We start from the raw sequence: 72,089 nt of genomic DNA on the forward strand, positions 1-72,089 counted from the left end.
TCTGGCTGAGGTACCAGTTCATCCACAAATTCAGATGTGTCACTATATTGATGATATTTTGATCCAAGGTGAATCACAAGAGGAAGTTCAGACCCAATTGGATAGAGTCATTGAGTGCTTGCGTGAGAAAGGTTGGGAAATCAACCCGGATAAATTACAAGGTCCGTCCCAGGCTGTGAAATTTTTGGGTATTAATTGGCATGAAGGGCACCGAGAAGTGATCCCTCAGGTTAAACAGAAAATTCTTGATTTTGCAGTTCCGAGAAATAGGAAAGAAGCCCAAAGCTTCATTGGTTTGTTTGGATTTTGGCGCCAGCATATTCCTCATTTGAGTCAAATATTGGCCCCTTTGTACCAGGTCACTCGTAAAAAGAATGCATTTGAATGGGGTAAACCACAGCAAGATGCGTTCAGTCTGGCAAAAGAAGCAATTCAGCATGCTCTGGATTTATGGCCTGTATGTGATGGTGATGTGGATTTGAATGTGTCTGTACAAGGCCTTTATGCGAATTGGAGTTTGTGGCAGAAACAAGGCAAGAGTAGAGTACCGTTAGGTTTCTGGACCAAAAAGTTACCTGATGCTGGTGAGCGTTATACACCTTTTGAGAAACAGTTACTTGCATGTTATTGGGCTCTGGTGGATACCGAGCAATTGACTTTGGGACATGATATAGTTTTGCGACCTGAAATTCCTATCATGCAGTGGGTTATGAGTTCGCCGAAAACTCACCGGATTGGACACGCTCAAGAGGCGAGTGTGATTAAATGGAAATGGTATATACAAGACAGGGCACGTGTGGGACAAAAAGGAGTTGCATCTTTGCATGAGCAGGTGGCACGGGCGCCATCAACTGAAACTGAGAGTGAATGTTCCGTACCTTTAGTACAGGAGTCTCCTGTTAAGTGGGGTAAACCTTTTGATGATTTGTCCGCAGAGGACAGAAACCATGTCTGGTTTACGGATGGTTCAGCAAGGTTCATAGGGACGAAACGGCATTGGAAGGCAGTGTCCTATAATCCGATCACACAAAAATTGCTGAGTACAACTGGTGAGGGTAAGAGCAGTCAATTTGCTGAACTCTATGCTGTTTATCAAGTTCTGAAACAAGAGTTACCTGGCACATGTCATATTTTTACCGATTCTTGGTCTACTGCCAATGGACTGGCAGTTTGGTTACCGACTTGGCATTCCCATAGTTGGAGAATCCATTCAAAAGAACTGTGGGGAAAAGAATTATGGCAGGAGATTTGGGAAATGCTCCCACAGAGTACTGTTACAATCTTCCATGTGGATGCTCATACCCCGATAGACTCTCTTGACAAATTCTTTCATAACATTGCAGATGAGAAATCTAAAATTGCTGAGGCAGTGGTGGACACGCAAGATTCTGATATTGCGGGATTGGCGAAATGGGCCCACCAGAAAGCAGGACACTTTGGAGAAAAAGCCACTAGCAGGTGGGCTGCTGATCGAGGAATTTATATTCCCCTAGATTTAATTAAAAATGTTATTCTACATTGTCCCATTTGTCAGCATATCAGGCAGCGCAAAGTGCCCCAAATTGTTAAAGGTCATTTACATCGCGGGAAATTGCCCGCTCAAATTTGGCAGATTGATTACATTGGTCCACTTCCTATGAGTAGGAATTGTCAATATGTTTGCACCATTGTTGATACATACAGTGGCCTGTTGGTGGCCCTTCCCTGTAAGCAAGCTACCCAATTGAATACTATTAAAACATTGGAATTGATTATGATGTATTATGGTGTGCCATTCCAAATTCAATCTGATAATGCATCCCATTTTCGTGGAAGATTGGTACAGGTATTCTGTGTGGAAAACAATATTGAATGGGTATTTCATATACCATATTATCCACAGGCCTCGGGTCTTGTGGAGAGGTTGAATGGCCTGCTAAAAGACCAACTTCGCAAATTAACAGATGACAAGTATAAGAATTGGCGAGATGTTTTGCCTCAAGCGCTATTGATTTTGAATAACCGTCCTTTTCTAAATGCTGAATCCCCACTTATGCGTTTGTTTCCTCCGAATGTTGATGCTCAACCTAATGAGATCAGAGAGACTGTGATGTACTGGGAGATTACTCCCGGAGCTTTGGCTCCATGCAGAGCGACCCCAGGGTCGGCAGGTTTAGACTTGCATGCCATGGATGACACTATTATAAAAAGTAAAGATCGAGTCATCCTTGAAACAAGTGTTGGTGTTCAGATACCACCTGGAAATTTCAGATTAATTGCCCCTAGATCGGGGCTGGCTGTAAAAGGCATTCAGGTGCTTGGAGGAATCATTGATAGTGATTATCAGGGAGAGATTAAGGTGCTCCTGCTGAATAGCAGTGAGGTTGACTTACTGATACATAAAACTGACCGAGTGGCTCAATTGCTAATAATGCCTGTGTTCAGCGGTGAGATCACAAGAGGCACTGCCCCAACGTTGCTAACGGTACGAGGCCAGAAAGGTTTTGGCTCCACAGATAATCCTGGGGCCAGAGTTTGGGTGCAGTCGCCTAAGAATCCCCCTGAACAAGCAGAAGTGATTGCAACCGGTCAAGACAATACCATTTTAGTTATGAGACCAGGGAAAGATAGCTGGGAAGCAGTCCCGGCTGACAAATGTTACTTACGAGAATGAATAATGCCTGTATTTGATTCTTTTTCAGATCATTCTTTGGACTGTTGCTGCAGGATGTGTCGGCATTGGACTCCTTTTGGGATGGTACGACGAGAGAAGAGGGATCCCATCAAACCGGGCTGAGTTGAGAACCTGAGTGTCGCGTTCCTTCGCTGCGTGGGATTCGTCGCCAAACTTTTGGGTTACATTGGCCAAGCAAGTGACGAAGACCCCTCATTTCTGCTTGACACCGATGAGATCGATAACTGATATATTGGCAACTTGTTTGGTTGCTGTCCCTGCTTCATTGGAGACCCTGACTCATATTTTTAATATAACAAATGCTCGTCCCAATGTTCTTCTGGGCGATTTCGCTGCCCATGAGTATTGCCCCTTGTGTACTGTACTGTCAGACCCAATACCGCCTGTCCAGTCCCAAATAGTTACCTATAATATCACACAAGGTGATTTATGTTTTTTCCTTACTTGTGATCCTAGTGCGATTTCTGAATGTATGCGTTTAAAATTGAAAGGTGCCACCTCATTCACCGCTCGTGAACGAACTTTGTGCTTTCAAAGGACACCGAAAACATGTACTTCTGTTCAGAATAACATGACTTGCAAGAGTATGGTAGTTACCCCCAGTCACTATCGCACGATGTTACTGCCTGCCGGATGGCTTTTCTCATGTGGTAATACTTCCTGGCCATATATACCCGCAAATATTTCTGGAGGCCCTTGTGCCATTACTAGACTGAGCTTGCTCATGTTTTCCTCACATCCGAATGCCAACTCTCGTGTGATTCGAGATACAGTGAGGTTACAGGAGGATTGTGACTCATCTTTGCATTTATATTCCAAGTCTGAATACCTTAGCCTGGCTGTTTAAATTGTTGGTGTTCCTGCTTTGGCAGTTTATAATGCCAAATCTATTGGGAAAATGGCCTGCTGGATGGTAAAATCCATCAATCATACTTCTACAATCCTGTCTGACATGCTATTAGACGCCCAGGGTGAACGAAGGGCTATCTTACAAAATCGAGCGGCTATTGATTATCTTTTGCTTAAACATGGACACGATTGTTCTGATTTTGAGGGTCTTTGTTGTTTTAACTTGTCGGATCATACAAAATCCATTCAGGTTCACATTGACAAATTACATGACTTGACAGAAGAAGTTAGAAAACACATTGACCAGGGCTGGTTTGACTGGCTCTTTAATTGGTTACCTGATTTGCATTTGTTACGTCAAATATTTGGAGGTATTCTGATTACTATCGGCATTTTGATTTCTATCTGTTGCTTTATTCAGTGTATTCCTTCACTACTTCAATTCTGCACACCTGGTACTAGACATAGATCAGTTAGTCTTGTTTCATATTATTCTTCCACAGATATTAGTTCTGTTTAGTGAATGTATAATAGACTGAAGTCAAGGGTGAAATGTTCTGCTCGATTTTCCCGGCCTTCTTGTGTTAACAAGTGATTGAATGTGACTTCAGTCTCTTACCATTCAAGCCTAAGGGTTAGAGTAGTGAATGGAGCCTATTTACTAGGCACTTCGACATGATTCTGTGCTCTTCCCCATAGATCAGGGCTTGCACACATAGCCTAGGGGATAGATTCGTTAGTATTAGGGATAACCTGTCCTGTAGTGAGGGTATTTCATGGAGCTGTGCTGAATTCAGGCCTGGTAGGCCTCAAACGGGAGAGACTCCATCTTTCTTTCTGCTCCGGCAGCTTGGGATTCTTCTAGGTCAAATGTAATGTTTTAGTTATGAGGTGTTATTCGCTTGGAGAGAACCGGTTCAGGCCGGCCCTTATCGAAGGATTGTATTTTTCTTCATGCCGAAGACACTACATCAGGCCGGCCGGCTGGGAACGTGTCCTTGGTACGGGGAGGTACAAGAATTTGGTGGGCGGCAGGTTACGGGCCGGAATTTTCCATGAGGAAATGCACCTCTATATTAGTGAAAGTCTGAGGCAGTTACATGTTCAGTCCGTAGGCGGCATCTAGCCGTTAGCAGTAAAGCTACTACTTATTCCAGGGAAGACAGACGCCATCTTGAAGGCGGAGAAGAACTGAGAGACAGATGCTTTCCTAACAGAATAACCAGAGAGGAGAGAGTAGCCGATAAGGAAGAGGTCCCAGTGACTCGGAGAAGGGTGATTCCAGGCGAGCCGAGGCACAGACGAGAAGGGAGCCTAGATGACCACTGAGTGCAGGCTACATACTACTAAGGTGATGTCGACCCTTTCTTATTAGAGTGTACAACTTAATCTTTCACTTTTCTTTGCAGGTTATGTGTTATATCGTAATGTTATGTGATTGTATATGCAATGAGTAATAAAGTATCCAGTTTGTAGTGAACCAACATGTGCTGTGTGTTCTTGTATAAGAGGGTAGCCTATTCTTCTAGTCAGCTGCGGCTACATGAACAGATGTTAACCCTGATCAGGTAAGTGGTAACTGAATAGGGGAAAGAGGAGCCCCTCAAACCTGAGAACAGGCTATGCCCGAACTGGCAATCCTTGTGTGATCTGATGAATAGTGAGACTGATTCCCTTTTTGTATGTTATGGTGATCATAGGATGAACTGTCGTATGAGACTGCCGTCTAGGTAGAGAGGTCTGGATTCGTAGGGGATCGCAAGGCCGCCAATTGTGCTGAGACTGCCGTCTGGGTAGAGAGGTCTGGGTTCGTATGGGACCGCGAGGCCGCCACTTGTGATACTGTCGTATGGGCAGAGAGGTCTGGGTTCGTATGGGACCGCGAGGCCGCCACTTGTGATACTGTCGTATGGGCAGAGAGGTCTGGATTCATAGGGGATCGCGAGGCCGCCGATTGTGCTGATACTGTCGTATGGGCAGAGAGGTCTGGGTTCGTATGGGACCGCGAGGCCGCCACTTGTGATACTGTCGTATGGGCAGAGAGGTCTGGGTTCGTATGGGACCGCGAGGCCGCCACTTGTGATACTGTCGTATGGGCAGAGAGGTCTGGATTCGTAGGGGATAGCGCGGCCGCCGATTGTGCTGATACTGTCGTATGGGCAGAGAGGTCTGGGTTCGTATGGGACCGCGAGGCCGCCACTTGTGATACTGTCGTATGGGCAGAGAGGTCTGGGTTCGTATGGGACCGCGAGGCCGCCACTTGTGATACTGTCGTATGGGCAGAGAGGTCTGGATTCGTAGGGGATCGCGAGGCCGCCGATTGTGCTGATACTGCCGTATGGGCAGAGAGGTCTGGGTTCGTATGGGACCGCGAGGCCGCCATTTGTGATACTGTCGTATGGGCAGAGAGGTCTGGGTTCGTATGGGACCGCGAGGCCGCCGATTGTGAGATCTTGGTATGTATAGTAGGAATCCCCTGTCCTTAGGTGATAGATTTATGTGGTTGTAGGATTGTAAATAGGTTCTAGGGAGGGGGTAACGTTCTAGCTGGGTTAGTGAGGCTCTGATGAGCGAGTTCTATCTGATCCGAAAACCCAAGCAGAACAGCGTGTCACACATACCCCATTACGGCACCAGTACATTTGGGATACAAGACGTACACGCGCCAGGAATGTGGGCTTAGAGGACTGGCCCAGCATGTTACCTTCATATTGGTGTGTGTGTAGGTCCAGGGCAGCAGTGTACTGCTTCAAGGGGGTGGATGGGTGGGTGCAGAGGACTCCCAGCAGTCGTCTGCAATATGAGGGGTAGGTGCATATGACTCCCAGCAGTGGCCTGCAATTTGAGGGGTGGGTGCATATGACTCCTAGCAGTGGACAGAGATATGAGGGGTGGGTGCATATGACTCCTAGCAGTGTCCAGACATTCGAGGGGTGGGTGCATATGACTCCTAGCAGTGGACAGAGATATGAGGGGTGGGTGCATATGACTCCCAGCAGTGGCCTGCAATATGAGGGGTGGGTGCATATGACTCCTAGCAGTGGACAGAGATATGAGGGGTGGGTGCATATGACTCCTAGCAGTGTCCAGACATATGAGGGGTGGGTGCATATGACTCCTAGCAGTGGACAGAGATATGAGGGGTGGATGCATATGACTCCCAGCAGTGGACAGAGATATGAGGGGTGGGTACATATGACTACCAGCAGTGTCCAGAAATATGAGGGGTGGGTACATATGACTCCCAGCAGTGGCCTGCAATATGAGGGGTGGTTGCATATGACTCCTAGCAGTGTCCAGACATATGAGGGGTGGGTGCATATGACTCCTAGCAGTGGCCTGCAATATGAGGGGTGGGTGCATATGACTCCTAGCAGTGGACAGAGATATGAGGGGTGGGTGCATATGACTCCCAGCAGTGGCATGCAATATGAGGGGTGGGTGCATATGACTCCTAGCAGTGTCCAGACATATGAGGGGTGGGTGCAGAGGACTCCCAGCAGTGGACAGAGATATGGGGGGTATACATCATCATCAGATGACCACACCTACATGGTGGTATGGACGCATCCCTAACTTTGGACTTTGATTTTAGTGCTATTACAACACATCACTGACAGCAGGGTCCCACTCCCAGGACGATGGATGTCTGTCACACACTGCATGACACACCACATATGGGTGTAAGGACATATAACCCCTGAATACCCACCCATGGCGGATGCAGCACAATACACACCCTGATTTCATGTCAACAGACTGTATTGTCATGTAACTGCATACAAAACAAACTAAGATAGCCAAAGTGAACACACACTGTCACGCACATCCCAGGAGTGTTAGGAATGTACAGGTGCTGGTCCAGCCACCAAGATGTTGTCTCTCATGGAAGGAATAGGGTTCAATTCCACCACATACAATGTCCACAATTGTGAGTCAGGTGCCCAAATACCCTGCATAACAAGTACCATTTGTGTGGTAGGCCGTGATTACACACATGCATAGTGCTGAAAAGGGCCAATTTGTCCCTGAAGGCATTCCTACATACCCAAAACACAAGTACAGTGACTAGCAAGGATGGGACAGGCGATTCAGCAGGAGACATCGGTGAGCAGGCATGGCCATTGTCGAAGGGATCCGTCACCAACAAAGGAAATGTGGACACAGGTCAGCACAACAATTGTGCAACTGTTTGCAGGGAAGATGTCAGGTGCCACAGAGGAAGGAACACTCCTTGGGACAATGTCTCCAAACTAAATGAACACACACTACCAATGATTCTTTGCAGAGACATTGTGATGGCACACAGATACCATGGTCCACCTCATGATCATCATACAAAAACATTTCTCAGAATCCTAACACATTACCAGAACACCAACTCCCGAAGCCTCATCACCAACATCAAGTACCTGAAATGCAATAGTGTTGAAAGTAAAAGAAAAGGCTTTATTCAGCACCAACAATAAATACATTTAAAAGATACTATGTACAAAGGCCAATGGCCAGTCCATTTCTCAAGTCCAAGGGTGGACGTAGGGAACTGCGTCCATTCTACCTTGCCTGCACTAAGGAACCTCAAGGTTCGTCGACCGGGGGGGCATCATCTGTGGCAGGACCAGGCACCGCAGGGATTTGAGGGGAGGGGTAGGTGTGGTGGGTGCAGGGGTGAACGTCTCCACCACAGGGGGTGGGGCAGTGCCAAAGGTGGAGGTGAGCACGGCGCTGCACACTGCTGCTAGGGCCTCCATCCTAGCCCCTGCACCTGAAGATACCGCAGGGCCAACGGAGGGCGTGGTGGGCGAGGGATGGGGTGCAGCGCTCTTGGGGGAGGGGGTAGACATGGTGGGGGACTCAACTCCCGTGCCTGGGGACTTCCTCGCCCGCTTGTGGGGTGGTGGCTCAGTGGGGGCGAGGCCCAGCTCATCCATATAGGTCTCCTTAGGTGAGAGTTTGGCTGGGGAGCTAAGGGGAGTGGTTTGGGGGGAACAGGGTTGTGAGGACTGCAGACTGCGACTGTGGCTGCGTGTATGTTGTCTGCCCCCAGCCCCTGTGGGTGTGCCTACATCCTCCTGAGTGTGCGTGCCAGGAGGTGTGCGCTGTGCCTTACTTGGGGGTGTGCTGGATGTGTCTGGTGGGGTGCGTGCCCGTGACTGTCTGGGTGTGCGATGGGCAGGCATGGGAGAGGGCAGTGCGGATGGGTCCGGGGTAGGGGGGGACGGAGCGCTGCAGGAGAGAAACTGCTGCCGTCAGGGAAGAGTCCATGGACCGCAGAAACCTGCGTTGGTCAGACATTGTTGCTGACATGCCCTCCATGAACGACACCATCTGTGTGAGCAGTTTAGTGTGTCCATGGAGGACTGTCAGCACCGATGCCTGCCCAACCTGCAACTGCCGCAGTCTGTCCACAGACTCTTCACTGAGGACAGCAGGGGTGACAGGGGCAGGGGGTGCGGTGCCTGGGCCGAAGAAGACATGGTGGGACTCTGCACGGGCAGAAGGGACGGGAGCAACTGGGAGGGCGGAGATGGTAATGGAGGAGGCGGGGACAGATGTGGGGATGCTGCCAGTTGGTGTTGCAGCCTCTGCCTCCTCAGGGAGGTCAGCTTCGGACCCGTCAGCGTCGTAGCTGCTCTCGCCTCCAGACAGGTCCTCCGACTGACTCCCCTCGCCCTCCGTGCCACTGGCTCCTTCTGACTCCACAGCACTGGTGGCACTGTTGCAGGTTCCTTCCTCCAGGTCCATGCAGGTGTCTCCCTTGGTTGCGGATGATGATGCTGTGGGCAAGGAGAAGAAACCGAAATGCATCAGTCACCTGTATACATCTGACACATGAGCACAAGAACAGTTGGTCACAGTGCATATTAGGCAATGCATCATGAGTAACAGCTAGATAACTCTGCACATATGTAAGCCCTGTACAGCCCAGTTGGTAGACCCACTATGCCACTTGGACACCAGGAAAAAAAGAACACAAAAGGCACCAACTTGAATGAGAAATACACTGAGAAGCTAGTGTCTGTGAACCAGTGAGCACAACAATAAAATGAAGTCATGCCACCTCTTGTTTAACCTGTAAGAAACAGTAGTGGTGCACCCAATGTAAACTGACACACCTCAATACTCAAGGTGTCACCACACTCAGAGATCTGTAAGTACTTTGGAACACAAAACGAAAAAATTTTACTACCTTGGGACTCACAATACTTTACAAAATCTACATGTTTTGAATGTGCCAATTCGCCATTTCGTGAAAAGAACACTCACGTGCCTGCATGAAATATGTCGCACAAGGCAGTGCACACAAAAGTACATTTACACTGTCATTGAAGAAGCTGGCACCTTTTCTTAGAAGCCACTGTTAGAAATTAATGGTGTTGCAGAAAGTACATATACATGGGCCCACGGAGGTCTTGATGTCTTGAGACTCGTCAGTTTGTATCACCAACAACAAAGGAGTCTCACAAAATCAAGAGCACTGTGGGAACATGTATATGGAGAATCTGCAACATCATTTAATTCTAACAGTGGGTTCTTAGAAAATGTGCCAGTGTGTTCCATGAAAGTGGAAATGTCGTTTGGTGTGCACTTCCTTGGGTGACTTTTTTCATGCAGGCACATCAGTGTTCTTAACACAAATCATCAAATTTCCACTTTTAAAACATGAAGAACTGTTGACAAGTGCTGTGAGTGCCAAGGTACAATTTTTTAAGAGTAACAACTTGAATTATGTCAGTTGTCACATGGCCATCCGTCACCTGATTACACAGGTGGCCACACAATGACCTACTGCCTGTCATCTTGAGTGGCACACATGTCCACACCCAGGGCAATGCATAAGCTAATGGGCCTGCAATTGGGTAGAAAAAAGCCTAGCTGTACTGAGGGGACACCCTCATGGCAAGCCAGAATGTACACACAGATGTCTGCACACAAAGTCCAAACAGCGTTGCATCTGAACCACACACAGGTGCTAAAAATGTATGAGCAGGAATCATGTTTCTAAAAAACTGACACAGGCTGCAAAGCAGGTAAATTAAGCACTGGCCAGCATCACAGGGGCACTGCACGGTGATTCTTTGTACAGCCAAGTCTCACACACAAGTCAGACCTGGCAATGAAAAATCAGGGTTGCACATGTATGCCTCTCCCGCACACCCCGCCCCATGCCTGAGTCAATGTGATTGATACAGATCAAGCAGTGACACCTCATATTCAGGGTTACAATAACTGTGCTGGAAAAATAGCTTCATTTACACAACATCACCTTGTGGGGCTGGTAACACATATTTGTGACAAACAACCATAAACAGATTGTTGTGAATAGCCACACAGGCACTGCCCAGTGTGAGTATGCACAAGCAAAATGGTGCATCCCTGTCCAGTGGACACATGTAGCACACATTTGCAAAATACTAACTAGGCCAGGGAACAATGCCACAGAGGCAGACCTATGCTGAACACACAGAGAATGTGCACAGTGTTGGATGACACACATGATTAGGAGGCCAGGGTGTCTCAGGGGACTGTAGTGGGCACACTGCTCCATGGTCCTGGAATGGGCTGACTGTACCATGTTCAACCGTCATGGCAATATGCATATCTCCCACTCATGAACATTATGTCTGAGGCCACAACATTGGTCATGCATGCTGCAAGGGTGTTCAGTTGAAAGCTTGCACTCCTATGTTGAGAATCATCATCAGTGCCAACAAATATGAGCCCCCAACATAGTGAACAGGTCATGGCACAGGCAAGGTACCATCACAAGTCACAGACTACCCTCCCACATGATGCCAAAAGCAATGTGCACTTAGATTTACTGGCACCCTAGATGACCATGTGCAAATGTGATTACACACAGACCAGGGGACACATGTCAAGGAGGGGAAGGGATGAAAAAGAGCACCAGGTGACATTGGGGAACAGAAAATGCACTGCACATATTAACTCTGGGAGTGTATCCAGGCTACAGAGCACTTCCAAAAGCTGGTGACACATAACACGACAAACAGCCATGTACCTACCCCCTCCTTGCTGCAGTCTCTCCTGTGACTGCCTATCGAGCTCAGGGAATACCACCGCCAGGACACGTTTCATGTGGGGGGTCAGGCGTCGGCGGCCGCCGTGGGGGCGAGGACTGTCGAGCCCCAGCTGGACCCGGGCTATCCGCCGGGTCCAGCACCGGATGTCCTGCCACCTCTTGCGGACCTGTGGCAGCTGCCGACTACGCTACCTCTCAGATCTCACGGCACTGACGATGTCTTTCCAGATCACGCCCTTCTCGTAGGCAGTTACCTATCAGGATGACAAAGTGACACAACATCAATACACCTGCTCCATGTCCCAGAGACACACATTTGAACATCATTGAAATGTTGAACAGGGCATAGGATGCAGACAGGAATTACATCATACACAATAAGAAACTGTCCTGTGTGCAAGCCCCAATGCACTACATGGCATTGAAAGTCAACAGGTTGGCATGAGGGGTGCGACACACTCACTGATCATGCCACACACTGTGCAGCACATGCAACAGCAGGCTGAAGGCCAGCACGTGCCAAGCAGTCACATGTCCCACTCCACTGACGCACCATCAGCATACTAGACAGACACACCCAAGCACAGATCACTCACCTGTCATTGACAACAGCGGATACAACCCTCACTCTGCACATGTGCCACTTGCCAGTGGGGTGTCACAGGTGTCATGCTAGCTCTGCAAGTCAGACACACAGCACGGCTTACTTGTCACGTCAGATGGGTTGATCTGTTGCCTCCTCCATGCAGCTGTGGTGCAACACTTCACATAGACACTCACCCACATGACAAGGAACATTCACACACATCACTGTCCATGAGGTTGTACACGTCATTTGGACACTCTCACCACAGGGCCACTCAACTCATACACATATGTGGGTACAGTCACCTGTCACACCGGGGGGACCACTGACTCACCTCAGGACAATAGGAAAACAAAACACCAAGGATTTGCCAGGCTGAAAGTGTCATGCACTATGCAGTGAAAGTCACAGTAAGCACAATGCAAGTGAGGAGTGCACACTGGAACTAAATCATGCTCTGCATGAGAGACATCAGCATGTCCCCCCCCTGGGACCCACTCTAAACAACATTGCATGTCTGTCCCACCTGGACACAATATTGACAGCCACACAACAGGTGCATAGGCAAAGTTAGTGGATTCAGCACTCACCTGCTCCCCTGGTCTCCCATACAGCTTGGTATACTGTGGGAGGAGGATGTCCAGCAAGGCTTCATTATCCTCCTGGGTGAATGGCTGGGCCCTCTCCACAGTACGTGACATGGTCCAGAGGAAGCAGAGACAGCAGCAGTGTGGTCGACTGGAAAGTTGTGCAGGCAAGTGCCCTCTCATGGGTTCTGGCTGCCTTATATCTGTCTTGCTGAGGGGCATTCATGTAGAGGAGTACATAGTGATTGGTCAGACTCATTCGCATCCTATGTTTACTGCAATCCCTTTAAACATACACCAATGACTTTAAACATACACCAGTGACAGCATTTGCATCGTTCAAATTTTGAGCATCATGTCAAGTCAACAACCACTTTGCAACATTGTATTTTGTGGCCAACTGACTGTTCCAGGACACATGATCGACACTTTTCAACTGAAAACTCTGTCTCCATGACAAGCAGCATGCATTTAGGGCCTAATACTTGTCCCTTATGTGTCCCCTATGTAATTTTGAAATCCACACACAGGTACGGTGCGTTTCACACGTACCCCTACGGCACAAGTACAATGGTGAAATGAAGCGTACACACGCGATGATAGCTGGTGTACGGTGTGTTTCACACGTACCCCTACGGCACAAGTACAATGGTGAAACGAAGTGTACACACGCGATGATAGCGGGTGTACGGTGCGTTTCACACATACCCCTACGGCACAAGTACAATGGTGAAACGAAGCGTACACACGCGATGATAGCGGGTGTACGGTGCGTTTCACACGCACGGGTACGCACTAGTAGTACAGTGCGTTAGACACCTACGGGTACGCACTAGTTCACACATACGGGTTCGCACTAGTAGTACAGTGCGTTAGACACCTACGGGTACGCTCTTGTTCACACATACGGGTACGCACTAGTAGTACAGTGCGTTAGACACCTACGGGTACGCACTAGTAGTACAGTGCGTTAGACACCTACGGGTACGCACTAGTTCACACGTATAGGTACGCACTAGTAGTACAGTGCGTTAGACACCTACTGGTACGCATTTTACACACTTACAATGGTAATACAGGCGCACACATGCCAGGAATGGAGGGCTATGAGTCGCACAAGGATGTCCATCAAGTTCTTGTCATTGCATACTGTTATGTGCAGGCCCTAGGTGTGGCAGCCAGTGATATTGCACAGGTCATCTCATCTAGTTGCACAATTGATGTGTGATGACCTGTGGACACATGTCATGTGTGATGGGGCACTATGTGGCACACATCACCTTGCCACTTGCCACATGTGTGTCTGTAGTCCAACTGGGTCATGCACAGCAGCAGTGGGATGGCACAGTCATCACCACCCGCACCTGTCTCCTGATGCCAGGGACAGGGACACTCAATCAACTGACATGTCACGATCTGCGTGCCCATTTGTGACTATGTCAGGTGTGTGTCATGTGTTCCCATGAGCTTGATGTCAGTGTTCCATCAACTGCATCTGCTGTTGGTGCATCCAACATGGGTCTGTGTGGTGATGGGCATGGGACACATCTACGCACACCATGCCACATTTGGATTCCCACCGCTGTAGGGTCTGTGTGCATCGGACATCATATTTTCCCAGTCATACATGTCTGCGTTGTCTCAATGGCTGTGTCTTTCTCTTGTCACGTGTACCCCTTCATCGCAATGTGTTTGATATGTACATTTGACATTCCTTGTGACCTGTGCGTGTGCCTTGCAGTCAGCTGTGTGGATGAGATGACATTCTTCCTATGCAGCTATGTGGTTGTGTGTCACTCCGGTGAAATCTGTGGCTCTTCACTCAGACTGGCCAGCAACTCATTTCAGGGCATGTCATGTAGACTTGACAATCAACAGGTGTATCTGGCATTTGTAGGAGTGCCAGCAAGCTGGTATATGTGTCCTGTATGTATTGCACACACCGACCCCATAGTTACCTGATGTGTATTAGCAGTGTAGCATGTGCTATGTTCATTGACATTGATATTGGCAGACTCTCAATCTTCATCCTTACAAACAATGTCTTGCAGGGCACCGCCTGTCCCAAGACCAATGCCAGACTTGGGTGCCATGAGGGAACGTGCCTGCATCCGACATTACAGATTCACTCAACAGTTGATTGAGGACTTGACCGACAGGCTGGCACCACACCTCCAACCGCGACACAGGTATCCTACTGAGCTGACCCCAAAGATGAAGGTGATGGCAGCCCTACATTTTTTTGCCACAGGTACGTTTCAATTCACCATAGCTGATGGTGGTGGCATGTCACAGACAATGTTCAACCGTGTCCTGCGTGATGTTTTAGCAGCCATGTTGGAGCACCTTGATGAATTCATCACATTTCTTACTCCTGAGGAGTTGACAGATCTCAAGGTGATTTCTATGCCCTGGGAGGGATGTCCCATGTCATTGGGTCCATTGATGGTACACATGTGGCTTTGGTACCACCACAGGCACAGGAACAATCCTATCGCAATAGAAAACATTACCACTCGATAAATGCCCTTGTGGTGTGTCTTGCTAACATGCTGATTTCCCATGTCTGTGCACGTTTTCCAGGATCAGCACACGATGCCTACATCATGAGACGTAGCAGGGTGCCACAAATGATGCTGCGGCTGCACAACGAACGAGCATGTCTTGTTGGTGGGTATACTCGGTTTGTCCTGTGTGTTGCGGTATCTTTGGCTCTTACGGCATCTCCTGGCCCACTTTTTTACATGATGTTTCCATGTAGGGGACTCTGGATATCCCAACATGCCATGGCTAATGACACCTCTCCGCAACCCAAGAACAGCTGCAGATCACAGGTACAACAATGTACACGGGCAGACCAGGTGAGTGATTGAGAGGACGTTTGGCCTCCTGAAGAGCCGATTCCAGTGCCTGGACAAGACAGGCGGGTCCTTCCCTTATGCCCCGGAGAAGGTCTGCCAAATCTTCCTCATGTGCTGCATGCTGCACAACATGGCAGTTGAGAAGGCAGTGCCACTCATCCTGGAGCCGGATGAGCAGGAACATCCACCCGTGGAGGATCAAGGGCTTGCTCACGAGGCTAGTGATGAGGAGGAGGAGGAGGATGATATCCGGAGTCAGCTCATACGCAACTTCTTCTCATAATGGTGAGTCACTGGGTATGAGTGTGCAAGCTTGTAGCATTGAGTGGCATGTGTTGCAATGTGTGTGTCCAGCTGACTGAATGCAAAGTGACTTTGATGTGTGTTCTGATGTGTCACTCGAGTGATGATGTCATGCCACACAGTTTTGCGGAGAGACATTGTTCATGTTTTGTAAATGTCCCTGTGTGCGGCGAGAATGCTTTTAGGTGACTTCTTGTGTGTCTGTCATTCCCAGGTTTTTGAGCCTGTTGTCTGCTCGTGTCATCTTTGTCCTCCTGCTATTCCTCATGAGGATTGCAACGTGTGCTGAGTCAGCGTTCCATGCACGGACATGTGGAAATGTCAGTTTGGGTAAGGATAGCAGCAAGGCTTTTTGGTGGTGGTACAGGTTGGGAATGTGTGGGCCTGCTTCTGTGCATGTTGTGGTACCATGCATACATGTCTTCTCACCATGGAGCATATAACATGTAGCATCACTCCCATGACATGATAGTCACCCTTCCTGACTGTCATCTGTAGTGGAGTGTGGCGTCTGATGAAGGCATCAATGTGTGTAAACCTTGCCTCTGAAACATTGCGGATGCTACGGGTGGACATAGTGTGGGACATCACAACAACAGGCTCTATGGGGAATTGCAACCTCTCCGTGTGCAGTAGGATTTGTTTGGCTCATCCCCTTGACTTGTTTGCCAGTTCATTGGGATTGACATCATCCGTGTTGTGAAGGGGGGGTCCAGCGTATGCCCCATATGTTCTGTCAACTGACCTGTGAGTCTATTCACATGGATGCATTTCCCTTTGTGTGTGTATGTGGAATAAAGGTGTTCAGCACAATCCAAAGTGCCTCATCTCTGTCACTGCAGCTCTCTTGCCAGTTTGCATGCGTCATCTATGGCATACTTGTCAAATATTGAGCATATGTGTGTGTCTACTTCGGCAACATGCATGCAGTCCTTCATGGCTAATAATATCTATTGTGCATGAAGTCCCTGGTTGTGCATGTATTTGTGCAGGTTGCTCCACACAACGGGACGTGAACACATGCTGATGGTGTGTCTCCTGTGCGCAGCGCCGCATTTTATTGCCTGACCCTGTAACCATCATTTTTGGTGATTGGTCATACATTTTCTCGTAGTGACCCATGAGTTACCTGACACTCCTTCCTTTACATACACCTGTTGCACTTTCTGACCTCCTTGTCTTTGTGTGCTACTTTTTGCCTAGTTTCTCACCCCTCCACCTGCTGCTGCCTCACCTGCAGCACCGCTCTGCCGAGTTCCATGATTCTGCAACCCACACGCCTCCAAAATGCTCCTCCCTTCCCCCTCCACCCATTCTTAATGCAGCCAGCAGCTTGTCTGTGCCACTGTTGCACCAACGCCATGCCAAAGACAGGACCGTGTGCACCTGAAACGTGCACAGTGCCCGAGCCTCGGGTCTTTGCATGACCCACGTCAAACAACAGGCTCATGCTGCAGCCAACCTCCAAGCAATGTCCTCCATACAATCATCCGCCTGTTATCAGGCAACCCCTAAGCGCACACACGACACCTTCGCATGCTGAGTGTGCAACTCCAACTGCCTACACAGCGCTGCCCAGACTACCAGACCCTGTCAGAACAACCAGGTCATGTCCCTCCTACTCCACACCCACTCCGTCCACCAGCACGCCATTGGACTCTGTTACCTCCTCAACACAACAGGGCCACACATCACCTTCATGACAGTAACCTGGACATAAGCATCCTCAGCACACGACTCCTTCATTGCCATCTCAGACGGATACAAGATCACCCGCAGGGACGGCACCAACAATCCCGGAGGATGAATTGCAATTGATTCACAAGTACACCCTCAGAGTCACAAATCTGGGTTTGCAGCAACTCCCTGGCAACCCTCAGAGTAACACTCATCTACAGATATCCAGGCCTACATCCACAATTGCGCTAAGCCATCAACACGTAGATCTGCATGCACGCCCTCACCTCCACAGGCTACATGTGGCTGGGGGCCGGTAACTTCTGGCTGGAGGAGAACCACACCACCATCCATCATTTGTCCATCAACATTTTAATCGACATCTCCGACAAGCAACACACTGCCCCACACCCTGCTAACGATCCCCCAAAGATGCTTGATGAATGTCACCACAGACAAGCTGTGTGGGACACTCAAAACAACACCAACGCAACACCCTGAAACCTCACGCACTGGATCAGCAACTGATCCAACAATCTTTCCACATTGACGGACTTTCCTGTGAAGCACAACAATAGTTAAGGCACCTGGGACAAGGCAGACCTACTGGACTCCTACAGACGCAGCCAGACTCTTGTGCACACCTTGCAACACAAAGAACCATCATTTACCTTACAGGCCTGAAAAACACCACACACAGCCATCACCATATCATCAGCAAGGACAAGTGGAGATCCTTCAGATAGTGCTGAGACACCAAAACACACGACATCAAGGAGCTCATCAGCATTGTGAGTGAACTGACAGCAGATCTCCATCCAAGACACCCCACCCTTACAAGGCAGATCACATCCCTTGCAACTTTGTACCACTGCTAGCTCATGGCCATACACAACAGCCTTGGCACACAGAGGCAGACAGCACTATTATCCACAGGACAAACCCCCCTCAGGTTCTGGACTCCCGTCAGCAGCAAGTACACCACCTGGCTCCATCAGGCCCCTTCCCACACAACAGCTCAACCACATCATTCCCCATCCTTGAAGCCCACGTCCAGCGTGTCCTGAATGTTTTCTTTGAGTTGTCCACATTCCATGGGTGCTGGAGGCATGCAGAGACCCAGGCCCTTCTTAAACAACGGACGGCAGTACCGCAGGATCTCCTGGAACATCACCCTGCTTCCCTACCCAGCAAATGTCATCCGGAAGACACTCAACAAGCAACTGACATATTTCCTCCATGCAACCAGCTCCAGGCAACCGGCACCAGAACATATTCCACAGTAATCACACCACTGCAACCGTCATCATTGCCACCACTGACAACTTTGCCCTGCTCAACAATGGTGAGCCCACCCTCCTTGACCTCTCAACGGCATTGTACACCATGTGCTACCACACTGTCAGCTCACACATCTCCAACACTGGTATCCAGAGGAGGGCCCAGGATTCAATCAGAAAGTAGCTCACCAGCAAGGCCCAGGGAGTCTGCCTCCACCCTGCAGCATGTAGTACACTGGGGTCATGTGGCACATGCCCCAGGGCTCTTCTCTCAGCGTGACGATCTTCAATGTCTCCATGACCCCCCTCTCCACCATCACATGCGCACACAACCTCATTATCATCTCGTATGCCATTGACACCCAGCTACTCCTCAAACTCACCAAAGAGCCAGCCATTGCCAGATCCAAACTTCAAGAAGGCAAGAGATTCGTTGACAAATGGCTGAACATCAGCCACCTGAGGCTGGACTTGGACAGGACTGAGGTCATCATCTGAGGATTGTCCCCTTACGGCTGTGTCAACTCCTTGTGTCTCACTGGTCTGGGCACCGCACCAGCACTCAGTGGCCACGCACTCAAGCTGGTGTTCATCATGGACCCATCGCTGACAATTACCATGCAACTCACCACCATCTGTACCTCATGCTGCAACACCCTCCACATGCTGCAAATGATCCACAGATAGATCCACTACAAGGCAAGACAGACCGTCCCCCAGGTCCACGACACCAGCCGGCTCAACTACTGCACCGGCCTCTATGTAGAACAACAGCAAAACTGCAGGAGAAGTTGTCCACATCCAGGGTGCATCCGCACACCTCATATTCAACATCCCCAGCCCCAGCCACATCACCGTCCACCTGAGATAGCTAGAATGGCTCACTGTCTGCTGCAGGATCACCTTCAGACTCCTCAACCACACTCAGGAGGCAGTCCACAACCCCAGACCCAAAACAAACCTTGGACGTTTGTCATCCAACACCCCGTTGGCCCAACTCCATGCAGCCCACCTTGCCCTGGCCACCATTCATCACATCCACATAAACACTGCATGCAGGAGATAGTTCTCCCACCTCGCCAAACAGACCTGGGACTCCCTCCCCGGGCACATCAACATGACCCATGACCTCTACACCTTCATGATGCTCTTCCAAATTGGTCTGTCTGAGCAGTATTGCAAGCCCCCCCTCAGCAGCTTGAGGCCATCACGGGTGAGTATTGGGCTCCATGTCTGTATTTGGTGATACATTGAGACACATGTGTGTCCTTGACCGGACTCAGATCCAAGTATATGGATGGCTGGAGTTAGTTCCACACTCAGGCATATTTTGACATATCCCCACACGTATGTTGTGGACTCATGCTAAATGACTGCAACATCAAATTTCACGTATTAATTATTTAATTATAGGTCTGGTGCGTGATTTGTGCACTGAAAAAGGTGCAATGCAGGGACCATAGAATCCAAAGTTCACAGGGGGAGATGGGATCCTTGCCATTTGAAGTCATCAGAGTCCAGACCACAGTGTTTGGCATCATTAGTCAGACTGTGACCAGCAGGTCCATGTGGCAGATGATGTCAGTCAATGAGGTGATGCTGTCGCACATGAAGGCTAGGTGCCAGGCCAGGTGACCTGGGAGATGTGGATGGTCCGCTGCCTCTCATGGTCTTTTCCGTGGACGACCCACCTTCCTCCAGGGACCCTCAGATGCAGGCCTTGACGATGCTTGGGACGCTCCGTCGGACGAATCCTCCTCCTCCTCCCTCCTTGTGGCTGGGGGTGGTCTTTGTCTGGTGGCACAGGGAGGGTTGCCCATGTTGTCGGCGAATCGACGGAGTGAATGGCTTATGTCCCTTTGCACCACCAGGAGCTCAGCCAGTCTTGCCTCCATCCGTCCTTGGTATTCTTGTTGACTGGCGTGTTGCTCGGCCTGCTGGTTCTTGATCTCTGTGAGGGTCAGCACTACCTGGCTGAACTCCCTGGTGTCACACCGGTATGCCTCCATGATGTTGTATATGTGTGACATACCGGTCCCTACAGCTGGCTGGTCAGGTTCTCGCCTCCGCCTGCCTCTACTCCCACCACCCCAGCCCACACGAGCCTAGCCTGCCGTTGTGGGCACATCGGGTCTACGGGACCCCTGAGGGATGGCAGTCGCAGTGTTGTTTGCCTCCTCCTGGGTGCCCGACGCTCCTTGTCCCTCCTGGTCAGACTGGCTCAGTTGTTCACTGCGGGCAGGGCTCCTCGGCGTCTCCTGCGATGTGGCAGGAATGGGGGTGGTGGTTGGCACAGATGGTCCTGAACCAGGTTCTGCAGGGGCTTGGACACCAGAGGGTCCAGGTCGGTCGGTGTCATCCGCGGAATGTTGAGAGGCGTCGCTGCCGGTGGGATCAGGTTCCTCCCGGGCCAGGAACTGTGAATCTTCACCCCCATTGTTGGGGGTAGATTCATCATGTTGCCCTGTGTGTGAGAGACAGACAATGTTAATGCTGTTTCATGCAAAATGCATGTATCATACACATTCAAGTTGGCACTGTTCCTCCAGGTAGTTGTATGTGCCTAGCTTTCTCCTCAATGTTCACTTGTGGATGGGTATGTTGCGGGGGACAGATTGATATGTTCTCCTGAGTCTTTGACATGTAGATTTTTGGCTTGGATGCTTCTTTGGCTATGTATTGGTGTTGTTGTGTTACATGTCCATTGTGACAGTGTGTAAATCTATTGCCTGTCCCGGGGGTGTCTGCTTGTGTAAGGGGTGTGTGTGACAGGGCCTGCTGGTGGGTGTAGTGTGATTTGGCACTGGGGCTCCCAGGTGATGTAGCTGTCCCCCCATGGAGCATGCTGCCATGACAGTGAGTGTGAGTTCCTGTCCTAGATATCTGACCTTGTTGTCTTGGTGTTTGTGTTTGCACTGGTCACAGGAGGGCCATGTGCTTCCTACACCCGGGCCGAGTGTGAGCTATCTTGTCAGTACTTTCCCAATCCCTGTGCATTGTGCATGGTGCATGGGTATGTACCTGGGCCATATGGGATGAGGGCAATTGTGTCTGATTTGGAGTTTAACAATGTGTTTTGTGCCACCCACCCTCCCAGCATGCGCGACATCCATTCTTGGGTTGCTGCTTCATGTAGCATGGGACATAGCATGGCCTTGCTTTCTCAATGGAGCTTACACATGTTAGTGGCATTAGCGTTATTTTTGACTGTGGTTCTGGCCGGTGAGGGCTTGGGGGTAGTTGCGTGCATTTTGTGTAGTTGGGTTGTGGATGCCATTACCCCATGTTACGTAAGTTGTTTGTGTGCTCACCAGGCTCTGGAAGTCCTTGCAGTCCATGTACTCCCACTGGCAGAAGCAGGGCCATCACCCTCTGCTCCCAGGGATGGTAATGTACTGGTCTGCAGGGCGCACCACCTCCAGTGATGTTGCTCTGGGCGTAGTCATCATTCATTTTGCGCTTGACCGCCCTTCGCAGATCGTACCACCTGACTTGGCATTCATTCCTGGTCCTTCTGTTGGGTGCAACAGCATTCACCCTATCGACGATCCTCTGCCACAGGCGTGATTTTTCAGCTATGCTGGTCTGTCTGACCAATGTTCCAAACAGCTGTGGCTCGACTCTGATGACTTCATTGACAAGGATCACCAGCTCCTCCCTTGTGAACTTTGGATTCTTGTCTGTGGGCACGGTGTGGGGTGAGGGTGTGGATGGTTGTGGGTCTGTGGGTCTGAATGTGACGGTGTGGGTGTGAATGTGTAGAGGGGGTATGTGTGAAGGAGGTTGTGTGACGGTGTATATGTTAAGGTGGATGGGTGCAGTTGTTGGTGTGTGCTCTCTAGCTGCAGTGAGTCTGTTGCAAAGGCTCATGGTTTGTGTGTGTGGGCCCTTTTTATTGGTCCATTTGTGGGTGGGCCTCAGTTTGAATTTTTGGTGGGTGTGTTATAAGGGGTGGTTGTGAGTTTGCCCCTCTGTTTGCCTGTTTGGATGTGTCCAGGTCAGTCATTTCCATTTTCAGTGCACTGTAGACGTGTTTTGTGGTGTTGTGCAAGTCGAATAGACCCTCCTTGTGCTGTTTTACAGTGTCCGTGGTTCAGTACGGTACAGGGGTACGAGTCGTACAGGCACACACCCCCATGTGTTGTGTATGTACGGTGCGTACACGGCCATTGCTATGTACGGTGCGTACACCGTCATTGCTTATGTACGGTGCGTACACCGCCGTTGCTATGTACGGTGCGTACACCGCCATTGCTTATGTACGGTGCGTACACCGCCATTGCTATATACGGTGCATACACCGCCATTGCATATGTACGGTGCGTACACCGCCATTGCTCTATACGGTGCGTACACCGCCATTGCATATGTACAGTGCGTACACCGCCATTGCTATGTACGGTGCGTACACCGCCATTGCTATGTACGGTGCGTACACCGCCATTGCTATGTAGGTGCGTACACCGCCATTGCATATGTGCGGTGCGTACACCGCCATTGCTATGTACGATGCGTACACCGACATTGCATATGTACGGTGCGAACACCGACATTGCATGTGTACAAGTCATTCCCCGTGTACGGGACGTTTTCCATACGAATCGTAAATCAGAAAGCCGGTCCGGATCGTACTTGTACGCTCGGACTGTCATTTTACGATTCGTACGGAAAAGTGTCTGGGTCTGTCTCGTACAACTTTTCCCGCTACGATTCGTACGACTCGAAGACAGGGTCTCCCCAACACAGGCATGTATGGTGCGGATGGCACTGACGTGTATCCACTGTAGGGGGCGCACTTGTCCGCGACATACCCATTCAGTCATTGGGAGCCCATGTACGCGTCGTACGACCGGCTCCCATTGACTTCTATGGGTGTCCGACCGAACCGAGTCCGGCAGCATACGGTCGCATTGTACTCGCTCGGTCGGACTGCAGGACTCTGGCTAGGTCGGAAAACACTCCGGATCCGGCTCAGTCGGAGTGCTTTCCGATCCGGATCGGAATCGGCCCCATAGTAAAATAACTTTTGGGCAATTTCACCATGTGGGCATACTATTCTTACTATGTAGTATGACACCTTTTTATTTATTTAGCACCTAGCCCACTTTAGAGGTATCTAATATATAACACTATGTTTTCTTATACGGTACCTACACTTTTGCCTGTCTTGTGTCACTGTTGTGCTTTTTATATTGCAGTCCAACCATATCACTGTGATGCTCCTCACCCCTATATATTTTTGTCTAGTATATGAGTGGCAAAAATACACCCTGCAACTAACATGTAACATTTCACTTCCACACCATTGGTGCATTTTTTGTGCCATCTACCATGGCTTTACATGAAAGTTATATTCATCAATTGGATTAAACCAATTTTAACAGTACAATTATAGGATCAGAGCACACAAACTGTGCAAACTAAATGCCAGTGTCACTGTACAAGGTCAAGAAAATCACTGAATTATTAATTAAAAATACCTGCCAATACTGCTTTGATTGTGTTTTACTCTAAAAAAAGAGCACGAAGTAGACTAACCATGAAAGCAAAGTTCCTGAAGTAAACTTAAAAAAATAACAGAAATGGGAGAGGGTATTGAAAAGCCCTGAAACCCTTATTAAAGAGACAATGTTAGCCCCTCCCACGAGTGCTAATGGATCTCCAAAGAGAAAAGTGATAAAAGGTAATTCCCTGCAGCTATTTCATGTTATCTACCCATATTTAGCAGCTATTGGTTGATCAAACTTTCATCTACGACTCATAGAGCCTTGTGTTTTTCACAGCAGTGGACCCTAAAACTACTGAAGCAATTAAATCAGTCCGCCTCTCTCAGTTCAATATATGGATAGCCAAGCATTCATTTATTGCAGGGGTAATACATTAGTGCTTTTTATGCAAATTAAGCTTTGCATTTTGGAGAATGCCAAATGATATCATAATCAGGGGAGTCATCAACCCCCCACTTTAGCAGCCACAGCAGGGATGGGGCTCTTGATGGACCTCTTCTGGCTGCAACTCGATAGAAAAAGACTCTTACTTAAAGTGAAAGTGTGGGAGGGTGGATGGATGAGTGAGTGAAAGGATCGATGTAAGGATGGATGAGTGAAAGGATGAATGGATGAGTAGTAGGGCAGATGGATGATGAAAGGATGGATGAGTGGGTGACAGGATGGCTGATGAAAGGGTAACTGGATGGATGGATAAGTGGATGGATAGAGTGAAAGGCTGGGTGGATGGACGGGTTGAAAGGGTGGATGATGGATGAGTGAAAAGATGGATGGATGAGTGAGTGAGTGAAAGGATAGATGTAAGGATGAATGAGTGAAAGAATTGATGCATGAGTGAAAGGGAGGGTAAGTGGATGCCTGGATGAAAGGGAAAACAGATGGATGAGTGAAATGATGAATGGATGGATGAGTGAATGAAGAGATAGATAAGTGGAAGGGTAAATTGGTGGATAAATGAGCGAATGTATAGGTCGAAGGGTGGACTGGTGAGTGAAATTATGGATGGCTGAGTGAAAGGGTTGAATGAAGGATGACTGAAAGGGACGATGGACAGATGGAGTGAAAGGGTGGATAAATGGATGAGTGAAAGTGTGGGTGGATAAGCAAAAGGATGCATGATTGAAAGGATGGATGAATGGATGATGGATGAAAGGTGGATGGATAAGTGAAAGGATGGATGATGGATGTAAGTTGGATGGATAAGGGAAAGGATGGATGAGTGAGTGACAGGATGGCTGTTGATGAAAGGGAACATGGATGGATGAGTGGATAGATGGAGTGAAATGCTGGATGGATGGACAGGTTGAAAAGGTGGATGGATGGATTAGTGAAAGTGTGGGTAGATGAGCGAAAGGATGCATGAATGAAAGGATGAATGAATGGATGATGGATGTAAGGTAGATGGATGATAAAAGGATGGAAGAGTGAAAGAATGGATGATGGATGTAAGGTGGATGGATGATAAAAGGATGGATGAGTGAGTGACAGGATGGCTGATGATTAAAGGGTAAATGGATGGATGGATGAGTCAATACATGGAGTGAAAGGGTGGGTGGATGGACGGGTTGGAAGGGCGGAAGGATGGATGGATGAATGAGTGAGTGAAAGGATAGCTTTAAGGATGAATGAGTGAAATAATTGATGTATGAGTGAAAGGGAGGGTATGTGGATTCCTGGATGAAAGGGAAGACAGATGGATGAGTGAAAGGATGAATGGATGGATGAGTGAAAGGGTTGATGCATGAGTGAATGAAAGGATAGATAAGTGAAAGGGTAAATTGGTGGATAAATGAGTGAATGGATAGGTCGAAGGGTGGACTGGTGAGTGAAATGATGGATGGGTGACTGAAGGGGTCAATGGAAGGATGACTGAAAGGGATGATGGACAGATGGAGTGAAAGAGTGAATGGATGGATGAGGGAAAGTGTGGGTGGATGAGCAAAAGGCTGCATAATTGAAAGGATGGATGAATGGATGATGGATGAAAGGTGGATGGATAAGTGAAAGGATGGATGAATGGATGATGGATGTAAGGTGGATGGATAAGGGAAATGATGGATGACTGAGTAAATGGGTAGATGGATATGTTTGATGGATCGGTTTGAAGATGGATGGATAGGTTTGGCTATCAATGGGCAGGAAGTTGGATGGAATAATGGTAGAATTAATGTTGGAAGAAAGACTGGATAGATGACAGGATATATAGGTGAAATGGTGGATATATTCTCTCATTATTTCAAATGTATTGTTTTCACTGGTAATGAAAAAGGTATCTGACATGTTGATTGTTCTCTTTCTATCTCCTAGTGGGACTGTGTTTGGAGATATAACCATCTCTGTGCAAAGATGGCCGTCTAACATTACCCCCTACAAGATGAGGCCTAGCATTCCTTTCTATGTTTGATGTGTAAAAGTGCTTGCGATTCATCGGAGAAAGTAGTGTGTTGAATACACATTCCACACAAATAGAAAGGGAATTTCGGTCAGCCTTTAATCAGCCATTGTTTTCAGCCTCCTGCAGCCTTTGGTTTCTGGATAGAGACATTGTCAATAGTATCTTGGATAAGCCCCCATTAGCATATCAGTCTTGCCATCTACTGACTGTTGGACCTCCATTGAGATGTGTTTTTATTATAGCTCTCATCTTGTTCCCTGCTGCTAATACTAATAGCTACTCAAAACTTATTTCTCCTGGTTCACGATATAGACAATGACTACGGCTTATTTTGATCTCATTTTAAGGTCTCGCCTAGCGATGCAGCACGAATGCGCTGCCATCGTTTTGCGAGGCATGCAGTATACACTGTAGTGTGGAAGCTTCGTGGAAGCTCCGCCCACTCTCTGCCCATTGACTTTTGTCTTAAATGCTGCCTTTCGATAGGTTTGAGCCTTGTTAGTCTCTCCTCAGTCATCATTTGTATCCTTCCATGGCTACTGGCCCCTTTACTCCTAATACTATTTTCTTCCCTGTCTCCCTCCCAGCCCCTCGCCCCTCCCTCAGTCTGTGACTTCTCGCCCCCCGCCCCCCACTCCCGTTCATGTCTTCAATGCAATAGGACTTGCGTAAATCACGTTGTGCTTTGTTTACGTTTAGCGCGCTGTGCGCGCTTTCACTTTCTAAGTAGCCGGACAACTGAGCCGGTGCTATTTCAACTTTCAACTTGTTGTGCAGCCGCAGAGAGCGCGCGTGCGCGCACACACGCATGGCAAAGGACCTTCTAAGGCCTTCTCTCAGTGGAGGTGCGGCCATCCCTGGCGCAGCTAATGACAGAGGCCGCAAGAATCCTCAGTCTGGGTGAGTGGGCTGCTCTGGCATCGTGCCGGAAATGGCAGAGGGAGCACCCAACCAAGGCAGGCCCCAGCATTCCCGTAGGGGCCCCCATTGCAACGGCACAAATGGAGGAACGGGAACAGGTCCTAACTAGATGTGGCCTGGCTATATCTGAGGCCGATCCCTAGCCGTGGCCTCAGCAGGCCGGAGCACAGTCAATGGCAGCCCCCAGAGGAGGGTCGAATGGTGCTCACTGGAGCCAAGGGCGCGGGGCGCCTATCGGGCTAGGAGATCCTCCTCCGGCTCATGGAGAAAATGCTGCCTGCGGGGCCAAGAGATCGGGTTAGAAGTGGCCACTCTTCCTAACGACCACTGCACATGCTGAGCATCCCTGCACCCCAAAAGTGACTGTGCTATAAGCTTCTGTATCATGTTCCCCGCTGCAAGGAAGGAAATTGTGTTTGATTTGTAAAATACAGCAGTAACCAGGATTCACCTGGCTTCTGGCCCTGGTGCCGCTGCACCTACTGCACAAATTAAAGCTACACCTGAATGGCCCCTCTGCCTCTCTTCCTCTGGCACCTGGCTCTCCTCTCCTAGCTGGCCATGTACCAGGTGAGCCTGAGCTCCAATCCCGACACCCCCATGTTCCCTTATTGTGTAATCTTGTGCAAATCGTTTTATCTTTTTGTGCCTAGTTTCCGCTATCTGCAATATTGACAGCCCGTCGTAGAATACTAATACCCTTAGTAGTAACTGTATGATAGTGGTGGATATAGACATTCACCTCAAGTGATCAACTATTAAAGGTAAACACATTCCCTTCCAACAAACAACACAAAATCACCTGGACACACAGCGTCTTACCTGAATGGTTTCAGCGAGAATGCACTGTGTCCGTCACAAACGAGTGCGTGTCTAAAAGTGAGAAAACGCTTTCTATTCCCTGGTGTGCATTTTTCCAGTCGTCTCATCTCTCCGTCTACCACGTCCCATATTTGTTAGACTCTCTCAGTTTAACACAACATATCACTGATTTCTTAGCCTTTTTCTGACTCTTTCTCTGTCTTTCTTATTCTGTTTCTAAAGCTCTGTGCCACCCATCCCCTCTTCCACCTGTCTTCCCCGCCCCGTTACTGCTCCACGCCGCTCTGCACCTGCTTGCTACTCTCTTACTCTCTCACTTTGCCTCCACTTCTGCCTGACACTCTTTCCATCTCCATCTCTCTTTTTCTTTTTCACTATTTATTTATCAGTCGCGCTCTCTCTCTGTCTCGCTTTGTCTCAATTTCTGCCATAAGCACTCTTTCTCTATCAATCTGGCCTTGTCCTCTTCCTTTATCACCATACTCTATGAATTCCTACTCTTTTTTCACACTTTCTCAATCAGTCACTTCCCTTCTTCTCTATTTCTTACGCACTTTTCTCTATCAGTCTCTGCCTTGTATCATTCTCTCTCTCTCGCTCATCTCGCTCGTTCTCTCCGTTTGTCATTTCTACATTCGCATAACATTAAAATACAGCAGACTTCTGCTGGCCTCAGAGCAAATGCTAAAACTCTTGTCTCATGATAATAAAATAAATAGGTTCTAAAACAACAAGCGATAAGCAAACCTAGCAGAATCAGGGGCGATGGCTTTAGTTGGTGTCCAGGCTTCTTTGCCCTGGTCAGAATGTCTCTTAATATCACTAAAGCCAAATAGAAAGTTTCACAATCTAGTCCACAACCAATAATATTGGTATTTTAAAACACAGTTATGTGAAAAAGAATCACCAGGAGAGGGGGATTTGGCTCTGCCCACATCTTGGGAGCCAAAAGTACATGTTTTGATTGAACAGAAGCTATGTGCTTCCACAAAAAAGTGCTTACCCTCCACACAGCTGTAATCATTTTGTTTATTTATCCAGCTGCCTGGAATTCAGATTTCAGGGGCACACACATGACCGTGTATATTAACATGTGTTCGATAACAAAATAGTTTATGGTGGTTTTCTCTGGCATCAGCACGGATAGTAGGAGGGCAGTCAATAACCTACAGGGATATTCAGGTTTGGCACCTGACCTTTTAACCCTTACAAATATTCTTCTATGATTCTTTGCATCCCTACAAATACATATCCATTTCCATGCTATCAACTTTGAATGCTTCACATTACAATACGTGTTACAGCAAACAAATGATGGACGGAATGCTGACAATGCAAACATTCTCCCCCAGACTAAAGACCTGGGTTAAATCCATTGTTCTTTTGCCAACTACGCCACCCTAGTTTGGACCCAGCCATATGCAAATCAGTCTTGACCCTGTGCCCCATGGGAACAGTCCAGACCGAACTGCCAGGCCAGGTGCTCCCTGGACCGGAAACAAGCATCCTGGGGCCAGTTTCAGGGTATGTCACCCTTCTTCAGCCAGGCAAGCTTGAATCCAGTGGCACAGTGAGCAAGGGACCCACGTCTGGGCATACCCATCCCACTTAGGGCGAAAAGTGTTACACCAAACAAATGATGGACGGAATGCTGACAATGCAAACATTCTCCCCCAGTCAAAAGATCTGGGTTAAATCCATTGTTCTTTTGCCCACTATGCCACCCCAGTTTGGACCTAGCCATATGCAAATCAGTCTTGACCCTGTGCCCCATGAGAACAGTCCAGGCCGAACTGCCAGGCCAGGTCCTCCCTGGACCGGAAACAAGCATCCTGGGACCGGTTTCAGGGTATGTCACCCTTCTTCAACCATGCTAGCTCGAATCCAGTGGCACAGTGAGCAAGGGACCCATGTCTGGGCATACCCATCCCACTTAGGGTGGAAAGTATTACAGCAAACAAAAGATGGATGGAATGCTGACAATGCAAACATTCTCCCCAGTCAAAAGATCTGGGTTAAATCCATCGTTCTTTTGCCCACTACGGCACCCCAGTTTGGACCCAGCGATATGCAAATCAGTCTTGACCCTGTTTCTGGTCCAGGGAAGACATGGCTTGGCAGTTCGGGCTGGACTGTTCCCATGAGGCACTGGGTCAGACTGATTTGCATATGGCCATGTCTGAACTGGGGTGGCGGAGTGAGCTAAAGAATGATGATGGATTAAACCCAGATCAGTTGACTGGGGGTGAGTGCTTGCAATGTTCAACACTCCGTCCACCATCCCCTTTGGTTTTGCTCCACATCACAATACAACATTCTTTTAAAGTTAAAGTCAGACCTAATGTTGTTGCCAGTGCTTGTTCAACCTTGACATTCCAGCAAAGGTTAGCCCGATCTCAAACCATAACAAGTTTCGCAGATCATATATGTTTCGCAGATCATATGTTAAGTTTGGCTCATGTCTTTCTCAAGTACAGAACATGCTTCTGTTTCAGTCTAGCTATTGCTCATGATCAGTTTCAGTTTCATACCACACTGTTCTTTACCTCCACATTCCTCTGCTGCTCCACGTCCCTGACAAAGCAACACAAGCATTCGCAAAGCAAGCTGCTCCGACTTACGCTGCCAGCCTTTTGACTTTGTCAATGCATTAGCTTTGTCAATGCATGTTGGTTTTTGGAAAACTTTATCTGGGACTAACAGTTACCTTAACCCCTTTCCATGGCGCCCCACTGAGAACAAATGCTCTTTTCATCCGCTTATAGTAGTTGTGTAAGGCTAAATTAGAAGAGATAATATAACACCCAGGATAATGTGCCGCATAGCTAAATACTTTTAAGATCCTAAAGGCGAGACCGTTGCATTGCAAATGCTTGTTGAAGAAGTTGTGATTCTTTACAATTACCAACTAGAACCTGCATTCTGTTAGTGAAGCTGATTCACTAATAGTAGTTTGGACTAAGAGGCCCCTTCATTTGAGAGGCCGTTCTGATGGATAGTTACAGTAGCTACACATTTCCAGAGATGTAAAAAACTACATGGACAGCAGGTCCATTGGTTTTTTAGGTCTGGCCTAGCAAAAGCAGCGCATGCGGTGCACTCGCTATTGCAAATACCTTTTGGAATCGATTCTGCTGAGGGCTTTTTTGCACGCGCCTGCATGGACAAACATGGCTGCTCTTGCCATTTGTCCATAGCAAACATCATGCGCATGTCCATAGGGACTGTGGACAGTCCCACGCCATTTTGTTGCTATAGCAACGAAAATGCCGCTTCATTCATAGCTCCGATCCAGCGCGCACCCTGCAGTTCCCCCGGGTCACAAGCAGACATCCACTTCTGTCTTTTTGCTGACCTGCAGTTCCCCGGGGCACAAGCAGGCATCCACTTCTGTCTTTTAGCTGCGATCAGCTTGTTTAAATTGTTTACGTGCCGCTGGACACTGATAAGCTTTCACTGTGCTTTGTTTTTCGGTAGGCAGCTGCATCGGTATACTATTGGGGTTGTATGTTTAAAGCTGTCATAAATGTTGTGCGCGGCAACATCATTTCACCGGACAGCATAAAGCTTTTCACCAAGCTTTCTTTTCCGGTAGGTTTGCCCTTTTAAATGCATATGTTTTTTACACTGCTCATCTTCTCACAGCGCTTTGTTTTTCCATAGGTTTTTAAAGATGCGCGCACACACGAGCATATGCTTTTTGTACTGTTTACGTGTCGCTGGGCACTGTGGAGCTTTTCACAGCGCTTTGTTTATCGGTACGTTTTTTAAGAAGCACACACACAAACGTATGTTTTTTGTACTATTTTGGTGCTGTTGGACACTGCGGAGCTTTTCGCGGGTCCATGATGTTATTACACTGGACACTGCTAGTTTTTTACGGCATTTTACGGTAGGTTTTCCTTTTTAATGGGCACACACCATTGCAATGCAGAAAAGTAAGGGACAAACGGTGTTCAGCTAGCACTGGATAATATACATGCGAGTCCGCTCTCTTCATCAGCCTGTCAGTGTCCAATCAGGAGGTGTACCCGGGGGCAGGTCGGAATTGTGGGCACCACAGTGCTCTCTGCTGAGGGTTCAAATACGGTATGGGGCAAAAACTTGATACAAATGCATAGGCATAGGTATCACTGGCGCAACAGCTGCAGTAGCCCCGGGGCCCAAGAGTACAGGGGGCATTCCATGCCCCTATCATGCATGGATTCAAGGATGCGGCCTAACACCTACAGCAGTTGACTTCAAAGCTGAGTAACAGGCTTCGAGTCTCAGCAGGGGCATTCAACATCCTGTGATTCTGGGCAAATAACAAAATGAGTGTGTCCGTCTGTAACGCAGTTGGTAAAGCGCTCTGATACCTTCGGGTCGTGTTTGCGCTATAAAAAACTCCCAACAGATTTGCTGTCTAGTGAGTTGGGGACCATTGCTCTTAACTTAAGCTATAGTTTGTAACAGCCCTGTTACGTGACTAGAAATCTGGGCGGACAAACGGGGTACTGGAGGGGTGGTCACGTGAGAGTCGGTAGGAATGTGGGCAGAGGGCTTTCCACAATCTGAAGGGCCAGGGACAGCAAACATGTAGGCATGGGAGGGGCAGTGAGGGACATCTGGCAGCGCGGAAAGTTGAGGCCCAGCAACTCACAAACAGATAAGGCTTATGCGGGCACAATCAGCTGAGGTAAAAAGAGGAAGAGCAGGAGTAGTTGAGGCATAGGGGCTGACACGTTGTCATGTCAACGGTCGTCTCTGTCTCCTAACCTTGGAATTCCCTGGAAATGGCACGAGTTACCTGCCCGAAGAATGGGGGTAGTGTTTCTACAGAGAGGATAATGATTGAATGGTCTGGATACACTCATATATGACCCTCGTGCTCATAACTTGGAGGTGACTAGGGTAAACCCAGCGAGCAAGAAGAGTGCCGCTTTTCTAAAGAGTACAAAAAGGTGATACCAAGAAAGGAGCCGAGAAAAAAGTGGGCAAGCAGACGACATTACTGTCACTGATCCCAGCACAGTGCCAAGACTGAAAAGAAACAAAGAAAAAAGGCAGGGGGGGTTCCGTCTCTTTTCTCATCTCATAAACCCTTCCAAAGCACCGGTTCCACAGGCCACTGGAAATGCCTCTCCCCCCGCCCGCCCCCATAGACCTTAAAGACTACGTGTGTCTGTCGGGGACCTATGGGTAGCTCTCATTGAGGCCATGTGACTTATCTGTAAGAGGACCTCTGTCTACCTATCGCCCCCCACCTCATCATTTCACCGGACAGCATAAAGCTTTTCACCAAGCTTTCTTTTCCGGTAGGTTTGCCCTTTTAAATGCGATATCACAAGCATATGTTTTTTACACTGCTCATCTTTTCACAGCGCTTTGTTTTTCCGTAGATTTTTAAAGAAGCGCGCTCACATGAGCATATGCTTTTTGTACTGTTTACGTGTCGCTGGGCACTGTGGAGCTTTTCACAGCGCTTTGTGTATCGGTACATTTTTAAAGGAGAGGATGAGGATGTGGTCCGTCGGCTAGATTGCCAACTTTGGTGCTGGAAGCCAGGGTTCGAGCCTCAGGGTCGCGTCCATCATCCTGTGATTCTGGGCAAATCACTTCATTTCCCCGTGTCTGAATGTGTCCTTGTGTAACATAACTAGTGATCATGTAAAGCACTCCAATACCTTCGTGTCGAGTTCGCGCTCTATAAATCTGCAAAAAAAATAAAAAATAAGAAGCGCACACACAAGCGTATGTTTTTTGTACTATTTTGGTGCTATTGGACACTGCGGAGCTTTTCGCGGTTCCGCGATGTTATTACACTGAACACTGCTAGCGTTTTAAGTAGGGGTGGGCAGAATTTGCGAAATTAACTGTCGCAAACTATCGCGAAAATGCTGAAAATCTCCGCAAACACGCCAAAAATATCGCGAAGACGCAGAAGTTTTTTTCCCGCTTGTTCGCGGTCATTTTTGCGTGATCGCGGGTCGCCAACTTACCCATGTGGTTGCTCACGGGCGCGGCCATCTTGTTTTCACTTGTCCCGCCCTCTCGCGATGCTTACTTCCTGTTCCGGGTTGCGCAATGCATGTTCGCGCCCGTTCACGGTCGATATTTCCTGTTCGCGACCGCTTTTACTTGATCGCGTTGCTTTTTGCTTGCTCGGGAGAAAATATCGCGCGAACTTGCGCACATGGTCGCAATGGGCGCGGCCATCTTGTTTTTCACTCTATTGCATGGTTCTGGGGCCTGATTTTGAATCCTCCCAAAATCTTTTCAATCCTTTGTTTATAGCCACTTTTTTTGGATCTTTATTACTTATTATTTCTCTAACTATTTTCCTGCCTCTATATTTTTGGTTTTTGTCTACTTTTTTTTTGTTTTTTAGCTACTTGTTCTCTTTCTATTGCCTGCTATTTATTTCCTTTACTCCTTTATTTATTTTACCTTTTCTTTCCCGCCCCGTCCCCAGAACCATGTCCAAGGGTAGGGCTGTTCGCCGGCGCAGCCAGAGCCGCGACCGCCTTCCATGCGGAAGGCGGCGCCCACAAGGGGTGCAGGCACGGGCCTTATTTGGGGAAGTGGAGTTGGCTGCACTAATTTTCTTTGTGCAGCGCCACCTCCCCTCAACCCTGGCAGCAGGTGGCAGGCCTGGGTCCGGGTACGGGCTCTGGGAGCGTTGGCAGCGGTGGGGGAAGGTGCGCCGGGCAGTGTCACGCTTCTCTGGTGTTCAGCGCACCCAGGCACAGCTGACGCACCGGTGGTCCGACATCTTGGACCGTGAGCATGACCTGCTGGACCTGCTGGGAGTGGAGGTCCCGGTGCTTGGTGAGTACCTATTTAATTATTACTACTTTGTGTCTGTTCTTCTGCTCTGTGTTATATATTGCGAATATCTTTTTTTTTCTTCCAACCAGCTAGAATGTTGCTGCTCACATTCCAGGTGAATTACGTTTAAAAGTCTGTGATTTTTTTGACACAGGTGCTCTTCTGCGCTAATCTTACTTGTTTGCAGCTTTGCGTTTGCGCTTGCTTAGCGTGATTCTTTACGAGTTTATTTTAGAGAAATTAAGTTACGTAATGCTACAGTGACTCTAGCCCACTCCTTACTTTGTCCTGTCACTAATAGATAGGGGCGGATTGATACTTCGGTTTAGGTACTTTGTATGAGCTTCTAATTTGTTAGTGGTATGCGTGATGCCCCCTCACTCAGTTACATGACGTGCTGGTAGTACGGCTGTCTTTATTAGAACCTTTTCTAGTTTTTTCAATGAGTGGTGGTAGGCTTAGCAGTTACTTAGCACTAGCAGATCAGCATCAATCAATCAAACCCAAATTTGGTGTATACAAAACATGTAGTCATGTTCATGTGTCTTCCATGATTTGACCATATGCATTGTTGAGGAATACAGTGGAAATGCATACTTAATGTACAATTGGCATGCCTGGAATAGGTGGGCTAGGTTGGGTGGTACGTTGTACTTAGGCTTAGTTGTAACTTGGTATTCTGGAATCAGAATGGAAGACTGGATTACTGTTGATAAATAGTAACTTAAGTAGTCGAACTGCGAATCCCCCGATATTACTTGTTGACCAGATGAGATCGGTCAATTTAGTTATTGCAATTGTTGTTTACATAAGTGTTTTTTGAGCGTTGTTGAAAAATATTGTATTTGTTTGACACCATCCATCAATGTTTGTCTCTTTCTTATATCTACACACAGAAGAACACCACCAGGAGGACACCGCTGAGGGCTCCTCTGCTGGCCCCAGTAAGTCTTCTTGTTTTTAATAATATTTCTTATTCCATAACTTGTACTGCCCCATATTTTTCCCGAACTATTGTTTGTTTCCAAATGCAATTTTTTTACCACCAATTATCCTTCGATCTGTACGGTTTCAAAAATCTTATCCCTGCCTCCGCTATGATGACTGAGTACTACTACATACCATCAGTCTGTCTGTACTGTAGTAGCTAGTCTTGCACAGTTGGCCAGTGCCACTCTTTGTGAAAGGTTGTAATATAAAACTCATTTTCACCAGTAGCTCGAGCCATTGAGTCCAATCCGTTGGGTCGTTGTCTTTTACTCTTATAGATCTTGAGGCTTTGAAAATTCACAGCAACAGCCCTACCAGATTTATTCCTATTTTGATATGATACCCTATAGGACATACTACTGTTGTAGGGATCTTGCACATACACAGACATTTTTCACCAGAAAATAGGATGTTGGTGATGGTAGGTTGGACCTTCCTTGCACACCTCAATCAGAAATACCACACCCACCACAAATCCACTGCTTGACTATAGTACTGTCTTGTCATAACTATTAGGTCTCGGAACCCTCCCCCCAAGATACCCAACAAGTAGACAACTCAGAACATAACACACCCAACCTCTCAGTCGTGGAAGCAATTCACATGCACACCCTTACTTTAATTAGTCCACACCAAATACCACCAAGTCTATGTAAGTTCAAAATGTTTATTTCAATTTGAGAAGGTCTGTACACTGTTTTCTTATAAATGCAGCACCAACCGGAAAATCAATAACAATAAAACAATATACATTGTTACACTTATACAGTTGGGAATTAAATCATGATAACTGAACAGTGGTGGAAGGCAGCACCACCAGCAATTTAGTTTATATAAATTCATAAATGAAGATGTGAGTGAAGGGACCCCTCACCTTAGAAGAACCTAGTACTGGTAGTTGTTGCATCATTCAGAAGCTCTGGTTCGTAGAAGGCAATCTCGCATCTGTAATGCGAAAAATTAAATGGTGTGCATTAGTTTATTGCAACCTGCAAGCATTTCTCAGCCGTGCCAAAAAGTGTAGCAATTATGGATAAGCAATATGGACTAACAGTAACAGTAGTACACCAGTACTTCCTAAAAAAGTGGCTTGTTAATGTTTGTTGACCGCTTGTACGCAGCGCGTAGACTAGACAGTAGCAGTGTGAGGCAGGTCATGTGGGCTCAAAGGTGTCTTATACAAGAAGCTGCAAGGTAACGTCACATGTGCAAAAATAAAAGACACAAAGGTAAAATGGTAGCATGGCTAGGGCTAATTAAGCAAAGGCTACAATGATCATATATAACTATTAGTGTCTACTCTACTACTACCTGATTTGTACTAGTGATGTATGTTAGTATTAACTCATTTTTCAACCTTGCTACTGATCAATAGGGGGGAGGTGTATATGACGCCTAATAAATGTGTAATGTTTTCTAGGCGCACTACCGACCACCATTGCCGGGGCCAGCGAAGGCGACGCGGAGGGCGAGGATGCGGCAGTTGCTTCAGATAGCAACGGAGCGGTAGGGGGAGTGGCAGCACCAGTGGCAGGCGGTGGTAAGTTAGATTCATAATCCTTAACTATTGTTGAACTTGACAGTACACTCACTGCAAGGGTGTACTGTATGTATATGTATACTGTACAGTTGTGACTTAGGGCCCCATTAGGATGGTGGGCGTATTGCCCCCACCGGGCCGGCTGGAATTCACTGCCGACACCGCAGGGGCAAACCTCCCGCCATCCCTGTAGAAAATATTCAGACCCCCCACATGTCGACCAGGTGGAAAAGGGTTCAATATGGCGGTGGTGTCTCTCTGAACACACCGCCAGCCATATAATCTGCATTTTGGAATGCCTTTGCATGGCGGCATTGCCGTCTGCCACGGAAAGGCATGCAGACATTGCAGAGTATGCTTGGGGGCCCCCATGGAGGGTACCTACCTATGCTATGATACCCCCCCGCCTTTCAAAGCAAAACGTGACAGGCTCCGTGCGGGGCCCGTCATGTTGTGCTTGGAAAAGCAGCACAACATTTTAGCATTGCTTTCAGCAAAGCCAACCAGAATGTAAAAAAAAAAACAGGATGCGCCCGCCACTGTGCCGGGCGCATCATCCTAATTAATTGTCCCCACGGGACCCCCTCCCTTTTTAGCATTTTGTCCGCCCGCTATCCGATGTCGTAAGTAAGTATGAGTTGTTGGGGACGTTTGAAGAGTGAACTAGAAGACTAGAATTCCCTTTAATTGGCATAGGACTAGGAGCCGGAGTATTGAGTAACCAATGGCCTCATCTATCTGATTTCAACTCCGCTTTGAAAGTTTTATGGAGAAGAGGACCTGGTGCACTGTTCAACTAAAAAGTGAAAGACGGGTGGAAGGAAGAAGGACGGGCGACATTTAAAATGTTATGTACTACTGTGCTTTATTTTATAGTGCTACTCTACCATGCCACTATGTGTATAAATAATTACCTTGTCCTACTGTTTTTCTAAGAGTATATTTTACAATTGTCTTTTTTTTTCTTTTTGATACACAGCTACTCCGAAACTCGACCGGAAGGAGTTGGCCGCCAAGGCACGGCGCCGGAAGCTGGAGGCAATCCAGCGGGAATACCGGCGGCTGGAGGTCCTAGCCGAGGAGGAGGAGGAGACTGCGGCAGCAATTGTTCAAGCCTCCTCCAGTGCCCCGGGCCCCAGCCACTGCCCTCCAGCGGTACGGCGCCACAGTCTGGCGGCTGCCTGCCACCACCGTGTTATCTCTGGTCCCCCCCCCACACTGTGGCTGCAACTGCCGCGGCCTTAGACGCCGCGTCGCCCGTTTAGAGGACGAGATGCGCCAGATGCGTGTCCTCCTTCAGTCCCGCCCCACCACTTAGTCCCTGTCATCCTGTTCTGCCCCTTTTTTAATTCTTGTTTTGGTGGGTGGGTGGGAACTTGTTAGGGTGTTACGGACTTCTATGGACATTGGTTTTGGTTAGGGAGGGGGGTGGGTCAGCTTTTGTGGGTTTAGTTTATTTTTGTCAGGGTAAATTAAATATATTTTTCTATGTTACATGCAATGTTGTTAATGTTTTGTAGGTGGGGTAACTTTTACATCACACTGTTTCCTTGCTGGTGCATGGCCGCCCATAGCCTGTGTTTGATTTCAATAATTGGCTGACTGTATAAGACACAAACAGATAGATGCCACACACCTCACTCATTGACTGGTCCTTCTAGTACTTTCAGTCTGTCCTGTAGTTTATACATTCTTTGGAGTGGTGTGTGAAAATGAAATCATTGACAACATGTCCATTATTAATTCTGCCTCCCCCAAACTTCTCTCTTACCGGTGCTTGATGTTTATGTCCAACTGTGGCACAGCACTGGCTGCCTGGTGAAGATGGTTTCCTTTTTCATACATGCCATGATTGGGGTGGTGGTGGTGGTGGTAGCAGCATAGTAGTAGTAGTAGACACTGGCAGGGCGGCAGCATTTGCAAAAAAAGAGAAGGAGACAGTCAATCGCCTTTGAGAGACTGTTAGGAGTAGTTGAATGAAGTACAGTACAGAACTTACCGAGCAACAATAATATGCTCAAATATTTGACAAAAAAACAGAATGGTGGTTAGGAGGATAGCCTACTAGACAGAGTTACAAACTATAGTTGTGTCGAGTCACTTGACTAGGCCTACAGCCTAACAGTTAGTGCTGTATATAAGGAATGACAAGAAACAAATCCAATCAATGGCGGCAATTCATGCTGAGGTATATGTTCCTTTGTTAAAAAAAATAACCTCTGAAATATCCTACTCATGGGTGGCCAAGCAGAAGAAGATCATCGCTCTGCCTTGAAATTGAAGTAGTGTTGCTTTCACCACATCCGCCCCAGCAAGTGTGTGATTAAGTATTGGTGTACATTTAATTTAGTTACACCTCGACAATAAGTCACACAGCCCGGGGGAAGAGGGTTAGGATTTGTTGAATGGATGGGAAGGGGGTTTTTGGGAAAGGTTTGACATAGAAAAACAGTATGCATACATAGACAAACAAACGACAATCATTGAAGACTACCATATCCATATGTTAAGGGAGAAAAAGGCAATGCATGCATGATGATGAGAGACCCGTATTACATACACTTCTAGTTCTTGTTCTGTTGTGCCGGCCTTAATACTTTAACAGATAGCAAATAGAAATGTTAAATATTAGTAGGGAAGAATCGTAATTACACAGAGCAAACCTAATGATGATTGATAATAACAACTCCAAGAACACACTGTTGTAAAGATTGTATACAAGATATTAATCAAATTATTTAAAAGAAGATAAAAGTGGATACTGTTACTGTCTTATCCTGGTCAAAAATGTGGACTGGATTTTTGCATCTCGGCATTCCTCTTGCTCCTCTTGTCCATCAATCTTGGGTGTGTCGCCTCGCCACTCGCCACTGCCCGGCTGGAAAAAAAAAGGTGATTAATTGGTAAGGTAATTAATATGCATTGTAATGTTTTACAAAGTTTCGGGCAAGGCCTGGCCTGTAATTGTAGATTGAAAACCAAAGGGGATATTGAGAAAGAAAGTTAAAACAAATGCACAAGTGATGGTGTAGTGCAACAAGAACACTTTCCGAGGTGGCATCTATGCATCATCTCTACTCTAGTCTGTTTCCAGCATTGACCTTCAACAGTAACAGGAGAGAGCAGGCCCACAGTCCTTAGCATTTAGCACATCCTACGTTAACACTTAAAATTCTTTTTTTTCTCTCAAAGAGTTGGACAAACGCAAAGCACATTATCCATTCCAAACATAGCATTTTACAGTTTAAGTTAGTAAAATCAATGCACTGCAGTCATCCCACCGCTACACTCTATTCAACTTCTACACAGACATTTGGGTCTGCTGTGGTTGTTGTTGTTGACGTGTTTACCTTTTGGCTTTTCCGTTTATGCCACTCATGAAACGTCCTCCTGAGTCCTGACTTAATCATCATCATCTCTGATACTTTTACTGACTGACTGTGAAGATCGGCCTGCAGTATAAGTAACATTTTTATGACACAACAAATATTACTGACTTGAGTCATTCTTTATTGTGTACAGAAAGATAGATTACTAGTACACTTTGACATCACTTTGTGCACAACAAACAAACAACGCAAACACAGACCAATAGCTTAGAGTCAGGTGTCCAATGCATGCCATTAATTGTCATCATTAACTGTTCCTTCTCATCTTAAGTTAACGGGCCGTCTATTTCGCCATCATTATGATGGACGGTGCTGTTGTGTCAATCATACTCATTGCGCAGATTGAGTGAGTCCCCTTCCTGTATTGAATTAAAAGCAATGGGTCACCAAGCTGCAGGAGAAGTACCAATTTCTTATTTGCAAGAAGGGGGAAATTAGTGTGTTCTGTAGAAAGTTGATTAGTGGCAGTGCACAATTACATAAATTCATGCACAACAAACACAACAAAATCTAAATCATTCAGTCTGCGACTCTGCGTCCAATGCATGGCATCAATCATTACCTGTTCCATCTTATTTTCAGTTAATGGCCAGTCTCTCTCGGCTCTGAAAGGAGGATAGCTATAGTAGTCATCTGATTTATGGTCCACTTCTTTTGGAAGCACTAGGAAAGTTTGAATTTGTTGTTACCATCATCCAATCATCATTCATGAGGGAAATAGATTTTCGCAGGAGATTCAGTATGATGGAGCGGAGGAGCTGGATTCGGAGGACTGTACTGTCAAATAGCAGACACCTGAAACTTGTATATTAAATTAGAAGAGTAGAAGACGGTGGTAATGGATTGGTTGTGATTCACAAGTTTATAACTGGAACAACAGACACAAACAAAGGGGGAAAAAGGGAGGAAGACAGTAAGTGCGAGCCTAATTGTCAGGGAAGTATAGCTCGTCCTCAAACTCTGGGGGTTCAGCCAGTAGTAGGTAATCATCTGACACAATACTTCCGTCACCTGAGCCGCTGTCCTCATCTTCCGCCGTTGATTCATGTATTGTGTAATTCGGTGGTATGAAGTGCTGATTCATTTTGATCATTGTTAACCTCTCCACGTTTTTTGGAGATAGACTGGTCCTTCTCAATGTTATAATGGAACCAGCAGCACTGAAAACACGTTCAGAAGAGACACTTGCGACAGGGCAAGCCAGATAGCTTATCACCAGCCTGCTGAGCTGTGGCCATTCAGACCGTTTCCTATACCAATACTGCAATGGGTTTTGATCAACGTACACCTCTGTTGGGTCGTCCAGATAGGCCTGGACCATCCGTTCAATGTTCAGGGTTGCTGCTGGTAAGCTTTTGTGCTGTTTTTTCTGTGCATCAGCACTGTGCTTCGCATTGTACAATCGTGCCGTTGGGTGGTTGCGTTGGAACTGCCCCTCCAACCTAAACATGGTCTCAATGGTAGGCTGGCTTACTTTCCCTAGTGGTGCTGTTTTCATTAACCCACTACGGCTCAACGACACAGATTGTCTCATTGAGGTACTCGCCGGTCGCCTTGGTGTCTCACCCAGACTCTGAGTATGGCTCTTACTGCGGTGCCACTCTGATGTTACTGAGGAGGATGTGGGCGTTACTGCACTACTGGGGACAGGGCTAGAAATGCCTCCCTCTTCTTCACCTGCCACCACAATAATATCGCTCTCTGATTCATCCCGACCAACTTCAATGGGTTGAGTTTTTCTACTTTCTTTTAACTTAAGTAGGTGATCCTCCCACATGATAGTGTGGTGTATTTTTAGATGACTTGCTTGTCCTCCGGTACCATAGTTTGTACCAAGCTTACCATGCCAAACACCTTGCCGACAAATTGAGCATATAGCAACGTTCTCCTCCTTGGCGCTAACAGAAAAGAAGTCCCAAACTGGGGAGGAGAACTTTCTGGCACTGCTGGATGTGCCACTTTCAACACCAGATGAACGAGGGGGTGTTTGAAAATGTGTGCCCCTGTGCACCTACACTGTGACTTTTACTACCACTACCTACTGAGATGGTTGAGCTGGATGTAGGTCCCTGCCGGGCCTTGGAAAATATGGCAGCTGGTGGTAGTGGTGGTGTAACCTGTGTTGGTGAGATCCGTGCTACATCCCGCTCAGTAGCAGCCTTTCTGGATAGGGTGAGAATGTTGGTCTCCAATCCCTTTGGGGCGGGAGTAATGTGCGTGATGACTGGCTCATCTTCATCAACATCATCACCCCCCTCTTCTACATCTACCTCCATAACTCCAAGTTTTTCTGAGACCTTCCTTTTCAGAAGCATTGTCTTGTGGCGTATATCACTCTCAGACCGAGCTGGTGGGACCCAAGAGTCATCACGATCATCAGAAGCGGGGCTTGAAGAAGAAGATGATGGACTAAGCCTCCTTTTCCTTGCTGGTGGTCTGGAAGACAATAGATCCTCTGAAACAGTGGTTAGACTTTGCTCCACTTTGTCTGCAGGAAGCTCGATTTCCTGAAATGCCCCTACGTCAGAAGCAACAACTACTATGGTGGGCTGTTGCGGCAGCTGCTGCTGTTCTTGTTGCGGGGGCTGCTGCTGTTCTTGTTGCGGCGGGTGCTGCTGTTCTTGTTGCGGCGGGTGCTGCTGTTCTTGTTGCGGCGGGTGCTGCTGTTCTTGTTGCGGCGGCTGCTGCTGTTCTTGTTGCGGCGGCTGCACACTGATCTGCTGAGTTTGCGCCTGCGTTGAACTTGATTGTGTACTACTTTGCGGTAATGATATTTCTTCAACATCGCTGCTCGTTAGTAGACTGGCTACCTCTGCGACACTAAAGCCCTTGGGCCTAGGTTGGTGGGGTTGGACCGCTGTGCTGCTCCCAGCTTGGTTCCCGGACAACGCTTTGGTGCCAAAAAAAACATTGGCCGGCAAACCACCAGTCGTGGTTAATGGCACTTCCTTTTTCTGTTCCTACTTCTCACCGGCAACTTTCTTGGTACTGGACCTGGTACCTTTCTTTGGGGCCATCTTCTTCAGATGTCAGGCAGGATGCAGATGCACAACAAGTTCTGGTCACACGTGGACGTGATGCGCAGCAGAACTTCTGTCTTGCTGGCAGTACAACGGGTAGCCGGGTGATGCTGATGACACCTCCTACTCTGTCTTTTGTGCACCTAAAAGCAAATAAGACAGGAGAAGAACATCAGTGAAATGTTGCATTTGTTGTTGTGGTTCAGTTACTTAGTACTGTACTAGTGCAAACAAAAGATAGTCTAGCCATTTATGACTTTTTTTTTTCACTAGAGCTATGTTATACTACTGTGTACAGCCACACACTACACTCTCAGGAAGGATAGGAAAGTTATTAATAACCACCAAAATAAAAATGTAATGAAAGTGGGGTGGACCATTAAATTATTTGAGCATCTCAGCATCCATGGAGCAGCTGCTGGCAAAGGGGGTGGATGGTTGGAAGCAGTAAGCCAAATAGCCAAATAGCCAATAGGAAAACCCTGCAGGCCTATGGCAAAAGCAGGACACTAATAACTCACAGTCAAAAAAACACCCAAAAAGGCCACCACCCACATGGACACTCACAAATCACAAACAAGCCGGGGGCCTGGGAAACACCAGGAGCTGACAAAAGGCCTATAAAAGCCAGGTAAAGGATGCATGCTAAAGCACCTAGACTATCTTTTGCTCTGCCTTTTTAATGCAACAAAATGGAAATACGAACATTCACAGGCCCCAAAAAGATCTGCAGGGTGCATGCATTGCACACCAACACACCAGACACATACAACAAAAGCATGTCTTTAAGACAACCAACATCAGAAAGGCCACCCCAAAAAACACACTTCCTCCAACTCCATCCAATGCCATCCATGCCCTAAATGATGTCTAAATTCAACAGACCACACAGAAAACAAAACACTTGATTAATAAAGCTGTGGCTACCTGCTCTGATCCTACTGGATGAAAGCAGGCCTGTTGGCAGACAAGGCCAGACAAGCTTGCAGGCCTAGGCTTCACAATGGCCACCCGCCACATGGCCAGGCCCAGCAACATCACAAAGGCCATCCCAAAAAACACACTTCCCCAACTCAATCCAATGCCATCCATGCCCTAAATGATGTCTAAATTCAACAGACCACACAGAAAACACTTGATTAATAAAGCTGTGGCTACCTGCTCTGATCCTAGTGGATGAAAAAGCAGGCCTGTTGGCAGACAAGGCCAGGCAAGCTTGCATGCCTAGGCTTCAAAATGGCCACCAGCCACATGGCCAGGCCCAACAACATCACAAAGGCCACCCCAAAAAACACACTTCCCCAACTCAATCCAATGCCATCCATGCCCTAAATGATGTCTAAATTCAACAGACCACACAGAAAACACTTGATTAATAAAGCTGTGGCTACCTGCTCTGATCCTAGTGGATGAAAAAGCAGGCCTGTTGGCAGACAAGGCCAGGCAAGCTTGCAGGCCTAGGCTTCAAAACGGCCACCAGCCACATGGCCAGACCCAACAACATCACAAAGGCCACCCCAAAAAACACACTTCCCCAACTCAATCCAATGCCATCCATGCGCTAAATGATGTCTAAATTCAACAGATCACACAGAAAACACTTGATTAATAAAGCTGTGGCTACCTGCTCTGATCCTCGTGGATGAAAAAGCAGGCCTGTTGGCAGACAAGGCCAGGCAAGCTTGCAGGCCTAGGCTTCAAAATGGCCACCAGCCACATGGCCAGGCCCAACAACATCACAAAGGCCACCCCAAAAAACACACTTCCCCAACCCAATCCAATGCCATCCATGCCCTAAATGATGTCTAAATTCAACACATCACACAGAAAACACTTGATTAATAAAGCTTATACCTCACTGATGATGCCGCTAACAAGTGCTAGTACAATACTAAAACCATCCAAGGACTCACCTTTCAATCCATACGCTCACTCGTTCACTTTCCCACCACTTACATGGCATCTTTTCCACACAATCCCCCTACACTGCCTTGGAACACTTCATGGACTCATGCTCTCAGCAATCAAGTCATCTATTTGTTTTCTTCTCATTTTATCATCCATCCATGTGATTAACCACTAATTTTTCCAAGCACTAACTCATGTATCCATTTATCTGTATTCCCTAGAGAAACATCAAACCTTTTGGCTTTGCCAATACTTGTTTCTTTCAATTTTCATGTTTGTTTTTTAAATTCAATGCAGGGTGTACAGTGTCAGGTGAAAGTGTATGTTCTTGTATTAGAAGGGGCGGTGCAGAAGCATCTGGCACAGGGTGGCAGGTTGAGCAGACTTGCAGGCTCTGTACCAGCCCAGTGCTATGTACAGTGTACAGCAAAGATGTCAGTCTCCAGTGTCCTCTTGTGTGGGCTGGACAGGGATAGAACAGATAGGGAGGGGGACGTCACGAGCATCAGCATGAACACTGACTTGATAGGTACATAGACTGGTACAGAGAGGGTGGGGTAAACTTAGGAACATAAGCATTGCCTCATAAAATTGTGTTACACTAATATTGAGATTGTTGAAAAGAAGGGATCTCCTAGTTACGTGCACAAACTATTGGTGGAGGCAAAGAGAGACAGTACCAACAGCTGCACCTCGACTGCCTCACATATGTGGCCGACTGCCCATGTGTGACACAGCATCAGCTGAGGAGCTGCTCCAAGTCACTGCTGCAGAAAAGAGGTCAAAGCCCCCAGCCAATTGAATGTTGTGTCACAGTTGCTGAGACCCCAGTGGTTGTTTTAGCTCAAGCTAAAGCACCTTGTGGTGAATATTCATTATTTGGTAGCCATACTGCAATGATACTTTTCTCATTGTATATAAGTTCCTGTAATGTATTGATAATGCTGGCAACTTATCGTGAAGGTTTGGACATGCTTTGCTATCTCTTCCAATCGTTACAATGAAGATCTGTCAAATGATGGCATTACCAGACCAGGATGGCCTCAGCATTCACGATCAGCTGCCACATTAGACTTTGACATTTAAAATTGCTCACTCTTGTATAGCCTCTTGCTAGGAAGGTTTGGAGCTTGGACATCGAGCTTGAGGACTTCTTAACCATTCTTCTGCAGATATACAAGGTAGTATCGGTCTATTTCCGTTTGTACTGAATTGTCACCAAGCAATGTGCCATCCAAAATCACTTTGGATGCATCTCTGTCATTTTTAAGCTTCACAAGTAATGCTTACCTGCTGACTACCCTCCAAGGGCAAACGTACACTGATAACAAAATACACCTGGAACTAGAAAATAAGTAAACAACTGACACAAACATAACCTCTTGTCAGCACAATGTATTTCATTATATCAAAAAGAACCCCCTTTTTTTAATCAGAGCCAACACTGAGATCCTAGCTCTGGATAGAATGAAAGCATGTTTCCATCCCTTGAATTGTCTTCCAACACACTTGATCCTCAATCAGTAAAACAAATAAACTAGAAACTCATCTGTGATACATGGCTTCCTTTCATCCTGCAAATCAAAGCAGTGGTCTTTGGCATCCACCTAAAGATATCCCTCTTTCAGTGAATCTCCCCACTCTTCTAACAGAAACACAGGGAGTGTAGCTAACGAGACTGATACACACTCACTACCAGAGAGCGTTCCTATAGAGGGGGGCTTGAGGAGGGTCGAGAGAGCTCAAGGGAGTGCCTTTTGGGGAGGGTAGTTCTCAAGAATCTGATTTATTTTCTAGAACATCTTGTTTGGACAATTGACCAACGCAGTTTCTTTTTTATAGGTATTCCTGAATAGACTAATGAATTACCTCCAAGTATTATCGGTATGGTCAACAGGTACCAAGTAAAAGGGTTTGGTGGGTAACACTGGAGAAAGAACCACATGATGAATGCAATCAGCAAATGTTCGAGCTTAGAGCATAACGCACATTTTAACTACAGCTTTGAAGACTGAACACAAACAGAGAGCATATTCAAATATTACAGTGTTATATCATACTCAGTGTGCCAGTCTAACAGGAGCACAAGTCAAAAGGGCAGCACTGCTCAATGTTCCAATAGTATTGCAGAGATAAGCCAGAGCTGCTCAGTGTGCCAGTGGTGTTTCTCAAATAGTCCAGTGCTGCGGATTGAGCTCGGGCTGCTAGCCACACTGGTGAATGACTCGCCTTTAGGCACCTCTCTACACCTGAAGTGCAGAAATGCTTGGAGGGCGTGAAAAACATTCATATTTCATAATAATTTGTTCTTTCTCCTTCTTCCAGACTACCTAATTGAATACAACCTTTGACACAGCTTTTGTTGTGGTTTCAAAGACGAGGATGCATGCCACAATCATTTATAACAGAAAATAGGGCCTAATTTAGAGTTTGGAGTACAGGTCATAATTCCTCTAAGGTGGAACTGGTCCGTCTGTCAGGCTGATGGGATTATATCCACCTTATCTAAAGTTTTTGCTGAAGGACCGCTGCCCATCATGACGGAGTAGGGACCATCAGCCAATCCTCAGTACTCTGTTGTTGGTTTCCCTGATCACTAATGATAGAAAAACCTCAGTCAACGTTGGTATGGCCTCAATCCATCCACCATATTTAGATTTGTCCACCATCAGAATGCAATGGGCGACCATTACAATGGATTACAGCAATGCTGAACGTGTTTCAGATGGTAGACGTATCCGTACATTGATTGCTCATCTGTCAGCACACAGACAAAAGCTGAATATCAACTTACCGATCACACCTGCACCTCACACTACAAATGAACCAACTCTACCACACAAACCATTTATCACTCTCAGTTTACACTAGTAGCAGCACATCCACACTAGTAGTTTTTCATACTTTTTCACCAATATCTGTTAGAAGAGCCCCAAGAGTTTCAGAAAATGAGTTGTGTTATTGTTGATGAGATAATTAGTGTTGAGCCACAGTTGTTTCTTGGGCTGGAGCAGACAACAACTCATCGGAGAAGGCAAATGTGGGACAGAATAATGAATAAGGTGAATGCTGTCTCCAATACCAGGCACTCACAGGAACACATCTTCAAGCGTGTGTGACTGCTTGCATGGATGTATGAATGGGTATGTATGTGGTTAACTGAATTAGTGAATGGATGTGTGAGTAGCTGTATGGGTAAGTGAGTTTCTGTGTGAGTAGCTGTAGGGGTGAGTGAGTGCTAGAGTGAGTGACTGTGTGGATGAGTGAGTAAGTGGTTGTGTGAGTGGCTCTATTAGTGAGTGAGTGGCTCTGTGAGTGGCTCTATGGGTGAGTGAATACTAGTTAGAGTGGCTGAATGGGTGAGTAAATTATTGTGTGAGTGGCTGTATGGGTGTGTGAGTGGATGTGTTAGTGGCAGTATGGGTGAGTGATTTGTCTGTTTTAGTGTCTGTATGCGTGAGTAGGTGTGTGTGAGTCATTGAATGGGTTTGTGAATGGGAATGTGAGTGTTGTGTGGGTGTGTGAGTTGTTGTTTGAGGGGTTATATGGGGGTGTGAGTGGGTGTGTGAGGGGTTGTGTGAATGATGTAATCAGTGATGCCATCAGTGATGTTATTTTAAATGTCATCAGTGATGTCACTGAGCATGTCATGAGTGATGTAATATATGAGGTCATAAGCAGTGCATTGCCGTGGCATAAGTTATAGTTAGATGAGAAATCTATAACTGCTGAATTTCAATCGCTTTGCACAAGTGAAATCTGAGCCTAATTATAAAGTCCCTATAACTTTTGTTTTTTCAATTAATTTCTAACGTTTTTTTTATTATATTCACTAAATATAATGTCCCTGAAACCTCTGGTTTCTTTTTAGTGAATTTCCATTTGTTTTAAATCTTTTAATCTCAACTGTAACCAGTCACATTTGAGAATGGGTGTGTGAGTACCTGTGTGCGTGGGTGTGTAAGTGGCTGTGTGTGTCTGTGAGTGCTGTGTGGGTCTGTGAGTAACTCTCTGAGTACCTGTGTGAGTGTCTGAGTGAGTGTGTGAGTGCCTGTATTGGTCTATTGGTTCCTGTGTGGGTCTGTGAGTAAGTGTGTGAGTACCTGTGTATGTCTGTTAGTGGGTGTGTGAGTGGTGCTATGCATTTTAGGCATTTGCATATTTAGGGCATTTAAAAGGGAGAACCATGGGCTCTACTGTCTCCAGAAGATGACAAGAAAGAAACCACTCATCACAGTCAACTCAATACACATCAGATTGTACTCCAATAGATCAACAAGGATGTGGCCTAACGGCTAAAGGGGTGGACCTTGCCGCTGGGGAACTGGGTTTGAGTCTCTGCAGGGATGCTCAACATGTTGTGAATCTGGTCATATCACTTATTCTACCCGTGCCTAACTAAAAAAATCCCAAATGAATGCGTCTGTCTGTAAGCAACTGGTGCTCATGTGAAGTGCTCTGATACATTTGGTCTAGTTCGCGCTATATAAAAATACCCCCAAAAAACAGATGAATTCACCTTCATTAAGCATTTCATATTATTTTTCAACATGGAGTATGAGAGAAAACACACTTGCTTTGACTTTGCCAAGCTCAAGAAATTAAAATCATTTGTGTTGTACTGAAGTGGAACTTCAACTGGGACACCTGCTATGTTCATTTTGTAAGTGCTTCCTTTTGAGGTGTAATTTCTATGAAATCAGCACCAGGGACATCATTTAACCTCATTTTTCCAAGAAGAGTCCCCAGTTTTGCTGAAAATATCTCTCCAACTAGAGTACTTTAATTTTGTTTATTAGTAAGTGCTCCTTCTTTGGTTAAATGTGTGGTGCATATTCTACACTACAACTGCGTAAAGGACCATGAGGTGTACATGTAATTTCGGCAATAGATTGTTCCTCGAGCGTCTTCATCCACAAATTTGTGATAACATGAATCCTCATCAAGAGAAGATGACGAGACTACAAAGATGTGAATCTGCACAAAACATGGGTACTTCCCATTAACCAAATGATGTAAGTGCTTCTTTGTTTGGTGGAGATGTCCTCATATTCCTCTGCATCAATAATGCTTCACCAGTCAGTCAAATGTGTTTATTTTGGGAACTAGCCCATAAAACATACTTAAAAAAGATAAAAACATTTATAAAATGAACCAATAAAAATCCGAACTCATATTAAAATACATGACAAACAGAGCAGCAGAGGAAAATATTACAAATCCAGGAGAGGGGCATGCATTTATAGATAAATAATACTTGCGACATAATAGTAAAGCAAATACATAGCAACAGGAATGGTCAATTATAATTCATACAACATAAAGTGTAGGGATATATCAGTCAGCCAAAGAGAGGAAAATTACAATCATATTAGAAAATCTTAAATTATGACGGTAGTAGGATTAAAATATACATACAAGAGTTGCTGTAAATGCCTTTTACATTAGAGATGCCTGTAAAAGAAATACATTAGAATTGATTGTTAAAAGCAGTCAGGCATTTAGTAAACTAACCTTCTTTGCCCAACGTGCAGAGATCTCTATGCTACAATGGGAATCCTAAAGGTTTTCTTATAAGCCAGGTAGTTAATAGAAAGCAGCCAAGGCTTAATGTCCTTGATGTGCTGCATTTGAATCTCAATATGCGAAACGCATCACCATAATGCCTTGTACCCAATGTAGTGCAAATCTGCCTAATCCAGGACTTTCTGAGTTTGGCATATAAAGAGGAAACAATGTTCTACGTCCTCAATACTATCGGTGAAGGACAAACAATTATGTGAGGTTGAACTATTTAAGTTCCAATTGTATGAAAATGTGTTCACTAGCAAAGTACCATGCCTAAATTTGATTAACAAAGTACGGGCTGGCAGTAGAATAAAAGCGTCCATGTATGGCTCTAGTGATAGTACAGTCTTAAAAGCCAAAAACCCGTCCATCAGCCCACCTGTCTTCACATTGCTGTGGTATGAATCGAATGTGTGGGTCCAGAATTTCTCCTGAACAGTTAGCTTGGATTTAGAGATAATTTGGGATGGGTTGGACCAGTGCATGCCCACACCCAGGAAATTCAACTGGGACTTAATTAAACTGAACCATGGGATGGTGGTACTATTCACCATACTTAGTACCTCCTTGAGTGCTGACCTATAAGTAGCCAATTCTGCAGAGGACCACAATCTCACTCAGAAAAATAATGGTCTTAGCTTAGCTAGATCCCTTGTCTGTTTGAGTCCAGTATCAAAGAACAGTGGGAGCGTACGTGTGCTTCTTGGGAAAGTGAACAGAAATAAAAAAAAAAAAACTTTCTATAGTGGTTAGCCCATTTATATTCTCCTTCCCCCATGCTTCAGCATCATATAGGGCTGCAGACTGGACTTTGTCCCTATAAATTTAGCTGACTGAGGATACTGATTTTGGTGTTATGGCTTTATAATGCTTAGTGACAGATGCTGCACCATGTATCAGGGAAAGTTCAGATTTTAGAATTTGGGCTTTCCATTTGGTGGATCTATCAAATCTCACTGCATCACCAAAATCAGTGGGAAACACGCTGGAGTGCCTTTTCTTCAACTGTCCATTGATGTGGGAAAACGCAGGAAGACCTTTGCATAGCATAAGGAAAATGGGTGGTGGCCAAACAGGTGGAGCTTGCAGATGGTTTTAGGTATTTGCATACTCAGGGTAATTAAAAAGGAGAATCATGGACTCTCACCAGGATATGATGAGAAAGAAATCACTCATCACAGTCATCCCAGATCTGATTGCGTTCTAATAGCTTAATGACACAGTCGCCTCCATTAAGGATTTCAGATGGTTTTTCATCATGGAAAATGAGGGGAAACTCATTTGCTTCGCCTTCCCCATGCCCAAGAAGGTGATATGCACAAGGGTAGGGGGCCTTGCAGCCCCCTCCCCAGAAACATTTCACCCCAGGAAACCCATTCCCCCAGGGTCTGGTCAAAATTCAGTGGGGAGGGGTTATATACAGCCCTCCTTGTCGGGCTGATTTCTGCCCCAGGGACCCCACCCCCTGGGTGCCTGGACAAGATTGAATGGGGGATGGGGTCCACGTGGCTCTCCTCCCCAGCCTTATTTTGGCCCTGGGTACCCCATCCCACAGGGTCCAGCAACGTCTACGTGGGAGCCCTGGGCCCACCCAGGACACCCAGTGGGTATGGCTGGGGACTTCAGCTGGAGCCTCAAAGCCCCCTCTGTCCCAACCAACTCCCTGCAATATGCAGGAGCCAGGCTGGCATCCACACTCAGGGAGCTGCTGAATATGCAGCTCCCTGCATGCTGGAGCAATCTTTCATCTGTATCCCTGCCTGCATGACAGTGGGAAGGGACACAGATGAAAACTCTGCTCCCAGCTGGTGGGAGCAGTTTGACAGCTCCCACTTGCTGAGAGCAGAGTTAGTGTTTGCTCTCACTTGGCGGGAGCTGTCAGCTCCTACCAAGTGAAAACAAACTGCTATGTCCTGGGGTGGGAACCCCGGGATATAGCAGGAGCCGACCTTGAGGGGTGGCGGTCCCCAGGGTCAATATTGACTTCAGAAGGCGGGCCACACAGCCCCCTTCTTTAGAATGTATGGACAGGCCCCAGGGAGATGGTGGTTCCTGGGGCTGTATATGGCCCGAGAGGAGAGTTGCGCGCCCCCCACCCTAGTTTTTAAAGTTATTTGGCCCCCGAAAGATGGTGATCCTTGGGCCCTTGGGGGGTTCTGCGCAGCCCCCATTAATATTTATGTAGCCCTAGGGAGGTGGCAGTCCCATAGCCGTAGGAGGGGGCCTCCCTGCACCCACCTCCTTTATTTTTTAAATGTTGGTGCATGCCCCCAGGACCTGGTCCACCTGCGGGCTTCTTTAAAAACAAGTGTGGGAGACCGCTCATGTTTTTTTGCTGCAGATTTTTGACTCTGTCACAATTTAAGAGCACAAATGCTTTAAAATGCTTTTGTGCTCTTGTGGGTCCCTAGGGGGACCCCAGGACCAAGACTAGAGGGTTGGAGCATTCCTACCCTGCCCCCTTTTCTTTTTTGGAACTTTTGTTTTCTGACCCTGCTGAAGCTGAGTCCCAAGATGGCTGACAACACTTCCTGGGTGAAGTGTTGGCAGCCAACTAGATATCAGCAAAGGGACTGTCGGATCATCGGAAGAGCCGCATCCTTTTATAGACAAATTTGTTTTCCAACTAATATCTTGAAAACATCTGCACAGATTTACCCCAAATAACAAAATCACTCTTTCTAGAGGAAGAGCTAGCTTTCTGCCTAATTTGATGTAATTCTGTCCGGCAGTTCGGGCTGTAGTCGTGTTCAAAATCTCCATGGGAATTAACATGGGAAATACACTTTTTTGCCCCCCGCTTTTTTCTCTGCCTCCACTTGACGGGTCGCCCCATAACTTTCCATGCACAACAAGACCGAACTTGACCCTTCTTTCAGAAAGTTTTGTGAAGATTCGTCAAATAGCACAAAGACATAGGCAAGTCAATAAATGCTTTTTCTATGGAAACTAGGTCCTAACCATAAGTACCTGCTAGCATATATATATCCTACTGGCACTCGCCAGTAGGTATTTGTAGTTAGGTAGGCCTTCTTTTCCACAGATGGAGTGTTTTTTGGTTTGCTAATAACTATGGCTGGGTTTGACGAATCTTCACGAAACTTTCCAATAAAGACTTTATCCACCCCAGCTCCTTCCTTGAAAGCTTTGAGCTGATCCGTCATGCGGGGGCTTAGAAAAAATAGGGTCCAAAAAATGTAAAATCTTCATGGACTTCTTTAGACATGGTTACAACAAAAATAGCTAAACGGAATTGCACCAAAATCAGCAGTAAGCTAGATCTTGGTCCGCAGGGTGTGCTTTTTGTTATTTGGTATAAATCCGTTCTGTAGTTTTTGAGATATTAAGGTTAAAAAAGAATTGTATATTTTGGCAGTTGGGCTCGCGAGAGTCCCACAGATGTCCCTTGAGAATGCAAAATCAAAAATAGAGTCCTGTGATTGGTGTAGAGGCCTGTTTCTTGTGTGAGCCTTCATGCTGTTGCGGGAGCAAGAGGCTCCCGCAAGTCCCGCAAACACTCTGATTGGCTGGCTGTTCAAATGTTAGAAATGAAATGCCCGCTATTACTGTTTACTGTGGAAAATTGGAGGTGTTGTGGAAATGAAGTAAAAAAGTTATATAAGGGGGCAGCAGAAAGGCATGTTTTGCCTTGATTTAGAGATGAGAGGTTGAAGGCACAAATACTGTGAAGATTATAAATGCATATTATTTTAAACAAATGTTTACGATCTTGTAGTACTCTCACAGGATTGTGAATAGTAAAAAAGGAGTACTCCATTAACTCGATCAGTAGGATTGCATATAATGGTTGTTGTTTTTGAAAGGAAGGGTGTGAGAGGTAAGTACTGTGATTAACAGATAGTTCTTCTTTAAAAAAAAAAGTCTGAATCTTCAGGCCCTCTCTCCAGATTGTAAACAGTAGAAAAGAAGGTAACCTTTAAATACACGCTGCTAAGCACACTTATTATTGTATGAAGGAGTCTTACTGGAGATGGTGTTTATCAGAATCTACTATTTATGCTCATTGGTTTGAGAAGTGTTGTGAGTAGAGTGAAGGTTCATCCAAACATCCTACTCTGCATACTCATCATCTAAGATAGTGGCCAGAAAGGGGAGCACCATCCCGCCCCACACCTTACTATGCACACCTATCATTACAGAGGAAGCTCTCAGCGGAGAGTCCAGTCCCTCTGCACAGCCTACTATGCACACCCGTCATTGCGAGAGTATTGGCACCTCAAAAAAGATTGCTGGTAACTGTCTTGATATCAGAGTTGCAGTAACTGAGAAAATAAACAATTCACATTGAATATTTATCTGTTTAAAACTCACACACATTTTGCACAGATTTTGCAAACCATGAACCATATCCTGAGTTGTTACAATAAAAAAATAGCATTCTTTTCCTAAAACAATGTCAGACGTATCAGTAATATATAAGGCTAAAGTACCATTATAGATACGAGTAATGCAAATATCTGTTTTCATTTTTTGTTTGAAACATAGACGTTTACTGAAAAGTTAAAGGTTAAAGTAGTATTAAAGTAGCATTCTAGTTAGGTAAATTTGTCAGTGTGTAAACTAACAATTTGAACTAAAAAACACAGAAATTCACCAGTTATAGTTATCAGCGCTAACTATAACTTGTGCCCTGCCATGCACTGCTTATGACCTTGCGTATGACATCACTGATTGAACAGATAAATATTCTGTTATACTTATGGACCTGACAACCTTAGGGTGGTCTTCCCCCAATTTTTGGCTTGCCACCCTCCATTTTCTTACCTCGTTCTTGCTGGTTTTAGGACTCTGTGCACTTTACCACTGATGACCAGTGGTAAACTGCTTGTGCTCTGTCCTCTAAACATGGTGATATTGACTTAACCCCAAATGGCATATTCAATTTACTTATAAGTCCCTAGTGAAGTGCACTACGTGTGCCCAGAGCCTGTACATGTAATGCTACTAGTGGGCCTGCAGCGCTCATTTTGCCACCCTCTTAAGTAGCCCTCTAACTATGGATCAAGCCTGCCACTAAAGAGCCTATATGTGCAGTTTTACACTGCCACTTCGACCTGGCAAGATAAACTTCTTGCGAGACCTAAATCTTCACTTTTTATACATATCAGTGAACTCTAAAGTAGGCCCTGTATGATCCACAAGGCAGGGTGCAATATATATAAAAGGCAGGACATGTACTTTTAAGTTTTACATTTCTGGTAGTGAAAAACTCCCAATTTCGTTTTTTACTACTGCAAGGCCTATCTCTTCCATAGGATAACATTACCTAATTAAATATTTTAAGTGTAGTTCCCAATTGTAAAGAGGTGGACTTTTCAATTTTGACGCCACTGGACTCACAATATTAATTTACAACTTGTGCTGAAGTTGGATTTTAAGTTATAATTTAGTAAATGCTACTTGTAGAAAGTTGGCATTTACTTACTTTAGCCATTTGCTGCCTGCTGCCAATATCTGTTCATTCTGGACTGTATATTCCCTCTAGACAGCCACACACAAAGGAAGCTTAGGTGTGTCTTGATGGGCCATCCTGGGTAACGGGGTGGAGAAATTTGGCACATCCTCACACCTAAATAGGCTTTGTCCTATCCACACTCAAAATGTTGCATACTCCCCTGTAGTGAGTCTGGAGCCAGGGCAAGAAGGAAGAACCTTTGTGCACTTCAAAGCTTTGAAGTCTCCCCCATTTCAAAGGCACATGTGATTATAAGTACTTGAACCCTGACACCAAGACTTCAGTACACTTCTGGACCTCTGACCACTCTGCAAAAAGAACTGCTGTGCTCCTGAAAGGACTGTTACTCTGCTGGACTGCTGCTTTGCTGAACACTTGCCTTGCTGAACTGCCTTTTTTTCCTGCTGTTCTCCTATCTGGGTGACTCCGAGTCCAAAGGCTTGCAGAGTTGGCTCTTGTTCTCAGTCTCAGGGACATCAAAGACTTCAACTCATCATGCTATAGCTCCTGGACTTTGCTTGCTGCAAGTCTTGCCCTGCCAGGTAGTGCCAGTACCTTGTCGCTGTGTGAAGAGGAGCTGGCGCATAGCCCTTGGAATCAATGCATGGCCTACTGCGAGAGCAACAGGCATGCGTTGCCTTCAGAGCCAGTGCCTTGCTAAGAGTACCGACGCATCACCACAGTTGCGTGTCGAAATTTGACACATCTTGTCATTGAGTGGCTCGACACCAACACATCACTTCGCCTGCAGCTCGTATCTTAGTTGACGACAACTCATTCTGGATCAAGGTACCTTCGGCCAGTGGGCCCAAGTGTGTCCCTGTATCCGGCTCCATTGTGGTCGGTCTGAACTTTTCACTGTGCCCCAGTCCAGCATGACCAGATAACCCATTTAAGCGCTTATCACTTCTAAGCACTATTTTTACTTTTATTGTTTGAAAATTCATATCTCAACTTCTACCTTTTGCATTTGTGTTGTTTTGGTCTTGTTTTATCTGTAAACTCATAATCTATTTTTCAAACCTGGTGTGGAGTCTTTTTGTGATGTTTTTACTGTGTAACTGTTTGAAGTGTTGCACAAATACTTTACACATTGCTTCTTAAGTTTAGCCTGACTGCTCTGTGCCATGCAACCAGAGAGTGAGCACAGGAACATTTAGGGTGACTTACCCTAACTAGGATTGTGGTTCCTGCATGGACAGGGTACATACCCCTGCAAACAGAAACCCAATTTCTAACAGCTGCTAACTCTAACTAGTGAATTGCTGTATTTTTTCTTTTAGTTCAAAACATTAATGTTTACACTGACAAATTCGCCTAACTATAATATTACTTTAACCTTTGTTTTTTTGTGTGAATAACTAAGGTTAATTAAACAATATATATAGTCACCACAGACAGATTTTTGGTTTGCTAATAGCTTTGGCCCTGTTTGATGAATCTTCACAAAACGTTCCCAAACAAAAATACATCCTGAGCTCTTGCCTGGAAAGTTTTGGGGGTGATCCGTCAAGTGGTGGCCAAGAAAAATAGGGGTTTCCAACATATTAAATCCCCATGCATTTTCCAAAGACTTCTTTAAGATGGGCTAGAGAAAAAAACCCTAAACACACTTACACCAAATTCGCCAGGAAACTAGAACTTGGTCTGCAGATTGTGCTTTTTGTGATTTGGTGTAAACCTGTTAAGTCAGTTTTGAGATATTAGGCATAAAATAAATCGATATTTGGATGGTTTGGGCTCGCAAGAGTCTCCATGACTCTCACAATAGTGGGAAGGGAATTAAAAACATAGAGTGTTCCGATTGGCCAAGGGAGCTTAATTTCCCTTCAACCATCTTGCTCCTGCTGGAGTCAGACACCTGTGAGTGCTCTGATTGTCTGCCAATCCCATGAGAAAAATGTTGCTTGCAGCCATTACAGGACCCTCTAAAAAAACAGATATATGGGGTCAGAATAGAGATAGCTGACCCCTAGGTCCCATGGGAGAGACCCAGATGTCACTGACCATTTCATGAGTGATGTAATATGTGACTTGATAAACATTACATTGTGGGGACGTAAGTTATGGTTAGCCCTGCTGAATTTCTATGGTCTTGTACATTTGACATCTGAGCTAAATTAAAATGTCCGGGTAACCTTTATTTTTTCAGTGAATTTCTAAATTCTATATCCTAACTGTAATATCCCTTAGATTTTTTAGGAGAATTTCTATGTTTTTTAATGCTATTTCCTAACTATAATGTCCCTGTAACCTTTGTTTTTTTTGGTGAATTTTGAAGGTTTTTTATTCCTTAATATAACATAGAACATTTGCGAGTGTTTGTGTGAGTGGCTGTATGGGTCAGTGAGTGTGTGTATGAGTGGCTGTATGGATCTGTGAGTGGTTGTGTGAGTGCCCTTATGGGTCAGTGACTGGGTGTGTGAGTGGCTGTATTGGTCTATGTGTGGTGGTTGAGTGGCTGTATGGTATGTGAGTGTGTGATTGGGCCTGAGAGTGGGTGAGTGATTGGGTCTGTGAGTGGGTATGTGAGTGTCTGGGTGGGTCTGTGAGTGGGTCTTTGAGTGTGTGAGAAGGTGTGTGAGTAGGTGTATGAGTGAGTCTGTGAGTGTGTGTGGGTCTGTTAGTGGGTGTGTGAGTGTGTATGTGTGTCTGAGTGCATCTGTTAGTTGGTCAGTGGGAATGTAACTGGGTCTATGATTGGGTGTGTGAGTGTCTGTGTGGGTGTATGAGTGGGTATGCAAGTATCTGTGTGAATCTGTGAATGAGTCTATGAGTGTGTGAGTGGGTTTGTGAGTGTGTGCAAGTGTGTTTTTGCATCTGTGAGTGAGTGTGTGTGGGTCTACAAATGGGTGTGTGAGTAGGACTGTGCACATGGGTATTCTATAGTATATTTGAGTGGCTCTATAACATCTATATGCATAAGACATGTCTACTTGTGCAATCGAATGACAGAGCAGAACTAAGAAGATTTCACAACCTATAAGAGAAGTTACCCGCTTTTTAGGCTACCATCTTCAGATGCATAACACATGTGAGAATACAAGTACAAGTAGACATATACCTCAGTCACAAGAGCACACAGACCTTTAAACTTGACAGCTTGCACTTTCCATTTCAGTACAGAAAGAGGCAAGAGAAGTTCAGAAAGAAGCATGAGAGTTGCAGAAACAGGCAAAAGAGTTGCAGAAAGAGGGAACAGGGGTGCAGACATAGGCAAGACAGGTGCAGAAAGTGGGAAGCAGGGTACAGAAAGAGGCAAGAGGGTACATGCATTTACAAGAGAGGTACAAAAAGAAGCGAGAACAGTGCAGAAAGAACCAACAGAGGTGCAGAAAGAGGCAAGAGAAGTGCAGAAAGATGCAACAGAGGTGCAGAAAGATGCAAGAGAACTGCAGAAAGAAGCAAGAGAGTTGCAGAAAGAGGCAAGAGAGGTACATAAAAAGGTAACAGTGGTGAAGAAAGAGGCAAGAGGGGTGCAGACATTTACACGAGAGGTGCAGAAAGAAGCAAGAGCAGTGCAGAAAGAACCAACAGAGGTGCAGAAAGAGGCAAGAGAGGCGCAGGAAGAGGCAAGAGAAGTGCAGAAAGAAGCAACAGATGTGCAGAAGCAGGCAATAAACTGCAGAAAGGGGCAAGAGAGTTGCAGAAACAGGCAACAGAGGTGCAGAAAAAGCTAACAGGTGTGCAGAAATAGGCAAGAAATGCGTAGAAAGAGGGAAGAGGGGGATAGAAAGAGACAAGAGGAGTACAGAAAGAAGCAAGAGACCTGCAGAAAGAATGAATAGAGGTGCAGAAAGAGGCAAGATGGGTGCAGAAGGAGGCACGGGAAGTGCAGAAAGAAGCAATAGAGGTGCAGAAGGAAGCAGCAGAAGTGTAGAAAGAGGGAACAGAGGTGCAGAAAGAGGAAGAGGAGTGCAGAAGGAGACAAGAAAAATACAGAAAGAGCTAACATAAGTCCAGAAAGAGGAAGAAAGGTGGAGAAAGAAGCAAGAGAAGTGCAGAAAGTACCAAACAGAGGTACAGAAAGAGGCCTACTTTGACTGTACTTTACAACAGACTCATATAAAGTAACCTTATCACTAATCCTTCTCCCAAGATGTTTTCAATCTCACTTTTCTTTTGAAGGTTCACTATTCATACACAGCTCAGAATGAAAGGACTACCAAATATAAAACAGCAATCCTACGTATATCATTGTTGTAAGTCTGACCAAGTTTAAGAAGGTATGCATGCGTGTCTCTGCTTTTACCTAGTGACATGTTACATAAAAATAAACATACAAATACTTGAATACCTGTGTTTCAAACAGCATACTCTGTAAATTTGTGTACAAAAAGGTGTATGTATTTCTTTCTGCTCATAATACAGGGCACATGGGTATTCTATAGTATATTTGAGTGGCTCTATAACATCTATATGCATAAGACATGTCTACATGTGCAATCGAATGACAGAGCAGAACTAAGAAGATTTCACAACCTATAGGAGAAGTTACCCGCTTTTTAAGCTACCATCTTCAGATGCATAACACATGTCAGAATACAAGTACAAGTAGACATATACCTCAGTCACAAGAGCACACAGACCTTTAAACTTGACAGCTTGCACTTTCCATTTCAGTACAGAAAGAGGCAAGAGAAGTTCAGAAAGAAGCATGAGAGTTGCAGAAACAGGCAAAAGAGTTGCAGAAAGAGGGAGCAGGGGTGCAGACATAGGCAAGACAGGTGCAGAAAGTGGGAAGCAGGGTACAGAAAGAGGCAAGAGGGTACATGCATTTACAAGAGAGGTACAAAAAGAAGCAAGAACAGTGCAGAAAGAACCAACAGAGGTGCAGAAAGAGGCAAGAGAAGTGCAGAAAGATGCAACAGAGGTGCAGAAAGAGGCAAGAGAACTGCAGAAAGAAGCAAGAGAGTTGCAGAAAGAGGCAAGAGAGGTACAGAAAAAGGTAACAGTGGTGAAGAAAGAGGCAAGAGGGGTGCAGACATTTACACGAGAGGTGCAGAAAGAAGCAAGAGCAGTGCAGAAAGAACCAACAGAGGTGCAGAAAGAGGCAAGAGAGGCGCAGGAAGAGGCAAGAGAAGTGCAGAAAGAAGCAACAGATGTGTAGAAGCAGGCAATAAACTGCAGAAAGGGGCAAGAGAGTTGCAGAAACAGGCAAGAGAGGTGCAGAAAAAGCTAAAAGGTGTGCAGAAATAGGCAAGAAATGTGTAGAAAGAGGGAAGAGGGGGATAGAAAGAGACAAGAGGAGTACAGAAAGAAGCAAGAGACCTGCAGAAAGAAGGAATAGAGGTGCAGAAAGAGGCAAGAGGGGTGCAGAAGGAGGCACGGGAAGTGCAGAAAGAAGCAATAGAGGTGCAGAAGGAAGCAGCAGAATTGTAGAAAGAGGGAACAGAGGTGCAGAAAGAGGAAGAGGAGTGCAGAAGGAGACAAGAAAAATACAGAAAGAGCTAACATAAGTCCAGAAAGAGGAAGAAAGGTGGAGAAAGAAGCAAGAGCAGTGCAGAAAGTACCAAACAGAGGTACAGAAAGAGGCTTACTTTGACTTTACTTTACAACAGACTCATATAAAGTAACCTTATCACTAATCCTTCTCCCAAGATGTTTTCAATCTCACTTTTCTTTTGAAGGTTCACTATTCATACACAGCTCAGAATGAAAGGACTACCAAATATAAAACAGCAATCCTACGTATATCATTGTTGTAACTCTGACCAAGTTTAAGAAGGTATGCATGCGTGTCTCTGCTTTTACCTAGTGACATGTTACATAAAAATAAACATACAAATACTTGAATACCTGTGTTTCAAACAGCATACTCTGTAAATTTGTGTACAAAAAGGTGTATGTATTTCTTTCTGCTCATAATACAGGGCACATGGGTATTCTATAGTATAATTGAGTGGCTCTATAACATCTATATGCATAAGACATGTCTACTTGTGCAATCGAATGACAGAGCAGAACTAAGAAGATTTCACAACCTATAGGAGAAGTTACCCGCTTTTTAAGCTACCATCTTCAGATGCATAACACATGTGAGAATACAAGTACAAGTAGACATATACCTCAGTCACAAGAGCACACAGACCTTTAAACTTGACAGCTTGCACTTTCCATTTCAGTACAGAAAGAGGCAAGAGAAGTTCAGATAGAAGCATGAGAGTTACAGAAACAGGCAAAAGAGTTGCAGAAAGAGGGAACAGGGGTGCAGACATAGGCAAGACAGGTGCAGAAAGTAGGAAGCAGGGTACAGAAAGAGGCAAGAGGGTACATGCATTTACAAGAGAGGTACAAAAAGAAGCAAGAACAGTGCAGAAAGAACCAACAGAGGTGCAGAAAGAGGCAAGAGAAGTGCAGAAAGCTGCAACAGAGGTGCAGAAAGAGGCAAGAGAACTGCAGAAAGAAGCAAGAGAGTTGCAGAAAGAGGCAAGAGAGGTACAGAAAAAGGTAACAGTGGTGAAGAAAGAGGCAAGAGGGGTGCAGACATTTACACGAGAGGTGCAGAAAGAAGCAAGAGCAGTGCAGAAAGAACCAACAGAGGTGCAGAAAGAGGCAAGAGAGGTGCAGGAAGAGGCAAGAGAAGTGCAGAAAGAAGCAATCGGTGTGTAGAAGCAGGCAATAAACTTCAGAAAGGGGCAAGAGAGTTGCAGAAACAGGCAAGAGAGGTGCAGAAAAAGCCAACAGGTGTGCAGAAATAGGCAAGAAATGTGTAGAAAGAGGGAAGAGGGGGATAGAAAGAGACAAGAGGAGTACAGAAAGAAGCAAGAGACCTGCAGAAAGAAGGAATAGAGGTGCAGAAAGAGGCAAGAGGGGTACAGAAGGAGGCACGGGAAGTGCAGAAAGAGGCAAGATAGTTGCACAAACAGGCAAAAGAGGTATAGAAAGAAGCAAGAGCAGTGCAGAAAGAACCAACAGAAGTGTAGAAGGAGGCACAATGGGTGCAGAAAGAGGGAAGAGGGGTACAGAAATTAGCAAGAGGGGTGCAAAAGAAGCAAGAGAAGTGCAGGAAGAAGCAACAGATGTGCAGAAGGAGGCAAGAGAACTGCAGAAAGTGGCAAGAGAGTTGCAGAAAAAATGGAACAGGGTTGCAGAAAGAGGCAAGAGAGGTGCAGAAAGAGAGAAGAAAGGTACAGAAAGAGGCAAGAGGGGTTCAGAAAGAAGCAAGAGAGTTCCAGAAAGAAGCAAGAGGGCTAAAAAAAGCAACAGAGGTGCAGAAAGAAGCAAGAGGGGTGCAGAAAAAGGTAAGAGAAGTGCAGAAAGAAGCACCAGAGGTGCAGAAGGTGGCAAGAGAAGTGGAGAAACAGGCAAGAGATTTGAAGAAGCAGGCAAAGGAGGTGCAGAAAGAAGCAAAAGCAGTGCAGAAAGAACCAAAAGAGGTGCACAAGGAGGCAAGAGGTTTGCAGGCTGAGGCAAGAGGACTGCAGACATTTGCAAGAGAGGTACAGAAAGAAGCAAGAACAGTGCAGAAAGAACCAACAGAGGTCTAGAAACAGGCAATAGAAGTGCACAAATAAGCATCAGAGGAGCAGAAGGAGGCAAGAGAGTTGCAGAAAGCGGCAAGAGAGGGGCAGAAACAGGGAATAGGGGTGCAGAAAGAGGGAAGATAGGGGCAGAAATAGGGAAGAGGGGTGTAAAAAGATGCATGAGGGGTACAGAAAGAAGCAAGAGAGGTGCTGAAAGAAACAAAAGAAGTGCAAAAAGAAGGGACAGATGTGCACAAAGAGGAAAGACGGGTGCAGAAAGATGGAAGAGAGGTACAGTAAGAGGCAGAAGAGTTGCACAAAGAGGGAAGAGGGGTACAGAAAGAAGCAAGAGGAGTGCAGAAAAAAGCAACAGAGGTACAGAAAGAGGCAAGGGAAACGCAGAAAGAAGCAACAGAGGTGCAGAAAGAGGCAATAAAAGTGTAAAAAGAGGCAAGAGAGGTGCAGAAACAGGCAGGAGAGGTACAGAAACAGGCATGGGAGGTGCAGAAAGAGGGAACAGGGGTGCAGTAAGAGGAAAGAAAGGTGCAGAAAGAGGGAAAAGGTTGCAGAAAGAGGCAGAAGGGTGTAGAAAGAAGCAAGTGAGGTGCATAAAGAGGCAACAGGGGTACATAAAGAGGCAATAGGGGTGCAGAAAGAAGATGAGATGTGCAGAACGAGGCAAGAGAAGTTCAAAAAAAGAAATAAAGGTTCAGAAATAAGCAATAGAAGTTCAGAAAGAGGCAAGAGAGGCACAGAAAGAAGCAAGAGTGGTTTGCACATCATTAGTACCAATTTAACACCCACATTTAGCAATAAGTAACAGGTGACCATTCTCAGTTTGCAAAGGGCCTTCCACCATGCTATAACACTTGTTGCTGGATTTTTGGTAATGTTTGAGCCGTTTGAACTAGAAACAAGTTTTTTTTTGTTCAAATCTGCAGATTATGCCGCGGATGATGGATTATGTGGCAAATGCAGACAATGTATAAATTTGCAAAAGTCGGTGCAGCCAAACAGTCGCGTAATTCCGATGGCCCTGTTCATACCTTTGACTAGGTCCAGAAGTGCTACTCAGTGGTTTCTTCTCTTTTTGTCTCATTGAGTTTATAGTTTAGCTTCTATGGAAATGAGGAAGACCAAACCTGTGGTTACCACCCCACAACACAGACTACCATACCACATAATTACTTTCCATAACACATAATCCCACTCTACATAATTCCTGTACACTAAATACCACATACTTTCTATCCACATAATTTCACTGCACCACATACCACATAATTCCACTACACACAACGTACATCCTGTCCACTGAAAAAAACATTAGTAAAAAACTTTTAAATTTACAACTACAATAGCTCTAACTCTTGCAAATGTGAAACTTATTACATTACAAATGCTTCTTTAACTAGTAGTCATGTTTGTAGAGTGTTGTAGAAAGTGTGCTGGGCCTCCAACCAGTGCTCAGGAATTTCGCTGTGTAGATTAACGGGAGGTACCAGGAGGGCTTCTTGGCCACCAAAGTCCCTCAGGAGTAAAGTGAACTTCATCCCCAACCTGTAGTGTGCCAGGAGGTACGTTTTTAGAGTGGTGGAGAAAGGGGGGGGGGGGCGTGTCCTCTGAAGACCTCTTAGCAATCTCACTGTGTGGAACTAGCTGGAGGTAAGAGGAGCGGTAGCTGGCCCCCAAGGACATCTTTGGGGGAAACTACCCCTCCTATTACCTCCAGTAAGTCCCACACAAAGCAGGATTGCTAAGTTGTCATAGCAGGCCACACCCCTTTTCCTAACACTCTGCAAACGCGCCTCCCAGCACACTTTGGGTGGGGATTAAAGTCCCCTTTGCTGCTGGGGGTCTTAGGGGCAACTAGCCTACCTGATACCTCCAGTAAGCCCCAGATAGTGGGATTGCTGAGAGGTGGACACAGGCAATGCCCCCTTTCTCCACCACTCTGCAAACGCCCCTCCTATCACACTCTTGGTTAAGGGATGAAGTCCCCTTTCCTCCTGAGGGTCCCTGGGGGCCAACTAGCCCTTCTGTTACCTCTAGTAATCCCCACACAGCTGGATTGCTGAGAGTGATCCAAGGCCATATCCCCTTTTTACATCACCCCTTTTTACACCACTCTGCAAACGCACCTCTTGGAAAATTGCTGTTTGGGGGATGAAGTCCACTTTAGTCCTGAGGCCCTCAGGACACAAGAGGACCTCATCACCCCAGCAGCAGTGCGCTTAGAGGTACGTTTGAAGAGTGGAGTAAAAAGGGGTGGGCTAGTTTGCCCCGAAGGACCCTCAGTATTCAAGGGGACTTAATCCCCCAACTCAGAACATGCCAGGGGGCGCGTTTGCAGAGAAAAGCAGGGAGGGGTGGGGCCTCCAGCGAGATGCCGGTTTCTCTTTTCTTTTTTTTTTTAGAAGGAGGGCTGTGTGGCCCTCCTTCTCTTAATATTTTTGGGGCCCTGTGGACCGTTTATTTTATTTTTGAAACGGTTGGGGGGCCAGCCGATTTCGGCCCCAGGGACCCCATCCACCGGGGTATGGCCACTTTAAGAAAAAGAAATCTACAATTAAAGGAGGGGGCTGTGCGGCTCCCCTCTTGACGCCTATTCCGGCTCCGGGGACCCCATCCTCCAGGGCGTTGCCTCTTTTTAAAAAACATTTTTTTAATTTATGGAAGGGGGTCACGTGTTCCCCCTGCCTGGCCTCATGTTGGGGACCGCAGGGTGAGTCCCAAGGCCCCCATGGTCCCAACCGGCTCCTCCCATCCTGCGGGAGCCAACATTGCTTTTGGGCTTAGGGAGCTACTAACATGCAGCTCCCTTTGCCCAAAAGCAAATCTGCTTCACTTCATGGAAGCAAGCAGTTTTTCTGCTCTCGCTTCCATGAAGCAAAGCAGAAGTTTGCTATGGCAGCTACCCCAGAACATTGCTGGAGCCGGCCCTGGGGGGTGATGGTCCACAGGGCCAAGGAGGGCTCCTGGAGGGGGCCCCCTCCCAACTTAAACACAGCCCCAGGGAGGTGGTGAACCATGGGGCCGGGTGTCCGCAACGGACCTCCATGTTACAATAAAGTGTGCCCTAGGGAGGTGGTGGTCCCCAGGGCAGTGTAGGTGGGGACTTGAGCCCCCACACATAACTTTTATAGTTAGGCCCAGGGAGGTGGCGGTTCCCGGGGCTGCAGGGGTGCAAGGCCCCCCGCATTTAAACATTGAAGCCTCAGGGAGGTGGCGGTCCCCGGGATTTGGGGGGCCCGCGAGGCCCTCCAACCATTATTTTGAAATTCCCCAGGGAGGTGGTGGGCCCTGGGGCTGCGGGGGCCTGCTAGACCCCCGCATATATTTTGCACATTGCCTCCTGGACCTGGTCCACCTGGGGGCTTATTAAAACAAAGTGCGGGACCCTGCGCTTCATTTAAAAAAAATAAATTGCCTGGATTCACGTAACGTACGTGAATCCTACCAAAAAAATAAATGATTTTTTGGGCCCTGGGCGTCCCTATGGGACCCCCTCAGTAGCCCTAGGGGGTCAGTGTGTTTCTACCCTGCCCCCTTAGCTTGTTTTTGACATTTTTTCATGTGACTCGGTTCTACCGAGTCACAAGATGGCTGCCAACACTTTCTGGTTTGAAGTGTTGGCAGCCAATATATCACCAGATATATAAAGATTTTTTAATATGAATATTTCAGAAACTACAGAATGGATTTACCCCATTTAAAAAAAAAAAACACTTTCTGAACCAAGAGCTAAATTGTTTCCAAATTTGGTGTAAATCTGTTCAGCAGTTTGCGCCTCCGCATCAGTTTTCACATCTTTTCCCCGGGGAGGTGGCGGTCCCCAGGGCTACAAGGGAGGCCTTAGGGCCTCACCTGCATTGTGTTTTTAATTACATAATGTATGTGCCCCAGGGAGGTGGTGGTCCCCGATGCCTAAGAAGCCAGCCTCCCGAACCAAGCCTGCAGCCTCTTTCTCCAACCGAGGCTCTGCATTGGCTTCAACAGGGCACCCGACATTTCCTTTGCACTCTGCACCCGGCCGCCCCTGTGCCCTCCAGTGCTGATCTTATCTCCCAGGGCCTGTGTCGCTGAACTGCAGGTACTTACCTGTAACCTGTGCTTCTTCAAAGTGCCCCCAGTTTCCATAGGTTAATGTTGGGCCCAGTAACCTCTGGCCTACACACTGCTGCTGGTGGTGCAGTACCTACTTGATCAGACCCTTTCCCAGTGTTGACCCCAACTCTTGGAGAATGAACATGAGAACGGTTTACTTACCTGTAAGTGTCTTGCCTGTCTTTTTCCCATAGAATTACATTGTTCTCTCACTGTATTGTACTAAGTGTGATCCTGATAACGAAGTATCTTTTAGTGTATTGCAAAGTATTATATGCACATGTAAAGTATTGTTTGATGCTATTCAAACCTATTGCCAGTATTCTGAAAGTGTTGCATAACTGTCTCCTTACCTGTAATTGGGTTCAACTTGGTTCCTAGAAACAAAAGAAGGTAAAGTAAAATGTTATCTACAAACATTGGGCTGAAGTCAGTCCTTGAGTGTGTGTTCCTGCCTTGTATAAGCATGTACATCAAATGCATTCGCATTATCCTCTGATAAGCCTAACTGCTCAGCCCAGCTACCACTAAATTGAGAGTAAGATAGTATCGACTATAGCCTCTGCCTTAACTTTGGTACTCACTAGACTCTGCGCATACCATACATCTTTTTGGTATAGTATATCCAGAATTGGTTTCCTACAGTGTAGTAATACATATATAAAGTATTTTTCTACTCACTTGGTGTGGTTCTTTCATCAGTGAGAAGCTTACTGACCAACTAAGTGATGCATGCAATTCCTTTACACCCTCCCGGATAAGCCTTAAATGATCTCCACAGCTACCCCTTGAATGCTTTGGTTTTCAGGGACCTAAACACTGTTACTAAGGGTCGCCTGGACTCAGTGCACAGTGCCTCACCATAGGTATACACTGTATTCCTAGCCAGCATCCTACAAAGGTTACATGCTGTGGCGTTTATTGACCTATTCTAACTGGAAGAAAATCTAATTATCTAATTTGTTATGCTGCCCTCAGTATTATTTCTATATAAAACTTATTTCATGTAAATCAGCTGAACAGCTGAAAATCAATTTTGGATTAAGTATCTTCTGCTACTCCTGGGTCAGAAGCCCGTTTTACTATTTTCTGCTATTAGAAAGCTAGCCCAAGACTCCAAATTACAGCCTTCTGTATTAGCCTGGCAGAGTATATAGCTTCTCTTCAGAGAAGAAGTAGCACTAATCTACAACTGATTCACTATTGAATTACAATATATATATATATATATATATATATATATATATATATATATATATATATATATATATATATGAATCAGTTATCACCTGAGGGCGAAGTAAAGACGCACTCACTTGTATTCCAGAAGTAATTCAAGTGGATTTATTGATTATTTGCCATGCCCTACGCATTTCGGTCAAACTACTTTGACCTTGGTCACGGGATTGGTGTGAAACAGAGAAAAAGGTCTTCTTTTATTTCTATCTACACACAGTTACTTCCTGTTATGTGTTTTAGTGCATTGTGGTTAATGTGGTATCTACATTTCAGTGACATTAGTGGTTAGTGTGCTCATCTCTTTTTCATTCTTGAACAACATTTCATTTATTGTTCTATCGGCAAATTCGTACATCATGTCCGTTATTTTATTTTTATTTATTTACAAGACTTAATAACAACATATCAAAATCACAATTCACCTTTGAAATCAGTACAAAATAAGTAACTTTCCTCGACACTAACATCTATGTGGAAATTAATACACTCCACACAACATTGCATCGCAAAAAACATCCACCAATGCGATACTACATGGGGAAAGCTTCCATCAAGATACTTTAAAATGGAGTATTCCCTACGGGGAATTCCTAATATTAAGGAGAAATTGCTCTGCGGATGACTAATTCAAGAAACACAGTCAACAAGCAAGTGACAGATTCAGAAAACGAAAATATCCAAGGAAAGTGATTGAAAAAAGTCTACAAAGAGTAACAAATCAACAACGAAAGGACATATTAAAAAGAAAAAATCAAAGGAAGAAGCCTTAGATCCACAAACAATAAGACTCATCACAACACACAGTGTGGAAAACAAGAATCTAATCAAAATCATCAAAAAACACTGGGGTATTCTACAACTTGACCCATCGCTGGCAAAGATAATGGGAGATCATCCAAATATAACGTATCGTAGAGCAAAAAACGTTGCTGACAAAATCACGCACAGTCATTTTAAAGAGACATCTACCACAACATGGCTACAGAGAGAAGGCTTTTGGCCATGTAAACAATGCAAGGCGTGTACAATTGCAAAAAACATGACAGAATTGGAGATTCAAAATGGGATAAAATGGAAAATAAAGCAACATCTAACCTGCAAAAGCAATTATGTCATCTACATGGTGGAATGCCCATGTAAGCTACGTTATATTGGAAGCACAATCATTGAGGTCAAGAAAAGAATACTTGAACATATCCGAGCCACCACACATAAGGATCACTCAAATGCGATAGCAAAACACATGGCGAAAGAACATGATAGTCGGTGGGAATGTCCTCAATTTTGGGCCATAGAACAGATACCACCCTCAGAAAGGGGAGGAAATCGTGAAAGAAATCTGCGTCAAAAAGAATTAAGACATATAGTGGCCTTTAGAACTTTGGATCCGAGAGGTTTCAACCAGAATGAAGAACTCTATATACACCTTTGACACACTTCCCAGCACCTCAAATGATACAAAATGACATCAAGATGAAAACATAAGGATCACCAAACGAAAACATCAAGCTTAAAAAGGAGGAAATTAAGAGTGATACAAGAATCACAAATAAAATGAAAACAAAAATAAAAATCTCAGCAAGGAGCGAAAAACTCTAAATAAATAAATAAAAATAAAATAACGGACATGATGTACGAATTTGCCGATAGAACAATAAATGAAATGTCGTTCAAGAATGAAAAAGAGATAAGCACACTAACCACTAATGTCACTGAAATGTAGATACCACATTAACGCAAAAACAAAAAGGAAATGATGGACGGAGTGTTGAACATTGCAAGCACTCACCCCCAGTCAACTGATCTGGGTTTAATCCATCACCGTTCTTTAGCCCACTCTGCCACCCCAGTTCAGACATAGCCATATGCAAATCAGTCTGACCCTGTGCCTCATGGGAACAGTCCAGCCCGAACTGCCAAGCCATGTCTTCCCTGGACCGGAAACAAGCTTCCTAGGACCGGTTTCTAGCATTTCAGCCGTCTTCAGCCAGGCTTGCTTGAATCCAGTGGCAAAGTGAGCAAGGGACTCACGTCTGAGCATACCCTGCCAACTTATGGCGAACAAAGCAA

The sequence above is a fragment of the Triturus cristatus genome, chromosome 11 (genome assembly GCF_964204655.1).
Source record: "Triturus cristatus chromosome 11, aTriCri1.1, whole genome shotgun sequence".
Classification (NCBI taxonomy): Eukaryota; Metazoa; Chordata; class Amphibia; order Caudata; family Salamandridae; genus Triturus; species Triturus cristatus.